The sequence below is a fragment of the Nicotiana tomentosiformis genome, chromosome 1, assembly GCF_000390325.3.
Source record: "Nicotiana tomentosiformis chromosome 1, ASM39032v3, whole genome shotgun sequence".
NCBI classification, from domain to species: Eukaryota; Viridiplantae; Streptophyta; class Magnoliopsida; order Solanales; family Solanaceae; genus Nicotiana; species Nicotiana tomentosiformis.
The window spans coordinates 108284720-108344480 of NC_090812.1; the positions used below are offsets into that span (position 1 = coordinate 108284720).

At 40.1% G+C, this 59761-nt stretch overlaps 2 protein-coding genes across 2 annotated transcripts; one reads left to right on the forward strand and one right to left on the reverse strand.

Moving 5' to 3' along the window:
- Positions 1 to 25360: 25360 nt before the first annotated feature.
- On the forward strand, positions 25361 to 39638 carry LOC138908481 (uncharacterized). The gene is made up of 2 exons (XM_070199154.1): positions 25361 to 25849; positions 39477 to 39638. Exons 1-2 carry the CDS (start codon positions 25361 to 25363, stop codon positions 39636 to 39638), a joined length of 651 nt encoding a protein of 216 aa, XP_070055255.1.
- Positions 39639 to 48904: 9266 nt separating this feature from the next.
- On the reverse strand, positions 48905 to 49720 carry LOC138908487 (uncharacterized). Its single transcript, XM_070199160.1, has one exon. It carries the CDS (start codon positions 49718 to 49720, stop codon positions 48905 to 48907), a length of 816 nt encoding a protein of 271 aa, XP_070055261.1.
- Positions 49721 to 59761: the final 10041 nt, after the last annotated feature.

Consider the following 59761-nt stretch of genomic DNA (forward strand, 5'->3'; position numbering starts at 1 on the left):
AGGCTTGGCAGCCTATACTCTTCGCGAATGCAACAGTGCTGTCGCAGACGGTAATTGGCCATTAACTCATTTTCTCAAAAACCAAACGGGCTAGAGGCAATTTTCAAGAGTTATTTTCTTCCCTAAAGTGTTGGTAAGTGATTCTAAACTATTTTCTTTAAATTACCCATTACATTTTATGAATTATCAATCTAAAATCTAGAGTTTTCATGGTATAATTAGGGGTTAGGGTAGAAACTAGGAATTTCAGAAATTTTGGGATTTAGACCTCAATTTGAGGTTGGATTCCAAAACCAATTATATATCCGGGCTCGGGGGGTGAATGGGTAAATGAATTTTGGTCCGAACCTCGAGTTTTGACCAAGTGAGCCTGGTGTCAATTTTTTGACTTTTGGAGGAAAATTTGGGAAAATTAATTCTACGAGTCATTTGATATTTGATATTACCGAGCCATTTTTGAATAGATACGAGTGGTTTGGATGTGAATTCTAGAGGAAAAGTTGTGATTGAGAATTAAGTGGCCTTCAGAGCAAGGTAAGTGTTGTGTCTAACCCTGACTTGAGGGTATTAGGAACTTTAGACTATTTGATATGTGAAATTCATGTGAGAGGCGTATATGTGAGGTGACAAGTACTTATGCGCTGCCAATTTACCTATTTTTCACGTTTCTTTCGTTTTTCTTATATTGTCTCTTTCCTATGCCTAATTGCTATGTGCTTATACTAGTGTTGTTAAATTGATCATTCTTATCATGTTTACAGATTTTCTGGTGATAATTGAGAATTTATTTCAAAGTTGAGATTGATATTGTGGAACCAAATATTGAAGTAAGGCTTGTACTTGTTATTCTATCTCCATGTTGTTATTTATGCATTGCATTATGGTAAGGGAGGGTGTTAATGCAAGAAGGGTGATGCCGTGCCATATTGTGAGTGTTAATGCACGAAGGGTGATGCCGTGCCATATTGTGAGTATTAATGCACGAAGGGTGATGCCATGCCATATTGTGAGTGTTAATGCACGAAGGGTGATGCAGTGCCATATTATGAGAGTTAATGCACGAAGGGTGATGCTGTGCCGTTTCAATTGATTTATGGTGAGATTGAGAGTAAAAGCACGAAGGGTGATGCCGTGCATGTTTCCTTTACTTTATTCGTGTTCATGTTGATTCATAAAATATTGGTTGTTCCAGTTATCATTCTACTATAGTTCTTTATCTCGTATTTCCCCCAGCATGTTTCTCTCTCCCGATATCTTTTGTCTAATTCTTCATTACTATTATTTGTATATACATTGTTAAACTGTACAAGTTGATTTGTAGGTGCCTTGCCTTAGCCTCGTCACTACTTCGTCAAGGTTAGGCTCGACACTTACCAGTACATGGGGTCGGTTGTACTGATACCGCACTCTGCACTTTTTGTGCAGATTTTGGTACCGGCTCGAGTTGATCGAGACTTTAGCTGTTGGACCCGCTATCCTGAGACTTAAGGTAGATCTGTCGGCGTTCACAGACCTTGAAGTCCGTGTCTATCTTTTCTGTTTTACTGTTTCTTTCATTCAAATAGTTGTATTTCTCTCAGACTATTACTTGTAGTGAATTCTAGAATGCTCGTGAATTGTAACTCCATATCTGGATGGTAGTAATTAATACAGTTTCATTATATTATTCTGCACTCACTATAATTCATCTTAGCTAATTGGTGTTATTTACTGAATGGAATAAGAATTAGTTTAAATGATTCTCTAACGTTGGCTTGCCTAACAAGTGAAATGTTAGGCGCCATCACGGTCCCAACGGTGGGAATTCCAGATCGTGACAAGTTTATTTGATGATTTATTTGAATAAGTACCCATTGCTGAGGATTGATGATTTATTTGATCAGCTTCAGGGTGCCCAGGTGTTTTCGAAGATTGATTTGAGATCTGGCTACCATCAGTTGAGGATTAGGGCATCCGATATCCCGAAGATAACTTTTCGGACTCGGTATGGGCATTATGAGTTTCTAGTTATGTCATTTGGGCTGACAATTGTCCCAGCAACATTCATGGATTTGATGAACCAGGTGTTTAAGCCCTACTTGGATTTCTTTGTGATTGTGTTTATTGATGATATCTTGGTCTACTCCTACTGGACAAGAGGAGCATGAGCAGCACCTTCGGATTGTTCTTCAGACTCTGAGAGACAACCAGTTATATGCTAAGTTCTCAAAATGCAAGTTTTGGTTGAGTTCAGTTGCTTTCCTGGGCCACGTTGTATCAGCAGAGGGTATTCAGGTGTATCTTAGGAATATTGAGGTAGTTTAGAACTGGCCTAGACCCACATCAGCTACAGAGATCCATAGTATCCTGAGTTTGGCGGGCTACTATCGTCGATTTGTGGAGGGGTTTTCATCCATAATAATCCCGTTGACCAGGTTGACCTAGAAGGGTGCCCCGTTCAGGTGGTCAAACGAGTGTGAGGCGAGCTTCCAGAAGCTCAAGATAGCTTTGACTACCGCACCGGTATTAGTGTTACCCACAGGTTCAGGATCTTATACAATATATTATGACACATCTCGTATTGGTCTGGGTGCAGTTTTAATTCAGAGTGACAAGGTTATTGCATATGCTTCGTGACAACTAAAGGTTCACGAGAAGAATTACCTTGTTCATGATCTAGAGATGGCAGCCATTGTTCACGCGCTGAAAATTTGGAGGCACTACCTTTATGGCGTGCCGTGCGAGGTATTCACGGATCATCAGAGCTTGCAATATTTATTCAAGCAGAAGGAACTCAATTTGAGGCATAGGAGGTGGTTGGATCTATTGAAAGACTATGATATCACCATATTGTATCATCCCGGGAAGGCCAATGTGGTGGCCGATGCTTTGAATAGAAAGTCAGGTAGTATGGATAGCCTTGCTTATATTCAAGTTGGTGAGAGACCGCTTGCATTTGATGTTCAGGCCCTGGCTAACCAGTTCATGAGGTTCGATATTTCTGAGCCCATCCATGTTCTAGCTTGTACAGTTACTCGGTCTTCTTTGTTTGAGCGCATCAGAGATCGGCAGGATGACGATCCTCATTTGCTTGTCCTTAGAGACACAGTGCAACACAGTGGTGCCAAGAAGGTCACTATTGGAGATGACGGAGTTTTAAGGATGCAGGGTCGTATTTGTGTGCCTAATATGGATGGACTTCGTGATTTGATTCTTGAGGAGGCCCACAGTTCCTGATATTCTATTCATCCGGGCACCGCCTAGATGTATCAGGACTTGTGGAAGCATTATTGGTGGAGGAGGATAAATAAAGACATAGTTGCTTATGTAGCTCAGTGCCTAAATTGCTAGTAGGTAAAGTGTGAGCATCAGAGACTTGGTGGTTTGCTTCAGAAGATAGATATTCCTGAGTGGAAGTGGGAGTGTATCACTATGGATTATGTTGTTAGACTCCCACTGACTCAGAGTAAGTTCGATGCAGTTTGGGTCATTGTGGAAAGGCTGACCAAGTCAACGCACTTCATTCCTATGACAATTACCTATTCTTCGGAGCGGTTGGCAGAGATTTACATTCGTGAGATAGTCCATCTACACGATGTGTCCGTGTCTATCATTTCTGATTGAGGTACACAATTCACGTCGCACTTCTAGAGGGTAGTACAATGTGAGTTGGGTACGCGGGTTGAGTTGAGCACACCATTTCATCCTCAGACGGACGGGTGGTCCGAGCGCACTATTCAAATCATGGAAGATATTCTCCGCGCATGTGTTATAGACTTTGGAGGATCGCAGGATTAGTTCTTCCCCCTTGCAGAGTTTGCCTACAACAACATCTACCAGTCGAGCATTCAGATGGCTCGCTATGAGGCATTATATGGTAGGCGGTGTCGGTCGCTAGTTGGGTGGTTCGAATCGGGGGAGGTTCGGTTGTTGGGCACAAACTTAGTACAAGATGCCTTTGATAAGGTCAAGATTATTCTAGATCGACTTCGCAAAGCTCAGTCCAAATAGAAGAGTTATGCCGACCGCAAGGTTCGTGATGTTGCATTCATGGTCGGGGAGAGAGTAATACTTTGTGTATCACCCATGAATGGTGTGATGATGTTTGGAAATAAGGGCAAGTTGAGACCCAGGTATATCAGACCTTTTGAGATTCTGGAGAGAGTGGGAGAGATGTCTTACAGGCTTGCGTTGCCACCTAGTTTAGCAGTTGTTCATTCGGTATTCCATGTGTCCATGCTTCGAAAGTATCACGAAGATCCGTCCCATGTGTTAGATTTTAGCTCTGTCTAGTTGGACAAGGATTTGACTTACGAGGAGGAGCCGGTGGCTATTCTAGCCCGGGAAGTTCGCCAGTTGAGATCAAAGAGTTACCTTTAAGTTCGAGTGCAGTGGATAGGTCAGCCTGTTGAGGCAACTACTTGAGAGTCCGAGTCCGATATACGGAGTAGATATCCCCACCTTTTCACCCGCTTAGGTACTTTTCTATGTTCGTTCGAGTATGAACGATTGTTTTAGAGGTGGAGAATGTGATGACTCAAAATGTCATCTTATGTTTTAGAACTCGAATATACGCTTTTAAGGCTTAAAAATCTCATTTTTAACCTTCTCGATTTGCGTGCACAGTCTGGGCGTGTTTCCGAAAAATCTTTATGTTGAAAATTGATGAAAATAAGAATTTTTGCCTTAAAAGTTGATTTTAGTTGAATTCGGTCAATATTTTTGGTAAACAGGCCTGAGTCGTGTTTTGACGGTCCCGGTGGTTCCGTATCAAATTATGGGACCTGGGCATATGCCCAGAATCGAATTTGGAGGTCCCTAGCTCGAGTTATGAATTTTTGATAAAACTTAAAGTCTAAAAATTTAATTATTTTTAAGAATTGGTTGATGTTTGGCCTTGTTGATACCGGGTATGTATTTTGGTTCCGGAGCCCGATATAGGTCCAATATAATATTTATGACTTATCTGTGAAATTTGGTGAGAAACGAAATTGGTTTGACGTGATTCGAATGTCCAGTTGAGAAGATAGGAATTTTAAAGTGTTCTTGAGAATTTTATTTGATTTGGTATTAAATTCGTAGTTTTAGGTGTTATTTTGGCAATTTGATCGCGCGATCAAGTTCTTATGATGTTTTTAGACTTGTGTGCATGTTTGGTTTGGAGCCCCGAGGGCTCGGGTGAGTTTCGGATAGGCCATAGGATGTTTTGGACTTTGGAAAATGTGATTTTCTGTAGATTCTGGTGTTCAGGCATGTCCTTCTTCGCGTTCGCGAAGGTCCTCTCACGAATGCGAAGAGTAAAGTGGTGAGGCTGAAATCTCTTCTTCGCGAACACGAAGGCCTGGTCGCGAACGCGAAGTGATGGAGGATTTACCCTTCGCGAACGCGAAGCACTTGGGGACCTGGGCGAGGCTTGGTCGTTCCTTCATCGTGAACGCGAGCAATGTCTCGCGAACGCGAACGCCAGGGGGGTAACCTATGCAAACGCGAACACGGTCTCGCGAACACGAAGGCTTGCCAGCCTATACTCTTCGCGAACGCGATAGAGCTCTCGCAGACGGGAACTGGCCATTAACTCATTTTCTCAAAAACCAAACGGGCTAGAGGCGATTTTCAAGAGTTATTTTCTTCCCCAAAGTGTTGATAAGTGATTCTAAACCATTTTCTTTCAATTACCCATTATATTTTATGAATTATCAATCTAAAATCTGGAGTTTTTATGGTAGAATTAGGGGTTAGGGTAGAAACTAGGAATTTCAGAAATTTTGGGATTTAGACCTCAATTTGAGGTTGGATTCCAAAACCAATTATATATCCGGGCTCGGGGGGTGAATGGGTAAATGAATTTTGGTCCGAACCTCGGGTTTTGACCAAGTGAGCCCGGTGTCGATTTTTTGACTTTTGGAGAAAAATTTGGGAAAATTAATTCTACGAGTCATTTGATATTTGATATTATTGAGTCATTTTTGAATAGATACGAGTGGTTAGGAGGTGAATTCTAGAGGAAAAGTTATGATTGAGAATTAAGTGGCCTTTAGAGCAAGGTAAGTATTGTGTCTAACCTTGACTTGAGGAAATTAGGAACCTTAGACTATTTACTATGTGAAATTCATATGAGCGGCGTATATGTGAGGTGACGAGTACTTATGCGTCGCCAATTTACCTATTTTCCACGTTTCTTCCGTTTTTCTTATATTGTCTCTTTCCTATGCCTAATTGCTATGTGCTTATACTAGTGTTGTTAAATTGATCGTTCTTATCATGTTTACGGATTTTCTGGTGATAATTGAGAATTCATTTCAAAGTTGAGATTGATATTGTGGAACCAAATATTGAAGTAAGGCGTGTACTTGTTATTCTATCTCCCTGTTGTTATTTATGCTTTTCTATTATGGTAAGGGAGAGTGTTAATGCACGAAGGGTGATGCCGTGCCATATTGTGAGTGTTAATGCACGAAGGGTGATGCCGTGCCATATTGTGAGTGTTAATGCACGAAGGCTGATGCAGTGCCATATTATGAGAGTTAATGCACGAAGGGTGATGCCGTGCCGTTTCAATTGATTTATGGTGAGATTGAGAGTAAAATCACGAAGGGTAATGCCGTGCATTTTTCCTTTACTTTATTCGTGTTCATGTTGATTCATAAAATATTGGTTGTTCTAGTTATCATTCTACTATAGTTCTTTATCTCGTATTTCCCCCAGCATGTTTCCCTCTCCCGATATCTTTTGTCTAATTCTTCATTACTATTATTTGTATATACATTGTTAAACTGTACAAGTTGATTTGTAGGTGCCTTGCCTTATCTTCGTCACTACTTCGTCGAGGTTAGGCTCGACACTTACCAGTACATGAGGTCAGTTGTACTGATACCGCACTCTGCACTTTCTATGCAGATTTTGGTACCGGCTCGAGTTGATCGAGACTTTAGCTGTTGGACCCGCTATCCTGAGACTTAAGGTAGATCTGTCGGCGTTCACAGACCTTGAAGTCCGTGTCTATCTTTTCTGTTTTACTGTTTCTTTCATTCAAATAGTTGTATTTCTCTCAGACTATTACTTGTAGTGAATTCTAGAATGCTCGTGAATTGTAACTCCATATCTGGATGGTAGTAATTAATACAGTTTCATTATATTATTCCGCACTCACTATAATTCATCTTAGCTAATTGGTGTTATTTACTGAATGGAATAAGAATTAGTTTAAATGATTCTCTAACGTTGGCTTGCCTAGCAAGTGAAATGTTAGGCACCATCACGATTCCAACGGTGGAAATTTCAGATCGTGACACTTTCCTATACATAGAGATTTGATGCTCATATAAGAGTTAAACGTGAAGATTAACTCAGGTTTTCATAATGAAAAACATAAACAGTTAAGTTCTGTAAGTGTCATAATCACCCAAAATTTACAAGCACATAAAAAGAATGTAGCAATCGTAAAGTCATGCTTTTCTAATTAATGTTGTACAACAAAGACCATACCAGAGCAAAACAAAACTTCAAATCATACAAAGAGACACAAATAGGGTGAGCATTTAACCTGGTCGGTTTGCTTCCAACAGAATGCTTAAAGCATTCACATAGCATCGCCAAATAACTATTTAGAAGGAACTAATATATACTACACATATAGGGAATTGAATACAAAGAATAAGGGACTGACCTTATTTTACGGAGTGGCTAAATAATATAGTAAAAAATAAAATTGCACCAATGCTAAGTTCAGAATACCAAAGCGAGCGAGAAATCCAAACCCGAACAAGACGACAATAAAGAATATACTTGTTAGTATCCCCATATCGAGTGAAAGAGAGAAATTCAATCTTCGCTTTGACTCGCAACCAGGAGAGAAACCAAATAGGAGAAAGAACAAGAGCAATATCTATGCAGTACAAATATGATGGAGTAAAGGTGTAGTTGTAAGGTGGATATAATACGTAAAGAGAGCAATATCAAGATGCAAGGTATTTATAGTGCATTAGGGGAGAAGTTTCGTTTGAAATTCAAATTAATAATAATAATAATTAATGGAGCTTGATTTGGGTCTTTGCTAAAGGAAAGGGATGAATTTGGTTGAATTTATGGGAAGGTATGTGAGAGTAACAAAATATGGTAGCAAAATTTTGGGAAAGTCTTGTATAAAAATCTGCAATGGTAATTGAAAGGAAGGAATAAAAATTTAAAGTGGGAGAATTGAATTAAAGAGAAAAATAGGAAAAGGAAATGAACAATAAGATTTAAGGAAATAAAATATTTGTTTACCCTTAAAATTGGATAACAATTAAACTTTTAATATGATTCTAAGGACACGTGATTTCACTTAATACCAATTGATAAATATGAAAATTAATGATAGAAATGAGCTATAAAGTAAAGCAAACCAGTGTTAAAACGAAATTCAACCCTCGAGCTAGGGTGACCTCGAACTGATTGGTACCAAAGAAATTAAAAATAAAGCAAGATGATGAACAAGAAGGTATAAGTTAAAGAGAGAGAGAGAGAGAGCGTTATATTTGATTTTTTATGCGAGAACAACCTGTCTTACAAATGGTTAATACTCCTCTTTATATAGTAGATGATTTCTACTTATGGTATAACTCTAATTACAGAAGAAAATCCCATGATTAGCTAATTAGCCGTTTCTGATTTGATCTGTTACAAGATTTACGCCACGATCCTCGACTAGTCACCGAGATTTACGCCGTGATCTTCGACTAGTCACAAATATCTTGCCTTTCTATTATTGTGCTATCTTTGATCTTGCTCGATATCTGTCTCGTTTGGTTTCGATCACTACTAGTCTCGAACTTGACATGTACCTCAGTTTTGAACTCGGTACCTAGTTCTCGTGATTTAGTCTATTCCGTTACAAGGCCGTCCTTCGATGCAATCTCCCAGCCTCGGTCAAATAGTAAAATCGGGTGGGTCCGGTTTTAACCGTATACAGATAGTCCCCTCATTTATTTGGAGTGTAATGATAAGAAATGAATTGAGCCTTCGATTGTTCTACCTCGACGTGTTATGATGTCATCCTCGTGATGTAAGCGACGAAAGTGACCGAAACGTCTCGTCTATACAGTTACCTAGACACTAAATGCGTGTCAGTGGATGGTCGGCCACCGCCAATTTTGAACCGTCGTTGTGAAATCTACAAATAGCTCCTCTATTGACCATTTCGAACTTTTACTTTCAAATTTCCAATATCCAAAGCTTTTTACATCTTCTAAGTTCTTCACCTGAAAATCTATGATTTTTACTGTTAACCTCTTCTTAGAACACCAAATCTTATCATCTTCATCTATTTTTAACTTCAAATCCAAATGGCGAAAACGTCAAAAACAATTCCTCAAAAGGAAAACGCTTTTTCATCGCGGCCGACCGGTGACAAAATATCGGCGTTGCTACTCCCTGAGGAGTGTGTTCCCGGGGGTTGCATCCTCACTTCCGACTTTAAAACTGATAAAGCCTCGTCGATTCCTGGTTGATGCGAGCCAGTGTCGAGGTATATATGCTCAATAACTGAGGGATACCTCAAGCAGGTAAAGAAAGACTGCAAATGGGAGGGCAAAAAAGTGGTGATCCCGACCCCCGCAGAGGACATCACCACCCATGTGGAAGGATTTCTAAGTGCTTACACTTACCCTTTTATGCTGGGCCCCCTCGACCCCGCCGTCGTTGATTTTTGCCGTCAATATCAAATAACCCTAGGCCAAGTCCATCCTTCATTTTGGCTAATTGTTATTCTGCTCCGATTCTTCGTGAGCAAAGTCGAGGGGATGTCTTTCACCCTCGACCATCTCATCAGGTTGTACAACTCCCGCCTCTATCGAGGTGGGTTAATAAAACTCCAATGCTGGGATACCAAAGTGCTATTCTCGAGCATAAACGAGGACAAGGACCAAGGCTGGATGGGCCAGTTCATTCGAGTGAGGACTTCCGACCTAATCCTGGCTGAGAAGATGCCATTTTCCGAGAAATGGAATATGAAGCGTAAGTACAATCCCACTGTTAGCTTCTATTTATTGCTTTGCTCCTTTGCTTCTTCTCATCAATATCCTTTTCCGTGATGTAGTGGTCGCTAGGATGCTCGGTGCAATTCCTAACCTCAAGAGCTGGGTTCGAGACCTGGCCTCGACCTCTACGTATGTCGAGCGCTCATGGCACGATTTATCAAAGGGCCAATAGGAGGCCAAAACTCATGGTAAGCCCCTTTCCACATCTTTGATGATTTTGTTAAAGCATTTATTACTTAATTTCCTTTCAAACATGCCTTGGCAAATGTTACAATCCAAATTCGCGTACCTTAGATCACGTCATAAGTTAGTCGACGTAAATCCAAGAAGAGATTATCTTTGAGATGATAAGAAGTTAATCTTAATGGTCTTAAATGATACAAGGGTGTATAAGAGTGGTTAACAAGTATTAGAAGTTAAACGAATCAAGGATGTTGTAACCCGTATTTTTGGGTAACACTAGAGGTGATTAATTGTCCCAAGAGGTCATGTTTTAATGTATTTGAATCATATAATATCCGTATCATAAGTCTTGAAGTCAAGCGAGTTATGAAACAAAGTCGATAAAAGTTGTCGCAACTTACGTTTATAATTTTACCTAAACTTTAGGTCAAATGTTACTACATTTATATCCCAATATACTTGGAATTATGGGGTTATATACCTATCAAATTGAATATCTATGAGTCTAGTTTCCAACGCATTAAGACATATGGATATATATAAGATACCTCAACCCCGTTTTAAGTCATTATTTTTCAGTATATTCAGACCTTAGAACCCTAAAAAGACTCTCTCAAGGATCTCTCATGATCCAAGACCCAAACAAAGGACAAACAACACAAATCAAGTGTCGGGAATCCCGTGACGCTAGTAAGTTTCTTGTTTTTCTTGTTGTTGCTGATTTTTGGGTTGTTTCAGCTCGTGTGGGAGGTTGTTTTAAGTGTTTTATGTTCTTTAAATACTCCTTCAAGTTTTTAATATCAACCCTAGGTGATTTCAAGTCTTCTAAAGTAATTCTAGTGCCGAAAAACCCGAATTGATTGCTAGTTTCGCTTCCTTGTTCTTGTGGCAGAATTGAAGGGATATTTCGTGGAAAATTAAGGTCAAATTGGAGTTGTTCTTTCTGTTTAAAGGTAAGGAACCTCTTACTCTATATATATTTAAGATTATCCAAGTTGCAGCTAAGTCGTTGAAGCTAGAACTTGTGAAATATATATCGAAAGGCTTGGTAGTAATGTTGTTGGTTGGTGGACTGTTTTGGAGGCTCAATATGATTATTAATGATGTTGTTTGGGCTGTTTGGTGATTGTATTGACTTGTGGGAAGTCATATAAATAGGGGAGGTGCTGTCCGTTTCATCGTAAAATAGGTTGCGGTCGATACATAATAGTTACGACGCTTAAACGATAATGATAGTGTCATTTCTCTTATTGTAGACTAAGGAGTCGTGACATTTGCATAGCTTGAGGTTGGGCAGTATATACAAGGTATGTGAGGCTATCCCCTTCATTCTTTTGCACGACTCCGATTGTACATAATGTAATGAACGAGCTCCCAAAGATACTCTACTCTTAGAAGCTAGCAGTACTTACATTGCTGCCCTTCTTATGAAACGATTGATATTGATGTTACTTCTCTTATTCTTATATTATCAATGTTGTTGGTAGTTCCTGATTCTTATAATATTCTTGATGAAGATTTAATCCTAATAACGTGTACGAAGGATACCGACCTTACGTCGCTACGAAAGGTTCAAAATGTGATTCCAATGAGTCCAGCATGCATCATATATATGTATCTATTTTACTCTATCGAGCCATGCTATAGTTGGCCGGGTACGGCACCTATTGTGCAACCACTGATCAGTTGGGTTTTACCGAGCTCCACGTGGTCGGGTATGATTCTACCGAGCCTTATGATGGCCGGGTACGTTTTACCGAGCCTATTATGGCCGGGTACAATATGATGATGGTGATGCCCACAAAGGCGTATGTTTTAAAATTTTATGTATATATATGTATGTATCATGTGTTTCATGTCAGTAGCCCTCAGAGGTACCCAGATATCACAGGTTGTATATTCCCTATCCCTATTTACATTACTCTTCTTACTTATGCTTTCCTGCCTTACATACTCAGTACTTTATTCGTACTGACGTCTTTTTTATTTGTGGACGCTGCATGTCGTGCTGCAGGTCCTGATAGACGGGTAGACACAGCTCCCCCACCACAGTAGGCTGTCCAGTTTAATGGTTATTGGCGAGATCCCTTCTCCGAACTTGCCGTGGTCTTGGTATGCATTTTTGTTATAGACATTATGGGTATGTCGGGGCCCTGTTCCAGCAATGTTATAGAACTTATGTTCCTTTAGAGGCTCATAGATAAGTGTCGACTCATGGTAGCTCGTACCTTATATATAGTTTCTTGACAGTCTTGTCGTCCCATGTTATGTATATTCATGACATTATCTTTCATTGTTGGATGTTCATGATCCATGTCTACCATTTATATTGATCTTGTTGGCCCTTAAAGATAATAAGGAAGGTTAGATAAAATGTACGTTGGTGCTCGGCAAGTATGGCCCGGGTGCTAGTCATGACCCTCCAGCTGGGTCGTGACAAACTTGGTATCAGAGTAAGTCTGTCCTAGGGGTTGTCTATGAGCCGTGTCTAGTAGAGTTTTGATTATGGATGTGTAGCGCGCCACATTTATAATCAGGAGGCTACGTGACATCTAGGGTTGTTACCTTCTTCCTGAATCTAGATCGTGCGTAGAGTTGAGTCGTAAGTGTTCATATCTAATATTCACCTTGTTTTCTTTTAGCGATGCCTTCGACTAGGAAGCAAGCGATTAGTAAACGGCTTGATACAGCTGTAGGAGAGGGTAACATTCAGGTGCCTCCAGCCATAGCAGGCCAAAGTGAGCCTCAGAGTGAGATGCCGTCTCATACCTCTCTGTCTCCTCCAGAGGATATTAGGAGGCACCCAGTACATCCAGTTCCTCCGTCTGGCACTACAGACCACGATATGCGCAGTGCAGTGCAGTTGTTGAGTAGCTTAGTAGCTGCTCAGGCTCAGAGGCAGAATACCGGTGCTGCTGATAAACCGGTTAGTGCAGGAGTTCGTGATTTTATTAATCTAGACCCTCCAGTGTTTACCGGATCAAGCCCCAAGGAGGACCCGCAAACATTTATTGATCAGGTTCATTGTACATTGCGTGTTATGCATGCTAGTGATACAGAGGCAGTAGAGTTGGCTTCTTATCGGTTATGGGATTTAGCGATTTTATGGTATGATAGTTGGGAGAGATCTAGGGGTCCGAACGCTCCTCCAGCCGTGTGGAAGGAATTTTCTGAGGCCTTTCTTCATCACTACTTACCAGCTGAGATACGATGAGCTAGAGCTGATAAGTTCTTGAACCTTCGACAGGGTAATATGAGTGCATGAGAGTATAGTATATAGTTTGATTCTTTATCAAGGTATACTCCCCATATGGTGGCCGAGATGAGTGATAGGGTGACCACATCTGATAAATGAGTGCACAACAGCCTCCTTGGTAGAGGGCATGGATATTTCCCGTATTCAGGCTTATGCCCAGACCCTTCAGGATCATAAGTTATATGCTAAGCTCTCTAAATGTGAATTCTTGCTGAACTCAGTAGCATTCCTTGGCCATGTGATATCTGATGAGGGTATTAGTGTCGACACTCAGAAGATCGATGCAGTGAAGAATTGGCCGAGACCTACAACACCGTCAGAAGTCCGCAGCTTCTTCGGGCTAGCAAGATATTATAGGCGGTTTGTAGAAAGGTTTTCCTCTATATCAGCACCATTGACTAAGTTAACACAGAAAGCTACCAAGTTCCAGTGGTCTGATGCTTGTGAACATAGTTTTCAGGAGCTAAAGAATCGATTGACATCCGCGCCAGTGCTCACTCTCCCAGAAGGAACAGAAGGTTATGTGGTATATTGTGATGCCTCAGGTATAGGTTTGGGGTGCGTATTGATGCAACGTGGGAAGGTGATTGCTTATGCATCAAGACAATTAAAGAAGCATGAAAAGAATTACCCGACTCATGATTTGGAATTGGCTGCAGTAATATATGCTTTGAAGATATGGCGACACTACTTATACGGCGTCCATGTTGACATCTACACAGATCACAAGAGTTTACAATACATCTTCAAGTAGAAGGAGTTGAATTTGAGGCAGCGTAGGTGGCTTGAAATACTGAAAAACTACGACGTCGAGATATTGTACCATCCCGGTAAAGCCAATGTTGTGGCAGACGCTCTCAGCCGTAAGTCAATGGGAAGCTTAATACATATTGAGGCAGGTAGATAAGGGTTGACCAAAGAGCTTCACCAGCTGGCCAATATGAGAATCATATTGTTGGACTCTGCTGATGGAGGTGTTACTGTACAGAATACAACAGAATTATCTTTGGTAGCCGAGGTAAAAGCACGGCAATATAAAGATCCTACCTTAGTAAGATTGAGAGAGGGAATTCAGCAGTGTAAGATTACAACTTTCAAGATCGGAGGAGACGGGACACTGAGATACCAGGGTCGATTATGTGTGCCTAGTGTGGCAGGGTTGCGATAGAAGATTATGATTGAGATTCATCAGTCCCGATATTCTATCCATCCCGGCTCGACAAAGATGTATCATGACGTTAAGGAGCAGTATTTGTGGGATAACATGAAGGAGTCTATTGCAGAATTTGTAGCTCAGTGTCCTAATTGTCAACAAGTAAAGATCGAGCATCAGAAACCCAGTGGATTGATTTAGAATATAGAGATTCCGACCTGGAAATGGGAGGTGATTAATATGGACTTCATTATTGGATTACCTCGCTTTTATCATAAGTTTGACTCCATCTGGGTGATAGTTCATCGACTTACAAAATCTGCCCATTTTCTGCCAGTTAAGACAACTTACACGACTGAAGATTATGCGAAGTTGTATATCAAGGAGATTGTTAGGCTTCATGGTGTGCCGGTATCTATTATATCAGACCGAGGAGCTCAATTTACGGCTAACTTTTGGAGGTCTTTTCAGAAGGGTTTAGGCACACAAGTAAATATCAGCACTGCATTCCATCCGCAGACTGACGGACAGGCTGAACGTACCATTCAGACGCTTGAAGATATGCTACGAGCATATGTTCTAAATTTCAAGGGGAATTGAGATGACCATCTGGCACTTATAGAATTCGCCTACAATAATAGCTACTATTCCAGTATTAAAATGGCCCCGTATGAGGCACTGTACGTGAGGAGATGTAGATCACCAGTTGGATGGTTCGAAGTCGGTGAGACAGAATTATATGGGCAAGATTTGATTCACCAAGCCATTGAGAAGGTGAAAGTGATACAAGAGCGACTGAGGACGGCATAAAGCAGGCAAAAGTCTTATTCCGATGTCCGACGTCGTGATTTGGAATTTGAGGTTGGTGATTGGGTTTTCCTGAAGATCTCACCGATGAAGGGTGTTATGCGTTTTGGGAAGAAGGGTAAGTTGAGTCCGCGGCATATTGGGCCGTACAAAATTCTTCGACGAATTGGACAGGTTGCTTATGAGTTAGAATTGCCATCCGAATTGGAATTTGTACACCCGGTATTCCATGTATCTATGTTGAGGAAATATATTGGAGACCCTTCTCGGGTCGTCCCTATCAAAGATGTACAAGTTACATAGGATCTATCATATGATGAAGTGCCAGTGGCTATATTAGATCGACAAGTGCGCAAGCTGAGAATAAAGGATGTAGCTTCCGTCAAAGTATTATGGAGGAACAAGAATATAGAAGAAATGACATGGGAAGCAGAAGAGGAGATGAAGTCTAAATACCCTTACCTATTCCAGAGTGAAGATAACGAGGATGCAGGGGGAAAGAAGGACGCATTATAAGGTGGAATGGCTCTATGAGGTAAGCAATAGCTTGTGAATACTATTTGTTTAATACAAAATGGTGATATGCAGATAATGTACATATCCATAATGCTTTGTATAGTCTTGTAAGGCCATAGGTTGGGTTTAACTGCTTGCAAGTTTGGCTAGTGTCCATTTTATAGGGGAAGCTCAGCCGAAAATTTCCGTCGGAATCCACTATGAGTTAGACACCCCATAAACCCTTACATTCGAGGACGAATGTTCCTAAGGGGGAGAGGGTGTTACAACCCAAATTCGCATACCTTAGATCACGCCATAAGTTAGTCGACATAAATCCAAGAAGAGATTATCTTTGATATGATAAGAAGTTAATCCTATTGGTCTTAAACGATACAAGGGTGTATAAGAGTGGTTACCAAGTATTAGAAGTTAAACAAATCAAGGATGTTGTAACCCGTATTTTCAGGTAACACTAGAGGTGATTAATTATCCCAAGAGGTCATGTTTTAATGTATTTGAATCATATAATATCCGTATCATAAGTCTTGAAGTCAAGCGAGTTATGAAACAAAGTCGATAAAAGTTGTCGCAACTTACGTTTATAATTTTACTTAAACTTTAGGTCAAATGTTACTACATTTGTCTCCCAATATACTTGGAATTATGGGGTGATCTACCTATCATATTGAATATCTATGAGTCTAGTTTCCAACGCATTAAACCGTTCATCGATAAGATCTCAGAATAAAGAGATATTCGCGTTTTTGTGAGAGTGCGCCAAGCAGCTCTTTATGGGGCCCACATAGGCGGTTTAAGACATATGGATATATATATAAGATACCTCAACCCCGTTTTAAGTCATTATTTTTCAGTATATTCAGACCTTAGAACCCTAAAAACACTCTCTCAAGGTTCTCTCATGACCCAAGACCCAAACAAAGGGCAAACAACACAAATCAAGTGTCGGGAATCCCGTGGCGCTAGTAAGTTTCTTGTTCTTCTTGTTGTTGCTGATTTTTGTGTTGTTCCAGCTCGTGTGGGAGGTTGTTTTAAGTGTTTTATGTTCTTTAAATACTCCTTCAAGTTTTTAATATCAACCCTAGGTGATTTCAAGTCTTCTAAAGTAATTCTAGTGTCGAAAAACCCGAATTGATTGCTAGTTTCGCTTCCTTGTTCTTGTGGCAGAATTGGAGAGATATTTCATGGAAAATTAAGGTCAAATTGGAGTTGTTATTTCTGTTTAAAGGTAAGGAACCTCTTATTCTATATATATATATATATATATATATATATATATATTTAAGATTATCCAAGTTGCGGCTAAGTCGTTGAAGCTAGAACTTGTGAAATATATATCGAAAGGCTTGGTAGTAATGTTGTTGGTTGGTGGACTGTTTTGGAAGGCTCAATATGATTATTAATGATGTTGTTTGGGCTGTTTGGTGATTGTATTGACTTGTGTGAAGTCATATAAATAGGGGAGGTGCTGTCCGTTTTATCGTAAAATAGGTTGCGGTCGATACATAATAGTTAGGACGCTTAAACGATAATGATAGTGTCATTTCTCTTATTGTAGACTAAGGAGTCGTGACATTTGCATAGCTTGAGGTTGGGCAGTATATACAAGGTATGTGAGGCTATCCCTTTCATTCTTTTGCACGACTCCGATTGTATATAATGTAATGAACGAGCTCCCAAAGATACTCTACTCTTAGAAGCTAGCAGTACTTACATTGCTGCCCTTCTTATGAAACGATTGATATTGATGTTACTTCTCTTATTCTTATATTATCAATGTTGTTGGTAGTTCCTGATTCTTATAATATTCTTGATGAAGATTTAATCCTAATAACGTGTACGAAGGATACCGACCTTACGTCACTCCGAAAGGTTCAAAATGTGATTCCAATGAGTCCAACATGCATCATATATATATATATATATATATATTTTACTCTACTGAGCCACGCTATAGTTGGCCAGGTACGACACCTATTGTGCAACCACTGATCAGTTGGGTTTTACCGAGCTCCACGTGGTCGGGTATGATTCTACCGAGCCTTATGATGGCCTGGAACGTTTTAGCGAGCCTATTACGGCCGGGTATGATATGATGATGGTGATGCCCACAAAGGCGTATATTTTAAAAGTTTATGTATATATATGTATGTATCATGTGTTTCATGTCAGTAGCCCTCAGAGGTACCCAGATGTCACAGGTTGTATATTCCCTATCCCTGTTTACACTACTCTTCTTACTTATGCTTTTCTGCCTTACATACTCAGTACTTTATTCGTACTAACGTCCCTTTTATTTGTGGACGCTGCATGTCGTGCTGCAGGTCCTGATAGACGGGTAGACACAGCTCCCCCACCACAGTAGGCTGTCCAGTTTAATGGTTATTGGCGAGATCCCTTCTCCGGACTTGCCGTGGTCTTGGTATGCATTTTTGTTATAGACATTATGGGTATGTCGGGGCCCTGTTCCAGCAATGTTATAGAACTTATGTTCCTTTAGAGGCTCATAGATAAGTGTCGACTCATGGTAGCTCGTACCTTATATATAGTTTCTTGACAGTCTTGTCGTCCCATGTTATGTATATTCATGACATTATCTTTCATTGTTGGATGTTCATGATCCATGTCTACCATTTATATTGATCTTGCCGGCCCTTAAAGATAATAAGGAAGGTTAGATAAAATGTACATTGGTGCTCGGCAAGTATGGCCCGGGAGCTAGTCATGACCCTCCAGCTGGGTCGTGACAAACTTGGTATCAGAGCAAGTCTGTCCTAGGGGTTTTCTATGAGCCGTGTCTAGTAGAGTTTTGATTATGGATGTGTAGCGCGCCACATTTATAATCAGGAGGCTACGTGACATCTAGGGTTGTTACCTTCTTCCTGAATCTAGATCGTGCGTAGAGTTGAGTCGTAAGTGTTCATATCTAATATTCACCTTGTTTTCTTTTAGCGATGCCTTCGACTAGGAAGCAAGCGATTAGTAAACGGCTTGATACAGCTGTAGGAGAGGGTAACATTCAGGTGCCTCCAGCCATAGCAGGCCAAAGTGAGCCTCAGAGTGAGATGCCGTCTCATACCTCTCTGTCTCCTCCAGAGGATATTAGGAGGCACCCAGTACATCCAGTTCCTCCGTCTGGCACTACAGACCACGATATGCGCAGTGCAGTGCAGTTGTTGAGTAGCTTAGTAGCTGCTCAGGCTCAGAGGCAGAATACCGGTGCTGCTGATAAACCGGTTAGTGCAGGAGTTCGTGATTTTATTAATCTAGACCCTCCAGTGTTTACCGGATCAAGCCCCAAGGAGGACCCGCAAACATTTATTGATCAGGTTCATTGTACATTGCGTGTTATGCATGCTAGTGATACAGAGGCAGTAGAGTTGGCTTCTTATCGGTTATGGGATTTAGCGATTTTATGGTATGATAGTTGGGAGAGATCTAGGGGTCCGAACGCTCCTCCAGCCGTGTGGAAGGAATTTTCTGAGGCCTTTCTTCATCACTACTTACCAGCTGAGATACGATGAGCTAGAGCTGATAAGTTCTTGAACCTTCGACAGGGTAATATGAGTGCATGAGAGTATAGTATATAGTTTGATTCTTTATCAAGGTATACTCCCCATATGGTGGCCGAGATGAGTGATAGGGTGACCACATCTGATAAATGAGTGCACAACAGCCTCCTTGGTAGAGGGCATGGATATTTCCCGTATTCAGGCTTATGCCCAGACCCTTCAGGATCATAAGTTATATGCTAAGCTCTCTAAATGTGAATTCTTGCTGAACTCAGTAGCATTCCTTGGCCATGTGATATCTGATGAGGGTATTAGTGTCGACACTCAGAAGATCGATGCAGTGAAGAATTGGCCGAGACCTACAACACCGTCAGAAGTCCGCAGCTTCTTGGGGCTAGCAAGATATTATAGGCGGTTTGTAGAAGGGTTTTCCTCTATATCAACACCATTGACTAAGTTAACACAGAAAACTACCAAGTTCCAGTGGTCTGATGCTTGTGAACATAGTTTTCAGGAGCTAAAGAATCGATTGACATCCGCGCCAATGCTCACTCTCCCAGAAGGAACAGAAGGTTATGTGGTATATTGTGATGCCTCAGGTATAGGTTTGGGGTGCGTATTGATGCAACGTGGGAAGGTGATTGCTTATGCATCAAGACAATTAAAGAAGCATGAAAAGAATTACCCGACTCATGATTTGGAATTGGCTGCAGTAATATATGCTTTGAAGATATGGCGACACTACTTATACGGCGTTCATGTTGACATCTACACAGATCACAAGAGTTTACAATACATCTTCAAGTAGAAGGAGTTGAATTTGAGGCAGCGTAGGTGGCTTGAATTACTAAAAAACTACGACGTCGAGATATTGTACCATCCCGGTAAAGCCAATGTTGTGGCAGACGCTCTCAGCCGTAAGTCAATGGGAAGCTTAATACATATTGAGGCAGGTAGATAAGGGTTGACCAAAGAGCTTCACCAGCTGGCCAATATGAGAATCAGATTGTTGGACTCTGCTGACGGAGGTGTTACTGTACAGAATACAACAGAATCATCTTTGGTAGACGAGGTAAAAGCACGGCAATATGAAGATCCTACCTTAGTAAGATTGAGAGAGGGAATTCAGTAGTGTAAGATTATAACTTTCAAGATCGGAGGAGATGGGACACTGAGATACCAGGGTCGATTATGTGTGCCTAGTGTGGCAGGGTTGCGAGAGAAGATTATGATTGAGATTCATCAGTCCCGATATTCTATCCATCCTGGCTCGACAAATATGTATCATGACGTTAAGGAGCAGTATTTGTGGGATAACATGAAGGAGTCTATTGCAGAATTTGTAGCTCAGTGTCCTAATTGTCAACAAGTAAAGATCGAGCATCAGAAACCCAGTGGATTGATTTAGAATATAGAGATTCCGACCTGGAAATGGGAGGTGATTAATATGGACTTCATTATTGGATTACCTCGCTTTTATCATAAGTTTGACTCCATCTGGGTGATAGTTCATCGACTTACAAAATCTGCCCATTTTTTGCAGTTAAGACAACTTACACGACTGAAGATTATGCGAAGTTGTATATCAAGGAGATTGTTAGGCTTCATGGTGTGCCGATATCTATTATATCAGACCGAGGAGCTCAATTTACGGCTAACTTTTGGGGGTCTTTTCAGAAGGGTTTAGGCACACAAGTAAATCTCAGCACTGCATTCCATCCGCAGACTGACGGACAGGCTGAACGTACCATTCAGACGCTTGAAGATATGCTACGAGCATATGTTCTAAATTTCAAGGGGAATTGGGATGACCATCTGGCACTTATAGAATTCGCCTACAATAATAGCTACTATTCCAGTATTAAAATGGCCCCGTATGAGGCACTGTACGTGAGGAGATGTAGATCACCAGTTGGATGGTTCGAAGTTGGTGAGACAGAATTATATGGGCAAGATTTGATTCACCAAGCCATTGAGAAGGTGAAAGTGATACAAGAGCGACTGAGGACGGCACAAAGCAGGCAAAAGTCTTATTCCGATGTCCGACGTCGTGATTTGGAATTTGAGGTTGGTGATTGGGTTTTCCTGAAGATCTCACCGATGAAGGGTGTTATGCGTTTTGGGAAGAAGGGTAAGTTGAGTCCGCGGTATATTGGGCCGTACAAAATTTTTCGACGAATTGGACAGGTTGCTTATGAGTTAGAATTGCCATCCGAATTGGAATTTGTACACCCGGTATTCCATGTATCTATGTTGAGGAAATGTATTGGAGACCCTTCTCGGGTCGTCCCTATCAAAGATGTACAAGTTACAGAGGATCTATCATATGATGAAGTGCTAGTGGCTATATTAGATCGACAAGTGCGCAAGCTGAGAATAAAGGATGTAGCTTCCGTCAAAGTATTATGGAGGAACAAGAATATAGAAGAAATGACATGGGAAGCAAAAGAGGAGATGAAGTCTAAATACCCTTACCTATTCCAGAGTGAAGATAACGAGGATGCCGGGGGAAAGAAGGACGCATTATAAGGTGGAACGGCTCTATGAGGTAAGCAATAGCTTGTGAATACTATTTTTTTAATACAAAATGGTGATATGCAGATAATGTACATATCCATAATGCTTTGTATAGTCTTGTAAGGCCATAGGTTGGGTTTAACTGCTTGCAAGTTTGGCTAGTGTCCATTTTATAGGGGAAGCTTAGCCGAAAATTTCCATCTGAATCCACGATGAGTTAGATACCCCATAAACCCTTACATTCGAGGACGAATGTTCCTAAGGGGAAGAGGGTGTTACAACCCAAATTCACATACCTTAGATCACGCCGTAAGTTAGTCGACGTAAATCCAAGAAGAGATTATCTTTGAGATGATAAGAAGTTAATCCTATTGGTCTTAAACGATACAAGGGTGTATAAGAGTGGTTAACAAGTATTAGAAGTTAAACAAATCAAGGATGTTGTAACCCGTATTTTCGGGTAACACTAGAGGTGATTAATTGTCCCAAGAGGTCATGTTTTAATGTATTTGAATAATATAATATCCGTATCATAAGTGTTGAAGTCAAGCGAGTTATGAAACAAAGTCGATAAAAGTTGTCGCAACTTACGTTTATAATTTTACTTAAACTTTAGGTCAAATGTTACTACATTTGTATCCCAATATACTTAGAATTATGGGGTGATCTACCTATCAAATTGAAGATCTATGAGTCTAGTTTCCAACACATTAAACAGTTCATCTATACGATCTCGAAAAAGAGAGATATTTGCATTTTCGTGAGAGTGTGCCAAGCAGCTCTCCATGGGGCCCACATAGGCGGTTTAAGACATATGGATATATATAAGATACCTCAACCCCATTTTAAGTCATTATTTTCCAGTATATTCAGACCTTAGAACCCTAAAAACACTCTCTCAAGGTTCTCTCATGATCCAAGACCCAAACAAAGGGCAAACAACACAAATCAAGTGTCGGGAATCCCGTGGCGCTAGTAAGTTTCTTGTTCTTCTTGTTGTTGCTGATTTTTGTGTTGTTCCAGCTCGTGTGGGAGGTTGTTTTAAGTGTTTTATGTTCTGTAAATACTCCTTCAAGTTTTTAATATCAACCCTAGGTGATTTCAAGTCTTCTAAAGTAATTCTAGTGCCGAAAAACCCGAATTGATTGCTAGTTTCGCTTCCTTGTTCTTGTGGCAGAATTGGAGAGATATTTCATGGAAAATTAAGCTCAAATTGGAGTTGTTATTTCTGTTTAAAGGTAAGGAACCTCTTAGTCTATATATATATATTTAAGATTATCCAAGTTGCCGCTAAGTCGTTGAAGCTAGAACTTGTGAAATATATATCGAAAGGCTTGGTAGTAATGTTGTTGGTTGGTGGACTATTTTGGGAGGCTCAATATGATTATTAATGATGTTGTTTGGGCTGTTTGGTGATTTTATTGACTTGTGTGAAGTCATATAAATAAGGGAGGTGTTGTCCGTTTTATCGTAAAATAGGTTGCGGTCGATACATAATAGTTACGACGCTTAAACGATAATGATAGTGTCATTTCTCTTATTTTAGACTAAGGAGTCGTGACATTTGCATAGCTTCAGGTTGGGCAGTATATACAAGGTATGTGAGGCTATCCCCTTTATTCTTTTGCACGACTCCGATTGTACATAATGTAATGAACGAGCTCCCAAAGATACTCTACTCTTAGAAGCTAGCAGTACTTATATTGCTGCCCTTCTTATGAAACGATTGATATTGATGTTACTTCTCTTATTCTTATATTATCAATGTTGTTGGTAGTTCCTGATTCTTATAAGATTCTTGATGAAGATTTAATCCTAATAACGTGTACGAAGGATACCGACCTTACGTCACTCCGAAAGGTTCAAAATGTGATTCCAATGAGTCCAGCATGCATCATATATATGTATCTATTTTACTCTACCGAGCCACGCTATAGTTGGCCGGGTACGGCACCTATTGTGCAACCACTGATCAGTTGGGTTTTACCGAGCCCCACGTGGTCGGGTATGATTCTACCGAGCCCTATGATGGCCGAGTATATTTTACCGAGCCTATTACGGCCGGGTACGATATGATGATGGTGATTCCCACAAAGGTGTATGTTTTAAAAGTTTATGTATATATATGTATGTATCATGTGTTTCATGTCAGTAGCCCTCAGAGGTACCCAGATGTCACTGGTTGTATATTCCCTATCCTTGTTTACATTACTGTTCTTACTTATGCTTTTCTGCCTTACATACTCAGTACTTTATTCGTACTGACATCCCTTTTATTTGTGGACGCTGCATGTCGTGCTGCAGGTCCTGATAGATGGGTAGACGTAGCTCCCCCACCACAGTAGGCTGTCCAGTTCAGCGGTTATTGGCGAGATCCCTTCTTCGGACTTGCCGTGGTCTTGGTATGCATTTTTGTTATAGACATTATGGGTATGTCGGGCCCCTGTTCTGGCAATGTTACAGAACTTATGTTCCTTTAGAGGCTCATAGACAGGTGTCGACTCATGGTAGCTCGTACCTTATATATAGTTTCTTGACAGTCTTGTCGTCCCATGTTATGTATGTTCATGACATTATCTTTCATTGTTGGATGTTCATGATCCATGTCTACCATTTATATTGATCTTGTCGGCCCTTAAAGATAATAAGGAAGGTTAGATAAAATGTACGTTGGTGCTCGGCAAGTATGGCCCGGGTGCTAGTCATGACCCTCCAGTTGGGTCGTGACAAACTTGGTATCAGAGCAAGTCTGTCCTAGGGGTTGTCTATGAGCCGTGTCTAGTAGAGTTTTGATTATGGATGTGTAGCGCGCCACATTTATAATCAGGAGGCTACGTGACATCTAGGGTTGTTACCTTCTTCCTGAATCTAGATCGTGCGTAGAGTTGAGTCGTAAGTGTTCATATCTAATATTCACCTTGTTTTCTTTTAGCGATGCCTTCGACTAGGAAGCAAGCGATTAGTAAACGGCTTGATACAGCTGTAGGAGAGGGTAACATTCAGGTGCCTCCAGCCATAGCAGGCCAAAGTGAGCCTCAGAGTGAGATGCCGTCTCATACCTCTCTGTCTCCTCCAGAGGATATTAGGAGGCACCCAGTACATCCAGTTCCTCCGTCTGGCACTACAGACCACGATATGCGCAGTGCAGTGCAGTTGTTGAGTAGCTTAGTAGCTGCTCAGGCTCAGAGGCAGAATACCGGTGCTGCTGATAAACCGGTTAGTGCAGGAGTTCGTGATTTTATTAATCTAGACCCTCCAGTGTTTACCGGATCAAGCCCCAAGGAGGACCCGCAAACATTTATTGATCAGGTTCATTGTACATTGCGTGTTATGCATGCTAGTGATACAGAGGCAGTAGAGTTGGCTTCTTATCGGTTATGGGATTTAGCGATTTTATGGTATGATAGACCTTTGAGGGCTCATGGAGGAGAGAAATGCCCTTAGACTTCTCTGTGGGCAAAATGAAGAGGAGACCAAGGACCCTCGAGCTGAGTTAGACAAGGCTCACCAAGATCAGACCGACCTGATCGAGCAGGTAATACAAATATTAAAAGCTCATGGGATCGATTCAGGAACGGTGGCTAATATTTCAATCTTACAACTGCAGCAGAAGGTCGAGATGATCGAGCAGCTCCGCGAGGAGGTCAACATGATGAAGACGGAGACCTTGGGGTGGAAAGAAGGTATGGACCGTTTTGCTGCAGAAAAAGAGACTGCTTTATCCCAATTGTCATCGGCCAAAAGTAAGCTTCGAGGCATGAAGGAGAAGATCTCGTCTCAGGAAAAGAAAATAGAGGAGCTCAAAGCTCGGTTGGCTTCCGAACTTGCAAAGGCCAAATTTGAAGCTGAAAAAGCTAAAGCCGAGGCAGATGCGATCGTGGTCTACCGAGCCGATGCTGAAGCCTCTCAAGTCCAAGCGAGAGAGGCAGACGAGACCGCTCAAACTCGAGCATATTGGATTGTTGAACTCTCCAAATGCCAATCTCGGACGAAAACCCTCGAGGAGATCCACGCTCGAGGTTTTGATCTTACCGACGAGATAATAAAGGCTAGAGAGCATGAAGCCAATGCTGGAGCGCTGGCCTCCGATGATGATGATGCCGAGAGCAAGAGCGGGTCCGAGAGCGGGGGGACCTCGATGGAGAAGAAGCTGTCCCCGGAGAAAATTAGGAACCTTAGGATTTTTTACGGTTGATTATTTGTGTAGGATACTAATCGGATCTTGTAAATATTCTCATATATATGAAGATCTCTTTCTGACTTGCCTTTATTTCATTCTCTTCCTTGTGAAAATTTTGTTTCATTCATTCCTAACGAAAATTTTGTTCATAAGTTCAAGGTTTAGGCAATTTGATTGAAGCCAGACTAGTGTAGTTTTTATAATCGAGTGAGTAATTTCTCAAACTCGGAGTAGGGTGACCCTTAGGTTTTAATTGAGTGAGGATGATTTCCTGAACTCAAAAATAAAATGGCCCTTTAGGCTCTTGAATTAGGCCGACACAACCATAGTAAAAAGAATGACTTTCTTCCCCTTTTTGACTTGAAAAGTTTATTGTTTGATCTTATAAAATTTGTTGTGCCTTAGAAATAAATAAGGGATTTGCTCGAGAGTTCTAACGATTACGTACCCATTAGGTTTTTCAAGGGTCTATATTATCGAGACATTTAGTAATTCAGCCGAGGGTAGCCTTTTTAACCGGTTTATGAAAATATTCGAAGGCCTGTTTCATAACGGAAATCGGACGTCTCCGAATCATGTTAATTTGGACGTAGCCTTTGTCTTGGGACTCGCCTTTTGGGCTTGTTCCCTTGTTATACTTCGTACTTGTTCGAAGTATCCATCCCCGAGTGGGGTGGCCGTAGCCGTGGCATATAAAATCGAGGGTTGCCTTTTTAAGGTCTTACGATCTTGAGGTTTTAATAATTCGATCATGTCAATTTTTCTGACGGTGGTCCCCAAGTGCTGGGTCAATTGTTCGAACTTTAGTTGTGACTGGCCCTTAAGCCAGTTTCCATAATAGATCGCAAGCATGGCATTGTAAAGTAAAAATTTCTCTAAGGCATGAACTATCTGATAAGGAAAAAATACTTTTTTCAATATATTAACATGCATACATGTTTTCCATTAGGGGTCGAGTAATCTACACGGGCATGGTTCGTTCGACCATTTGACCCTTACAAAATTTACATATCGAGACCATGTCGACACAAAGTATTTTCCTATCCGAGGGTGATGTCCCCCAATATTCGAGCTTGATTATAAAGAAGCCTCGGATACTGTTGAATTGCTCTAAGTTAGCACGAACAATGGTTGCCTCATTAAAAACCTCGCCGGAAAAACCCATTTGGGACAAAAACCGGTCTAAGGGAAAAAGAATGCAATGCGTGCTTTCAGACCTAAGTACTTTGTGTTTGAAGAATCCTTCGATGTCTTTGATTAAACACCTGCAAATGGTTAGTATGAAATATAAATGAAAATGGAGAAGGTCATACCTTAGTACTAATATCGTTTAAGGAGTGATATATTCTAATTGTTTGGTAATTATTTGCCGTTCATCGTGCCAAGTTTGTAGGATCCCTTGCCGATGATATCGAGGACCTGATACGGTCCCTCCCAGTTCAGGCCAAGTTTTCCTTCGTTTGGGTCTCGAGTATTGAGGGTGACCTTCCTAAGAACCAAGTCCCCGATTTTAAAGTGTCGAAGATTGGCTCTTTGATTGTAGTACCTTTCGATCCGTTATTTCTGTGCGGCTATCCGAACGAAGGCAGATTCCCATTTTTTATCTAGCAATTCGAGGCTTGTATTCATAGCCTTATGATTTAACTCTTCCGTTGCATATCGAAACCTGACGCTAGGCTCCCCGACTTCAACTGGATTTGGACGTTGTTCGATACGCCCAAAGGACTTCGAAGAATATTTCTCTCCATTTTCCCTTAGCGCCGTTCAATATTTTCTTTAGATTTTGAATGATGGTCTTGTTTGTCGATTTGGCCTCTCCGTTCCCACTAGGATGATATGGCGTTGACAGGATCCTTTTTATTTTGTGATCTTCGAGAAACTTTTTCACTTTGCTTCCGACGAATTGCTTTCCATTGTCGCATACGATCTCGACAGGCATCCTGAATCGGTATATAATGTGGTCTAGATGAAATCTATGACCTCTTTCTCTCAGATTTTCTCAAAAGCCCGTGCTTCAACCCACTTAGAGAAATAGTCAGTCATAAACAAAATAAATTTAACTTTACCTGGGGCCGATTGTAGGGGCCGACGCTATCCATTACCCATTTCATGAATGGCCATGGGGATAAGACTGAGTGGAGTTGCTCTCCGGGTTGGTGAATCATCGGCGCATACTTTTGACATTTGTCGCACTTTCGAATGAACTCTTTTATATCCTTTTCCATATCGGCCCAATAGTATACTGGTCTGATGACTTTGTGAACCAATGATTCGACACCAGAATGATTTCCACAGGTGCCCTCGTGGATTTCTCGAAGGACGTAGTCGGTATCTCCCGGTCCCAAACATATTTCCAATGGTCCATCGAACATTCTTCTATATAGTGTTCCGTCTTCAGCCAATCTGAATCGTGCGACCTTTGTACGTAGAGTCCTTGATTCCCTAGGATCCGATGAAAGCTTTCCGTTCTTTAGGTTTTCGATATATTTGTTCCTCCAATCCCATGTCTGACTTGTGGAGTTGATTTCGGCATGGCCTTTTTCGATTACTGACCTTGAAAGTTGTACGGCAGTCCCTGAGCTAATCTCGCCATCTTCGACTGATGACCCCAAATTTGGGGGGCATCGACCTCACTGTTTTGTTCTTGAGGCACATGCTGTAGGGTCCATTCTTTAAACCGATGTAGAGTCACCTATAGATTTTCCAAGTATCTCTGCATTCAATCTTCTCGAAGGTTCTGTTGACCTAGTTTACCACAAGCATGGAGTCACATATGGCCTTGATGACTTCTTCTCCCAAACCTTTAGCTAGCTCAAGACCTACAATCATGGCCTCATACTCGACCTCATTGTTAGTTAACTTGGAAGTTTTGATAGCTTGTCTAATTGTATTACCCGTGGGTGGCTTCAAAATGATGCCTAACCCGGACCCCTTCACGTTCGAAGCTCCGTCTGTGAAGAGGGTCCACACCCCCGATGATGTACCCGACTTTATTAATAGTTCCTTTTCGACCTTGGGTACGAGGGTTGGCACAAAGTCAGCCACAAAGTCCGCTAAGATTCGAGGCTTGATGGCCGTTCGGGGTCGGTACTCGATATCGTACCCACTGACTTTGACGACCCATTTGGCCAATCGGCCCGAAAGTTCGAGCTTATGCAAAATATTGCAAAGAGGATAAGTAGTCACCACGCAGATCGGGTGACACTGAAAATATGGTTTTAATTTCCTAGAGGCGCTTATTAGGGAAAGCGCTAATTTTTCTAAGTGTGGGTACCGAGTCTTGACCTCAACTAAAGTTTGACTAACATAGTAAAAAGGAAATTGCGTACCTTGCTATTCTCAAACTAGGACCCCACTTACCGCAATTTTCGAGACTACTAAGTACAAGTAGAGTCGGTCACTGCTTCATTGGAACAATTTTGTATGAAGCAGTGGAGGGCTCGAGAGGTATCACTTTAATTCTTCCAATACTTGTTGGCATTCAGGGGTCTATGCAAAATTGTTCTTCTTTTTGAGCAATGAGAAGAACCTGTGACTTCTATCTAAAGACCTTGATATGAATCGGCCTAGGGCGTCTATGCACTATGTTAATCTTTGTACGGCCTTAACATTGTCCAAGGCTGTGATATCTTCGATTGCCTTGATTTTATCGAATGTTGATTTCGATCCCCCGATTTGATACCATAAAGCCGAGAAATTTGCCCGAGCCGAAACCAAATGCACATTTCTCCGGGTTGAATTTCATATTGTATTTCCTCAGTATATCGAAGGTCTCCTGCAAATGTGTAAAATGGTCCTCTGCTCGCAGGGACTTAACTAGCATATCATTAATATAAACCTCCATTGATTTACCTATTTGTTCTTCGAACATTCTATTTACTAAGCGTTGATAAGTGGCACCATCATTTTTAAGTCCAAACGACATTACATTATAACAATATGTGCCGTACTTAGTGATGAACAAAGTCTTTTCCTGATCTTCCGGGTTCATTTGTATTTGATTGTACTCGGAGTAGGCATCAAGAAAACTAAGGATCTCGTGGCCGACCGTGTGATTGTTATTCGGCCATGTGATTGTTATTCGGCAAAGGAAAAGAGTCTTTAGGACATGCTTTATTTAAATCTTTATAGTCTACGCACATTCTAAGTTTATTTCCCTTTTTAGGGACTACGACTACGTTTGCTAACTATTCGGGATATTTTACTTCCCGAATGGATCCTATTTTGAGAAGTTTGGTTACCTCATCCTTAATGAATGCATGTTTTACCTCGAACTGAGGCCTTCTCTTTTGTTTTACCAGGTGGAACTTCGGGTCCAAGATCAGTCGATGTATTGTGATCTCCGGAAAAATTCCTGTTATATCTAGGTGGGACCAAGCAAAACAATTCATATTATTGATAAAAAATTTAATGAGTTTTTCCCTAAGTTCGAGGGTTAACCCCGTATCCAGGTATACCTTTCGATCGGGTAGATACTCGATTAGTATGACTTGCTCCAGCTCTTCGACTGTCGATTTGGTGGCATCGGAATCCTAGGGGATTATGAAGGATCGAGGGATCCAGTATTCATTGCCCTCGTCCGTTTCCTGCTTCTCCGACTGAGTCAAGGCTAGTGGCTGTGCTTGCTAGTTAGCTTCCTGTTCTCCTTTGGACTCCGATCCCTTTGTTGAAGAAAGCGCCGATACCGGTATTACTTCGTCGATTGCGAACATCTCTTTTGTAGCATGCTATTCCCCATACACCATTTTTACTCCATCTTGTGTTGGGAACTTCAACATTTGGTGAAGGGTTGAGGGGACCGCCCTCATGTTATGAATCTAGGGTCTTTCGAGCAGTGCGTTGTATATCATATCACCCTCGATCACATGGAACTTTGTTTCTTGAATAGTTTCGGCTACATTTACTGGTAGGGTGATTTCACCTTTAGGTGTTTCACTCACTATGTTGAAGCCATTGAGAATCCTAGTTGTGGGTACGATCTGATTTTGTAGGCCGAGCTGCTCCATGACCCTAGATCGAATAATATTGGCCGAACTTCCTGGATCAATTAAAACACGTTTAACCTGAATTTTATTCATAACGATAAAGATTACCAAAGCATGATTGTGGGGTTGTGAGATCCCTTCTGCTTCCTCATCATTGAATGATAAAGTGCCTTCTGGCACATAGTCTAGAGTTCATTTTTCCCTGGTGATTGATACTTTAGTGCGTTTGAACACGGGCCCTTGTGGAATATCGACCCCGCCAACAATCATATGAATCACGTGCTATGGTTCTTCCTGCTCGTTTTTCCTGTTTGCATCCTTGTATTTGAAATGGTTCTTAGCTCGGTCGCTTAAGAATTCTCGAAGGTGACCCTCGTTGAATAGACGGGCCACCTCCTCCCTTAGTTATCTGCAGTCTTCGGTTCTATGACCATGTGTACCATGGTATTTGCATATTTGATTGGGGTTTCTTTGTGATGGATCAATTTGTAGGGGTCTGGGCCATCTAGTATCTTTGATTCTTCCGATGGCTGACACAGTATTTGATGCATCGATGCTGAAGTTGTATTCTGATAATCGTGGTGCTTCTATGGGATCAGCATGTTTATCGAAACCACTTTTTCTCATGAGCCCTCGAGAGATTTGTCCTCGATCATTTTGGATGAGATTGTGTCCTGGGCCATTGTTCTACGATCTGCTTCGTATGGTTGATATCGATCTCTGTTCGACCGGGGTTCTCTGTCAATATCCCTTTAAGTTCTGCTGACGAGCCTGTTTGGATAAACGGAACTGGAAGTGGTCCCCAACTGATCATCCTCGACCCTGATCTTTGACTGGTACCGATTAGGTACATCGACCCAGGTTACCGCCGGATATTCAATTAAATTATGTTTTAGCTGTCGTGATGCCACCGCATTGCATTCATTCAAACCCTGAGTTTGAACGGCCCAATCATCTGTGACCGATGATAGTTCCATGCGTTCCATCTGAAATCGAGATACGAATTCCCTCAACATTTCGTTGTCTTTTTATTTCACCTTGAAGAGGTCTGACTTCCTAGTTGCAACCTTTATCGCTCCGGCATGTGCCTTTACGAAGGAGTCTGCAAGCATAGCGAAGGAATCGATGGAATTATGTGGCAAATTATGGTATCATATCATTTCTCCTTTCGACAAGGTTTCTCCAAATTTCTTCAGTAAAACAGACTCAATATCATCGTCTTCCAAGTCATTCCCTTTTATTGCTCATGTATAAGAAGTGACATGATCATTAGGGTCGGTGGTCCCATTATACTTAGGAATTTCTGGCATTCGAAAGTTTTTTGGAATGGGTTTCGGAGCTGCACTTGGAGGGAAAGGCTTCTGTATGAATTTCTTTGAATCCATACCATTTAAAATCGGCGGTGCCCCCGGTATTTGGTCAATCCAGGAATTATATGTCTCTACTTTCTTGTCATTTGCCTTAATTTTCTTTTCTCCTGATTCAATCCGTTTAGTGAGCTCCTCAAACATTTTCATAATGGCGGGGTCAGTCCCCGATTCGTTGGCATTCAATCTTTCCGACACATGCTCGATCCTTTAAATGACTTCTGGTTTGATCCTACTCGGTGTTCGGTGTTGATTTTGTAGTTGTGCTATATCGGCCTATTGAGCGTGTAACATTTCAAATATCAATTGGATGCTAACTCCACCATCTTCTCCGCCCTGCGTACCTCGACCACCTGATCGAACTTACCTGTGTATACTACCTTCGGGCTCAATACCCAAATTTGCATTTAGGGCGATGTGTGAAGTGACATCGACGAGATTTGCAATTGGTGCTCTCTCGAGGTCGGCCTGAGACACCTCGCTTCCTAGGGTGGCTATGTTGTCATTTTTCCCGTGAAATCCAAGGTTGTTGTCATCATGTGTAGGCGTTGCTTGTGAGTTTGACATGTTTATCTTGAAAATAAAGTTTCTTACAAGAACAAGTGTAAAGTAGTGTGTGTTATCGAATTTAGTATTAAGCAACCACTATTATCCTTAGCCCCACGGTGGGCGCCAAACTGTTTACCCTTAAAATTTAATAACAATTAAACTTATAATATGGTTCTAAGGACACATGATTTCACTTAATACCAATTGATAAATATAAAATTAATGACAAAAATGAGCTATAAATTTAAAAAAACCAGTATTGAAACGGAATTCAACCCTCGAGCTAAGGTGCCCTCGAACTGATTGGTACCAAAGCAATTAAAAATAAAGAAAGATGATGAACAAGAAGGTATAAGTTAAAGAGAGAGCGTTATATTGCCTTTTTTATGCGAGAACAACCTGTCTTACAAATGGTTAATACTCCCCTTTATATAGTAGATGAGTTCTACTTATGGTATAACTCTAATTACAGAAGAAAATCCCATGATTAGCTAATTAACCGTTTCTGATTTGATCCGTTCCGCGATTTACGCCATGATCCTCGAGCAATCATCGAGATTTACGTTGTGATCTTCGACCAGTCACGGATATCTCGCCTTTCTGTTATTGTGCTATCTTTGATCTTGCTCGATGTATGTCTCGTTTGGCTTCGATCGCTACTAGCCTCGAACTCGACATGCACCTTGGTTCTAAACTCGGTACCTAGTCCTCGTGATTTAGTCTGTTCCGTTACAATGTCATCCTTCGATGTAATCTCCCAGCCTCGGTCAAATAGTAAAATCGGGTGGGCCCGATTTTAACCTTATACAATATTATATAAAGAATTAAAGTAATGAAATAAGAAAAAAAGAGGGAGAGACGTTGGCAATGAAGTGCAATGTCTAAATATTTATTATGGAAAATATGAGATTACGAGAGGAATTTGAGGAATGATCTGCTGGAAAATATATTAGGAGAATAAATGTAGGGATTTGAATAAGAAGAATAGAAAATAATTAAAAACACAACGATAAATAAAAAAAATAAACAACTAAGAAAAAAAAATCAGAAAGTAGACGTTAGGCAAATCTTTTGGTCATTTTGGGATAAGACTCTTCCTATTTTAAATCTTGAGCCACTAAAATTCTACTATCAAATTATGAAATAATACATAAGAAAGTAAGAAACGCAAAATTGAGTTTCTATGGTGTTACATATCACACAATATTAAAATCGAGTACATAAGATTGTATTTAAAACGATCCACCAAACTTAGTGAATGCCGTGTCTCTAAAAAATGCTTGGTTATATGCTTACAAAAATAAGAGTAAAAATTTATGCAATTTTAAGAAGAACGATATTTTAAAAATGAAATATTGTTTAACTGATTTTAAAGCGAGAGTAAATGTGCAAGTGAATAATTTTTGTTTTGCAATAACAAATTATAATGGTCCAATAATAATGATAACAAAAATGAAGATAATAGTAATTATAGTTTTAAAAAATATATAAATTAATGCATTTAAATATCAATGATTTAGAAGCTCAAGGAGATAATTTAGAAGAAAGCAGGAACAAAATTGAATGTCAACAACAACAACTGATGTAGTTCTTAAGTGGTCTCAATGAGACCTATGATCAGACAAGACGTCATATTATAATGAAATCTACATAGCCAACACTGAATCAAGCCTATGCCCTAATAATTGAGGATGGGAGTCAAAACTCCAGTCCATATCCAACTTTGATAAACAAAGGTGATCCTGCTGCTATGCAAACAGGTAGAGGACAACTTACAATGAAAAATAATAGAGGAAAATAATATAAAGAAAGGAATCCCTTTGTGAAATGTGACTACTACAACAAGTCTGGCCACTCAAAGCAAAACTGCTACAATCTAGTTATCTATCCAGTTGACTTCAAAAATAAGAAATCATATGCTGCAAATATTGTTACTAGTGGTTCTGAAAATGATAAACCAACACATCAGGATGAAGGAAACATCCGTTGTGACCTCTGGACATTAGGTTAACATGGCAGGTTTTGCAACCTCTTTAATGGCAAACTTTTCTTGTAAAGAATAGATAATTGACTATGGAGACACACACCACATTGCTAGTGATTTAGGCATATTGAAAACTAAGACTAAGGTAAGTGGTTGTGATAATGATCAAGTACACTTGCCTACATGAGAAAAATCTAGTATAACACACTTTGGAGAGGCTGCCATCCTTGATGAGATGAAAATGGATGACGTTCTGTTTGTGCCTGAAATTCAGGTTCAATCTTATGTCAATTTCAAAGCTAAATAGGCAGTTATCATGCTTAGTATACTTCTTTCCTGATTTTTATTTATTTTAGGATCTCTACAATGGCAAAATGAGAGAAATTGGTAGAGAAAGAGGCGGTCTATATATATTAAAGAATGAGTTTAGAGGAGACTTGGGAGAAATTTGTCAAAGGAATAAGGAAGTTTGCTTCAGCTACAACTACACAGGGTGATGTAGAAGATAGAACCTTGTGGCACAGAAGACTAGGACATATCTCAGTTAATACTATAAAGAATATGAATTTCTTTCATAATAAAACTGTAGATATAGTTCTAAACAATGACTGCCCTGTATGCCCTTTGGCTAAGCAGAATAGACTAGTTTTTCCTATAAGTTTAACTAGAAGTGAAAATTCTTTATCTCTCTTCCATATGGATGTTTGGGGACCCTGCAAGTTCCCAATTAATGATAGAAAATATTTTTTCTAACTATTGTTGATGATAATTTAATGTACACTTGGGTACATTTGCTTCAGTGGAACAGTGATATTGATGTTGTGGTGAGAAAGTTTCTTTTAATGTTCCAAACACAATTTTAATCTAGAGTTTAAGTAATTAGAACAGATAATGGAACATAGTTCTTTAACAAACATAGTGCAGAATTATTTGATACTTATGGAATAATCCACCAAAGCAGTTGTGTGTATACTCTACAACAAAATGGGATAATGGAGAGAAAATACAGACATATCTTGGATACAGCTAGGACATTAAAATTTCAAGCAAGTATTCCTACAAAGTTCTGGGGTGAATGCATCAAGATAGTTATGCATGTGATAAATAGGCTGCCTACTTCATTACTGAGTGACAAAACTCCATATGAAGTCCTACATAAAAAAAATACCCTCATTGTCTCATCTTAAGGTGTTTGTATATCTTTGCTATGCCACTAGCCTAGTTAATGAAGACAAATTCTCAACTCGAGCAAGGGCAACTATATTTGTAATGACTCGATCGGTCGTTTTGAACATTTGCACTTTGCTCGATTGTTTGAGGGCATGAGTAGCTCCGTATGGTGTACTTTGACTTGTGTGAATAGTCGGTTTTAGTTTCCAGGTAATTTTAGAATCGAATTGGAAGAAAGAATTTCATTGTTGAAGCTTTAAATTGGGAGAGTTGACCAAGTTTGACTTTTTAGCATTTGACCTCAGATTGGAATTCTGATGGTTCCATTAGCTTCGTTAGGTTATTTTGGACATAGGAGCGCACCCGGAATGTGATTTGGAGGTCCGGAGTGGAATTAAGCTTGAATTGGCCAAAGTTGGAAATTAAGGATTTCGGTCGGCAGTGAAAAATTTGATATCGGGGTCGAAATGGAATTTAGGAAGTTGGAGTAGGTTCGTAGTGTCATTTGTGACGTGTGTACAAAATTTGAGGTCATTCGGACGTGGTTTGGTTGATTTCGGCATCAGTTGCCGAATTTAGAAATTTAGAAGTTCTTAGGCTTGAATCAAAGGGTAATTTGATGTTTGGATGTTATTTTGAGTGATTTGAAGGTTCAAATAAGTTTGTATGTTGATATATGACTTGTTGGCATTTTTTGTTAAGGTCCCAAGGGCCTCAGAGTGATTCCGGGTGGTTAACGGATTTGTCGAAGTTGGAAAATACAGCTGAAGCTGCTGCTACTGCTATTTCCGCACCTGCGGAAGGAGGAGTCGCATGTGCGAGGTCCTGGTGCGCAAGGGGAGTCCGCAGGAGCGGGCAGTGCTGGGATACGCAGGATGCGCAGGTGCGAAGAATTGGCCGCATTTGCGAGCCCGCAGGTGCGAGACCTGGGGCGCAGATGCAGAAAGGAGGGCGTTGGGCAGGCTTCGCAGAAGCTGAAGGAAATGTGCAGGAGTGCCTTCGCAGGCGCGGGGGTTTGGACCGCAGATGCGGAACCTGGGTTCCTGAGTGAGTTCCGCACATGCGATGGATTTTTCGCAGGTGCGGTGGTGCAGAAGCGTGATATTTTTCACAAGTGCGAAAAGTCTGGGCAGAAACTATAAATAGAACCCTTCGCGAATTTGGTTCATTTCCACCATTTTTAAGTCGGTTTTTGGAGCTTTTGGAGTGAATTTTGAAGGGTGATTCAAGGGCTATCAGTGAGGTAAGTTGCTTGAGCCCTAATACTCGTATATATGGTGATTTCTCGTTGTTTAATCATGTAATTAGTGAAAATGAGGGGTTAGGGCTTGGGATTTTTGAAGAAATAATTTAAGGATTTGAAGGACCAAACGATGTAGGATTTTGATGAATTTGGTATGGTTAGACTCGTGAGTGAATGGGCTTTATTGTTTTGTAAATTTTGTCGGATTTCGAGATGTGGGCCCGGGGGCCGGGTTTGAGCCAATTTCGGGTTTTGGTCTAATTTTATAGCTTTTCTTGTGGAATTCATTCCATTAGCGTATATTGATGGAATTGTACTGATTTTGAATAGATTCGGAGTATTTGGAGGCCGAGTCGAGAGGCAAGAGCATCGCAGAGTAGGGATTTGATCGGTTTAAGGTAAGTAACGATTGTAAATCTAGTCCTGAGGGTATAAAACCCCGGATTTTTGTATCATTCTACTATTTTGAGGTGACGCACATACTAAGTGACAAGCGTGTGGGCGTGCACTATTGGGGATTGTGACTTGGTCCGTCCCGTAGCAACTGTAAAGTTGCATATTTTATGGAAATTATATGATACTTATATGTTTTAGAAAGAGTTTCTATAAATTGGGCTGAATGCCATGTTTGGGCCTTGTGCCAGTGCTGTTTGGACCCTTAGGGGCCTTTTCTTACTATCCTCTCACAGTTTTCGATTGAAAATCTATACGCAGTCATGGTTATACTTGTTTACTACATAACTCAATTTTATGACTCTATTTTGATGCATATAAATATTGTTTTTGGTCGAATGCCCTGTTTTTACTGAAATGCCCGAGTGGCTTGAGAGGTTTATGACTGAGTGAGGCCGAGGGCCTGATTTGTGAGGATATTTATGGTATCGGTCTGCAGACCGCAACATGTTTGATATAGGCCAAGGGCCTGAGTGATTTATGCCATGATTTGGCTTGATACAAGGCTTGGGCTGAAGGAGCCCCTCCGGAGTCTGTACACTCCCCAGTGAGCGCATGTACCTACTGAGTGCAAGTGTCGATTGCTGAGTGACTGTGAGGCATGAGTGATTGTGAGGTATGCCCGAGTGGCAAGAGTGATGGTGAGGTATGCCCGAGTGGCAAGAGTGATATTGAGGTATGCCCGAGTGGCACGAGTGACTGCGAGGTTTGCGCGAGAGGTTGTATATGAGTGATGCTTTGCCCGAGAGGTTGTTTATGATATCATCAATTTTTCTCACCTTTGCATCGAGCCTTTGTTTGAAAAACTGTTGAAAAAAATATATTTAAATGATTTGTTTTACTGGAACCGGGTTTAAACGAGATGATTTGATTCAAACACTAATTTTTAAAGCATGTTGTACTTTACTGAATTTTGTGATATGCACTTGATATGCTTTATTGCTTGTCACTACTGCTCAGTCTTTATTTATTATTGTTACTTACTGAGTTGGCGTACTCACGTTACTCCCTACACCTTGTGTGCAGATCGAGGTGTAGCTGGGCACGGTAATGGTTGTTGATTATTTTGTTTGCAAATTTTTTCGGGGATAGCAAGGTAGCTGTTTGGCAATCGTAGCCCCTGCCCTTCTCCCTCTTATCTTTCTTTAGTTGTATTTAGCTACTTTCCAGGCTGAGTTAGCCTTGATATTGTTAGACAAATTGTAGTAGATGCTCATGACTAGTGACACCCCGATGTCGGGCTGTTTTTCTGCACTTATGTTTTGATTTGGGTTTACCCCGTATTTATGAAAAACTCCGGATATTTTAAATATTTTAATTCACTTCTCTTAAAATTTTGAAAGAGTCTTGGAAAGTTCGGCTTGCCTAGTACAACGATAGGCTCTATTACGACAGGATTAGTTTGGGTCGTGACAATATTTCTAGGGTATGCAAAAACACAAAAGGGTTATAAGCTAATGGATTTGTCCACTAATTGCTTCTTTGCCTGCAAAGATATTATATTCAAAGAACACATTTTTCATTTACAAAGCACTCTTCTCCAACTAATATTGGAGGGGAACATACATTAGATAATGAATTTGCATTAAGCCATGTGCCCTTGTAGAGCTCCCTTGATACTATGAACTTGCAATTTGATATAGTTGATAATAGTAGCACTGAGGAACCTTTTGAGGCAAGTGGTAATGAAGCAAGTGAAGAGGTTTCAGAAATAGGTGAAGATGCTGTGAATTTCCAGCAGCTATTGAAGCCAGCAATGCAGATATAAATGAAGTTGGCAGTGTTGAAGCAGTTCCAAGCACTACAGACACACACTCACTTGCACCTAAGCAAAAGTCAACTATAACGATCCGATCAGTAGTTTTGATTTCTTAATCCTCGTTTCCCTAATTACGACTCCTCGTATATGCTTTTACTATTATATGACTTACGGTATTGGATGGTTTGGTCTTGGAAGGGTTCGGGTTGAAATCAGAACACTTAGTTCCTTAATAGTGGCCTACGATAGCTAAGTTTGACTTGAGTCAACACTTTGAGTAAACGACCTAAGAACCAGGATTTGATGGTTCTAATAGGTTTGTATGATGATTTTGAACTTGGGTGTATGTTCGAATCGAGGTTTTGGTGATCCGGGAGCGTTTCGACACCTAATGTTGAAAGTTGGCTCATTGAAGGTTTTCAAGTTCTTTACATTTATTTTGAAGTAGACTTTGGTGTTAACGATATCCGTTCGGGTTTTGATCTTAGGAATAAGTCCGTATGGGGATTTATGACTTGTGCGCAAAATTTGGCGTCATTCCAAGTTGTCTAAGTATGATTCGATGCGTAAGTTGATTAATTTGGTTTTGGGGTGCAATTCTTAGTTTTGATATTATTTTATGTGTTCCGAGTGTTCGATCAGGTCCTTATTATATTTATAGACTTGTTGGTACAGTTGAACGGGGTCCTAGATGGCTCGAGTAAGTTTCGGACCACCCGAAGTTTAGTCTGAAATTGCTGATATGCTGGTTCTAATTTCCTTCTTCGCAAACCCGGAGGTGGTATCGCGTTTGCGGAGAAGGAATTAGGGGATAGGCATTTTTTTCTTTGCGTTCACGATCAAAAGGTCACGTTCGTGAAGGTTTAGGACATGTGGCCTTTGCGTTCGCATTGGAAGGTTCGTGTTCACGTAGAAGGAGAGAGGGCCTGGGCTGGCCTTCGAGAACGTGGGGACCTAGTCACATTCGCGAAGGGCTTTTTCAGAACCTGGGAAATTTGGCCATCATGATCGCAAGGCCCTTTTCACGATCATGAAGAAGGGAGACCTAGGCAGAGACTTGTTTTAAAAACGGGACTTAGGTCATTTCTCTCATTCTCATTTCCCTTGACCTATTTTGGAGCTCTTGGAGGGGTTTGTTTTAATTAGCATCATAAGGTAAGTAATTCCTACCCAATATAAGTTTAATACATATATTATGGGTAGATTCTAACATGTAAATTATGGGAATTTTAGGATTTTGTTGAAAAATCTAGGTTTTGATAAAATTTGGGATTATACCACGAAAATGAATATGGAATTGAGTAGAAATTTTATATTTGTGTTCGTAAGGTTATGGGTAACATTTATTTACGAAAATATTTGAAATCCGGGTGCGTGGGTCTGGGGTGAATTTTAGAAACCTTCCAAATTAATTTGGGTAATTACTCTAATAGTTAAATCATGAACTTTTGAGTATATATTGATTAGTTTGTGCAACCTTTGTCTAGTTTCGGATTGCTCGGTACCGATTTGAGGCTATAAATGTGATTTGTGAACCGGGAAAAGGACTTATAAACGAGGTAAGTCTCTTTCTTAACCTTGTAAGAGGGAACTATCCTCGTAGGTGTTTTAAATAGTTATTTGCTAATAATTATGGGTGCTTCGTACGCCGATCTGACGAAAGTCCGTATGTAGCTAAAATCATGCTTATGTCCGAGTAGACGTAGGACTTTACCATGCATTACTTGTATTATTTTCACCCAAGTTTAATTACTTAAATGTATAATTAGAATTGGATAAAGGTGTCACGACCCAAATCCGCCATAGGTCGAGACTGCACCTAACGCCGCCATTAGGCAAGCCCATAAGTGTAATTACAATTTATTTACCCCTTTTTAACAATTTTTAATACGAAAGTTTTCCTTTTTTAGAGAACACATTAAACTATAATTCATGCAACAGTGACAAATCCGTTTAAACAAAATACTAGCATAATAAGTACACACTCTGCGGTGATAGAAATGACAAGTACAATAGTACATAAGTGCTATCCCAAAATCCGGCGTCACAAGTACATGAGCAATCTAGAGAATATACAAAACTACTAAAACTATTATCCGAAAGTAGTAGACAAGAATAGTAAATAAGGTAGAAGGAGACTCCGGTGTTGTGGATCGTAGCAAGGCAAGTAGCTCACTACTAAGTCTACGTAGATAATCGGCTACGCCCCCGCGTGACCAGTGGTGGAACCTGTCTTAGTACCCGCACATCAGTACAGAAGTGTAGCGTGAGTACGAAAAATAACGCTTACCCAGTAAATATCTAGTCTAACCTCGAAGAAGTAGTGACGAGGGGTCGACTTAATACTTTTAATAGAGGTCAATAATAATAATAAAAGTGCATAAAGTAGACATGGTGAGCATACAACAGGTATCAATGAAACAAATAAAAGCAACTACAATAGATACAACATGAGTCTGTATCATATAACCAACATCTTATAACTGGCCGTGAAGGCGCCAACTCAATTATACCCAAACTGGAACCCGCTTCGATTGTTAAGCACAAAGTTACCGAGGCGAACGACCCGATCCCATAAGAATAGTGGTACTCAGTACTATCGAGGCGAATGCCCCGATCCCATAAGAATAATGTTACCATCATACTGTCGAGGCAAACGGTCCGATCCCATAAGAGTGGTGTAAGCATACTGCCGGGGCCCGATCCCATAAGAGGGATGTAATCATACTGCCGAGACGAACGACCCGATCCCATTAGAGTAGAGAAATTTACCTCGATCGCGGAAGTACTTGTGAGACGAGAAGACTTGGATTTTCATAGTTTATAAAGTATTCCCCAATTTTCCGAAGTAATAGGCTAAGTCGATAATTGCAAATTTAAATCCCCAGACAATTAATACGTATGATAAGCACAACAGTACAATTAAAAGCATGATGAGAGTCTAAATCTACCTGGACATATCTTGGAATATAGCTACGCATGGACTCTCGTCACCTCGTGCATATGTAACTCCCCACACAAGTAACACACAACAATAATATGCCTAAGCGGATAAGTTCTCTCTTGCAAGGTTAGGCAAGAGACTTACCTCGTTCCCAAGCTCACTTGCGGTCCACTAATCCGCTCTAAAATCCCCAAATCGATGCCAAACAATCCGAAACTAGTCAAATATTATATAATTTAATCAATATATACTCAAAAGTTCATAATTTAGATATTAGAGTAATTACCCAACCCAAATTAGAAGATTCCTAAAATTTACCCCCGGGCCCACGTGCCCGGATTCCGGAAATTCTCGAAGATAAATGTTACCCATGACCTCACGAACCCAAATATATAATTTTTACTCAATTCCATAATCATTTTTGTGGTTAAATCCCATTTTATCAAAAACTTAGATTTTTCAACTAAACCCATAATTTTTACAATTTACATATTAGGAATCTACCCAAAATCCGCGTATTAAACTCACATTAAGTAGTAATTACTTACCTCACGATGATAGGTGAAATATCCCTCTCCAAGAGCTCCAGAATCGATCACCCTAAGTGAAAATGAGAGAAAAAGAACCTAAGTCTGATATAAATGCACCCTTACCGCCCTAGCGATTTTCGCACCTACGGAAGAATCGCCGCTTCTGCGGGGCCGCTCCTGTGGTCGCTTGTCAGCATATGCGGAACACGTACGACCTACAACTGGTCGCACCTGTGGCCATGTCCCTCATCTGCAAGCCCGCTTTTGCGGCTCACCTCGTGCACCTATGACCATGGCAAGGCTACCTCTCTCCGCATTTACGGACCCTTCATCTTCGGACCTTGCTGATTCCCCTACTTTTTGCTTCTACGAACAATACGCCGCACCTGCGGCCATCCCCACCGCAGGTGTGAGCGCACCAGATGCCAGCCCCTTCAGCTCTTCTCCAAAGAGAAATCAAGCTCCGTCGAACCTTCGAATCCTACATGGGGGCTCCGGGGCCTCGACCAAACATACCAACAAGTTCATAAACATAGAACGGACTTGCTCGAACCCTCGTAATGTGTAAAACAATATCAAAACTAAGAATCGCACCCCAAAACCAAATCAAATCAACTTATGAACTTTAAGTTTTTCCAACTTACTCCGAACTCGCCGAATCATATTTAAACTACTCGGAATGACACCAAATTTTGCGTGCAAGTCACAAATAAACATACATAACTATTCTCAGGTTTGAAATCCCAAACGTACCTCGATAACACCAAAATACTCTCCAAACCAAACTTAAAGAACTTGAAAAACCTTCAATGCGCCAACTCTCAGTATTGAGTGTCGAAATGCTCCCGTGTCATCAGAAACCCGATCCGAACACACGCCCAAGTACAAAATCATCATACGAACCTGTTGGGACTGTCAAATCCTGGTTCCGAGGTCATTTACTCAAAACGTTGACTCAAGTAAAACTTAACCATTATAGGCTACTTATTAAGAAACTAAGTGTTCCGATTTTAATCCGAACCCGTTTAAACCTACACCAACCATCCCCACAAGTCATAAAACGGTAAAGGCACATACATGGAGTCTTAATTAGGGGAACATGGACCTAGAAAGCAAAACCATCGGTCGAGTCTGTCATGATCCAAAATCCCGCCACAGGCGTCGTAATGGCACTTAGTCTCTAAGACTAGGTAAACCGATTTTATAACAATTCAAGCCATTTTTTCTATATATATAAACCAACATTGGAAATAATTACAAATATAACAACCTCTCAAGACTGGTAATACTGAGTTCGAACTCTAACTGAATACATAAAATTATCTCAAGGATCAAATACTCAATACTGTTTGATTAATAATTAACAGTACAATAAAATGAAAAGACTTCAAGGGACTACGACGATCAAGCAGCTCTACCTTGAATCCTTGCGATCACACTTTAACTCTGTCCGAGTCTGATAGCTCCAATACCTGGCTCTGCACAAAAATATGTAGAAGTGTAGTATGAGTACACCACGGTCGGTACCAAGTAAGTATCAAGACTAACCTTAGTGGGGTAGTGACGAGGTACAGTCAAGACACTCACTAGTCTAATAACCTGTGCAATATAGTATACAAAAATAATAGAAAACAATAACAATGATGGCAACACTAATCAACCAATGATATACACAGCAGGGCAACAAGAACACCATTAATATTGCTCAACAAATAATGAATACAAGTACAACCAATTAATCAAGTCCTTCAAATATAAATCTTTCGCCTATATGTTTTACAAATAATAATCTTCAGGATATAATACTTTCCAATAAATATATTTCGAATATACTCCCTTCAAATAAATATCTTTCAAATAAATCTCTTTCAAATATAATTCCTTCAAATAAATATCTTTCAAATATAATTCCTTCAAATAAATCTCTTTCAAATATAATTCCTTCAAATAAATATATTTCAAATATAATTCTTTCAAATAATTATCTTTCGAATAAAAGTCACCCTGTGACACCTCATTTAAAAATTATAAAATACGGGTCTCAGCCCACTTTTATATTTCCAGGCCAATTTCTCTATCATAACCGTACGGACAACTCACGTGCCAATATCATCATTTTGTTTACTCACGACACGTCGTGCCACATTTCATTTCATAATCCACCTGGCAATAGCCACATGCTCCCAATTTCAACATAGATCAGCCTATTATCAATTTACCAACAACAAGACAAATTGCACAAGATATAAAAATAAACACAAGAAAAATCACAACATCACATGAAAATTACCAATGTAATAACCCCACATCATCACATAAAACTTACGAACACAATAATTCCACATCATCATGTATCATCCCTGACAATAGCCACCCTTATCACTCCTATAATAGCCTCCCTTATCCCTCCACTGTGACAATATCAATAGACACCCTTATCGCTCATATAGCCACACTTATATCCTAAAAATAATAACTCAAATAGCACAACAATTTACACAGAATATTATCACGGCAACATAACAAAATCAATTCATATCACAATTTGTCCAATGGCCACAACTAATTCCAAATATATAAAAAAATCAATTAATTTCACAACAAATAGCCCAAGACTCCACAGAATGTGTATAACACCTCAAAATAACAACAGAGATGGAAAATACTCAGTATAGGGCAACACCTTCATTAATTCAAATTTTTGATAATTATATAATGCCTCGGTTTAAACTTATTTCATTAATTATTTGTAGATGAAAAATCCATAATATAATTATTTCCAGGAAATATCAAATCACCAAACTCACGGAATTTACATAAATATTCTAGTAGAAATCACATCAAATTGTTATATAAAAATAAATTCAACAAACAAGGATTGAGACATGGCAAATAGATGATTTAATAAATGCCAATAATTATCTAATTTACTACACAATAATTCCTATGATTTAACTTAATAAAATTTGCACATATAAGCCCGAGTACGTACTCGTCACCTCGCTTACACGACTTTTCACATTTCACAAATAACATATAAGACTCGATGCCTAAGAGGTAATTCCCCCACTCAAGGTTAGACAGGATACTTACCCTTTTGAAGTTATGCCGATATTTCAAAATTGCCTTCTTGCTTGAATTGACCTCCGGATAGCTCATATCTATCCAAATTAATTGTATAACTTCATTAAAATTTACCGAAAATAATTCTGGATAACAAAACATCGACTTAAATTTTTTATTCTAAAAAGTCAACCAAAGTCAACATGGGGCGCGCCTCTCGGAACCCGACATAATTTTCATGAAATTCGGACACACATTCCGATACGAGTTCAACCATACCAATTTTATCAAATTCCGATAACAACTCGACTTCCAAATCTTAAATTTTCATTCTTAAAAACTTTTCCAAAAATCTTGTTTTCTTCCATTTAAATCCGAATTAAATGATGAATATAACCATGGATTTATAAAATATAATCACTTTCAGATATAGGACACTTACCCAAGTCAAAATCATGAAGAACTCCTACAAAATTGCCCAAAAACCGAGCTCCAAAATTTCAATCGAAATGGCAAAGTGACTGATTTTTGGTCGTTATGTTTCTGCCTAGTTTCGCACCTGCGGGTGGATTTGCGTGCCTGCGAGCTCGCTTCTGCGAGCACTGTTCATGCTTCTGCGCTGCCTCCACTTCTGCGAGTACTGTTCACGCTTCTGCGAGCACTGTTCATGCTTCTGCGAGAAAACCAGCAAGCTGCCAACTTTGCTTCTGCGTTCTTACTTGCGCTTTTGCGATCGCGCTGGTGCACAGAAATATCCGCTTCTGTGAGTTCAAGGCAGCCTCTGTCCATCTCCCTTTCCAGTCGTTTATGCGACGATTTACTTGCTTCTGCGATGAAACTTCCGCAGAAGTGAAAGCATCAGCTGCTGCCCAGAAATTCCAACAACTTTTTTTCAAGTCCGAATTGATCCGTTAAGCTCCCAAAATCCACCCGAGGCCCTCGGGACCGTAACCAATTATAACAACACTTCCCAAAATACAATACAAACTTACTCGAGGCTTTAAACTATGTCAAACAATGCCGAAATTATGAATCGCGTATCGAATCGAATTATGAGTTTTCAAATCTTTCAACTTCTATATTTTGCGCCGAAACGTATCAAATCAATTCGGAATGACTTCAAATTTTGCACACAAGTCATAAATGATGTAATGGAGCTGTTTCAATTTCCAGAATCGAAATCCGACCTCGTTATAAAAAATTCAACCTTCGATCAAACTTTTTAAAAATCTTCTATTTTCTAACTTTTGCCAAAATGCGTCGAATTATACTACGGACTTCCAAATTTAAATCTGAACATACTCCTAGGTCCGAAATCACTATACGAAACTATTTACATCAACAAAATTTCATTCCGAAGTCGTTTGCTCAAAAGTCAACTCTCCGGTCAACTCTTTCTATTTAAGCTTCAAAAATGAGAATTGATCTTTTAAATTAAATTCTGAATCTTCCAAAAATCAAATTCGACCACACACGCGGGTTATAATATATATTACAAAGCTGCTCGAGACCTTAAGTCATTGAACGGAGTGTTAATTCTTAAAACAACAAGTCGGGTCGTTACAGAGTCGTTACATTCTCCACCTCTTAAACAAATGTTCGTCCTCGAACGAGTCTAGAATCATACCTAGAGTGATGAAAAAGTGTGGGTATGTGCTCCTCATGTCCTCCTAGGCCTCCCAAATCGCTTCCTCGACTGGTTGACCCCTCCACTGGATCTTCACTACAGCAATAATCTTGGACCTCAACTTCGAACCTGCCTGTCTACAATGGAAACTGGCTCCTCTTCATAATCCAAACTCTCATCTACCTGAATAGTGTTGTAATCTAGCACGTGCAACCTGTCGGCACGATACCTTCGGAGCATAGACACATGGAAGATCGTATGAACTCCCGATAGACTAGGAGGCAAAGCAAGCTCATAAGCAATCTCCCCAAGTCGCCTCAACACCTCAGATGGGCCAATGAACCTTGGGCTCGACTTGCCCTTCTTCCCGAACCTCATGATTCCCTTCATCAGCGAAAATTTCAAGAGAACCTTCTCGCGCACCATAAATGATAAATCACACGCTTTCTGATCCATGTAACTCTTTTGTCTGGACTGTGCTGTGTGAAGTCACTCCTGAATCAACTTTACCTTCTCCAAGGCATCTTTCAATAAATCAGTACCATATAATATTTCCTCGCGAGGCTCAAACCATCTGATGGGTGAACGACATCGCCGACCATATAAAGCCTCAAATTGGGCCATCTCGATGCTGGACTAATAACTTATATTGTAAGCAAACTCAGACAAGGGCAAGAATCGATCCCACTAACCTCCAAAGTTAATGACACATGCTATGAGCATAGCCTCCAGAATCTGAACTGTCCGCTCCGACTGTCCGTCGGTCTGCGGATGAAAAGTTGTGATGAGCTCTACTCGGGTACCCAACTCACTCTATACTGCGCTCTAGAAATGCGAAGTAAACTGAGGGACTCTATCTGATATGATAGAGACAGGAACACCATGCAACCGAATAATCTCCTGAATGTAAATCTGGGCCAACCTCTTTGAGGAGTAAGTAGTCACAATCGGAATAAAATGTGCCGACTTGGTCAACCTGTCGACAATGACCCACACGACATCTAACTTCCTCAACGTCCGCGACAACCCAACAATGAAGTCCATAGTGATGCGCTCCCACGTCCATTCTGGTATAATCATCTGTTGGAGTAGGCCACCTGGCCTCTAGTGCTCATACTTGACATATTGGAAGTTTAGACATCTCACCACATACTCGACTATGTCCTTCTTCATTCGCCGCCACCAATAATGCTGCCTCAGGTCGCGATAAATCTTTGTAGCCCCTGGATGAATAAAATACCGAGAACTGTGCACCTCTATCTAGAATTTTCTCTCTCAAGCCATCAATATTAGGAACACATAGGCGACCCTGGAGTCGCAGAACACCATCCTCACCAATAGCAACCTCCTTGGCACCACCATATAGTACCGTCTCTTTGAGAACCAACAAGTGTGGATCATCGAACTGACGAGCCTTGATCCACTCATGTAACGAAGACTGAGCCACGACACATGCAAGAATATGACTGGGCTCTGAAATATCCAACCTCACAAGTCTTATAGCTAATGACTGAATGTCCAAAGCCAAAGGTCTCTCCTCTACTAGAATGAATGCCAAACTACCCATACTCTTGACCTTTCTGCTCAAGGTATCCGCAACCAAATTCGCCTTGCCTGGATGATAAAGGATGGTAATATCATAGTCCTTTAGTAACTCAAGCCACCTGCGCTGCCTCAAATTTAGATCCCTCTGCTTGAACAAATGCTGCAAGTTGTGACGATCGGCGTTAACCTCACAGGACACCCCATAAAGATAATGCTTCAAGATCTTAAGAGCATGATTTATCGCGGCCAACTCCAAATCATGCATGGGGTAATTCCTATCGCTGGGCTTCAGCTGACGTGAAGCATAAGCAATAACTCGCCCCTCATGCATCAATACACAACCCAGTCCAACGTGTGAAGTGTCGCAATACACAGTATACATCCCTGAACCGGAAGACAACACTAAAATTGGTGTTGTGGTCAAAACCGACTTGATCTTCTGAAAGCTCGCCTAGAAATCGTCGGACCATCTGAGCAGAGCACTCTTCTAGGTCAATCTAGTCAAGGGCGCTGCAATAGACGAGAAACGCACCACGAACCAACGATAATACCCTGTTAACCCCAAGAAACTCCTGATCTCGGTCGATGTGGTAGGACAAGGCCAACCCTGAACTGCCTCAATCTTCCTAGAATCTACCTTAATGCCCCCACCTGATACCACATGCCCCAAGAAGGCCACAGAATCCAATCATAACTCACACTTGGAGAACTTAGCATAAAGCTTATATTCCCACAAGGTTTGAAGCACTAATCTTATATGTTGCTCATGCTCCTCTATACTACGCGAGTAGATCAATATGTCATCAATGAAGACAATGACAAATGAATCAAGATACGTCCTGAACACTCGGTTCATCAATTCCATGAACGCCACCAGTGCATTAGTCAAACCGAAGGACATCACCAAAAACTCATAGTGACCATATCTAGTCTGGAAAGTTGTCTTCGAAATATCCGAAGCACAAATCTTTAGCTGATGATAACCAGATCTCAAGTCGATCTTAGAGAACACCCTGGTACCATGCAACTAGTCAAACAAATCATCAATACGCGGCAGTGTGTATTTTTTCTTAATAATGAATTTGTTCAACTGACGGTAATCAATGCACATCCGCATACTCCCACCCTTCTTCTTCACAAACAACACTAGTGCGCCCCAAGGCGACACACTAGGTCTAATGAACCCCTTCTCAAGCAACTCTTGAAGCTGCTCCTTTAGCTCTCTAAGCTCCTTGGGAGCCATATGATAAGGCGAAGTAAAAATAGGTTGGGTGCTCGGCACCAAATCAATGCCGAAATCGATATCCCGATCTGGCAGCATACCTTATAGATCAGCAGGAAATACATCGGAAAACTCTCGAACCACCGGCACTGAATCTAACGTGGGAATCTCTGCAGTAGTATCTCGAACAAAAGCCAAGTAAGCCAAACAACCCTTCTCGACCATATGTCGAGCCTTCAAGAAAGAAATAACTCGGCTGGAAGTACCGACAGACGAACCTCTCCACTCTAATCTGGGCGACCCAGGCATTGCCAAGTTGACAGTCTTGGCATATAAATCAAGAATGGCATGGTACGGGGACAACCAGTCCATGCCCAATATAACCTCAAAATCAACCATATCGAGCAATAGAAGATCCTCTCAGGTTTCATATCCACAGAAAGTCACCACGCAGGACTGGTAGACCCAATCCACAATAACATAATCACCCACCGGAATGGACATATATACATGAACACTCAATGACTCGCATGACGCATCCAAATAAGGAGCAAATAAAGAAGAAACATAGGAGTATGTAGACCCTGGATCAAATAATATCGAGGCATCCCTCCGGCAAACAGAAATAGTACATGTGATTACTGTATCAGAAGTGATTGCCTCTGGCCTGGCAGGGATAACATAGAATCTAGCCGGTGTACCACCTGACTGGACTCCAACTCTAGAACCACCCCTGACCACCTGCCCTATGCCTCTAGCCGGGCAGGCGGGCGGTGTGGTAGCTGGTGCGGTAAGCATAGGCTGATAGTCCTGTTGTTCAGCCTTGCTCCGAAGTCTGGGACAAAACCTCTTCACTTGGCCAAGATCCCCGCACTCGAAACAACCCCTCAAAATGGTGGACTGCTGACCTGAAGTCTAATCTTGATGGCATGAATACCCACTAGAGAAGCCTTGAATAGCTGGTGGGTGGTAAGTACTCTCTGGAATTGCACTGAAATAAGGTTGTGCTGGAGCACTCCGAGCAGGCGGTGGTGCTAACTGCATGGGCCTGCTAGGCTGACCCCTCATGAGCTGACCTCTACCCCCAAGTGAGGCACCACTGAGGTCAGTTTAGTGGTGCCATTTAGTGGTGCTCCGTCTAGGGGCAGAGGTCAGTTTGAGGATTGGCCTTCGCGATTGCGAGGCCCTTTTTCGCGATCGCGGAGAAGGGAGATCTGGGCGGAGACATGTTTTAAAAACGGGACTTAGGCCATTTTCTCTCATTTTCATTTCCCTTGGCCAATTTTGGAGCTCTTGGGGGGGGGGGGGGGGTCATCTAGCATCATAAGGTAAGTAATTCCTACCTAATGTGAGTTTAACATATAGATTATGGGTAGATTTTAACATGTAGCGGGAATTTTAGGATTTTGTTGAAAAACCTATGTGTTGGTAAAAATAGGATTAGACTATGAAGATGATTATGGAATTAAGTAAAAATTATATATTTATGTTCGTTTATGGGTAATATATATTTACAAAAAATATTTGAAATCCGGGCACGTGGGTCCGGAGGTAAACTTTAGGAATCTTCCAAATTGGGTTGGGTAATTACTCTAATAGTTAATCATGAACTTTTGAGTATATATTGATTAGTTTATTCAACCTTTGGCTAGTTTCGGGTTGCTTGGTTCCGATTTGAGGCTATAAGTGTGATTTGTGGACCGGAAAAAGGACTTGAAAACTAGGTAAGTCTCTTTTCTAACCTTGTAAGAGGGAATTATCCCCATCGGTATTTTAAATAGTTATTTGCTAATAATTGTGAGTGTTATGTACGCATGAAGTGGCGAGAGTCCGTACGTAGCTAAATTATGCTTATGTCCGGGTAGACTTAGGACTTTACCATGCATTACTTATATTATTTACACCCAACTTTTTAGTTTAATTACAATAATTTATAATTGAAATTAGATGAAGGATTTTATGAGACCGAGGCACCCGAGCTTTCCTTAACACTCTTATGAAATAATTGGCTAAAAATGTAAGTTTGGGGGAGAGACGAGGAGTTTGAAAAAGGTATCAAAGAACAAAAGAGAAAAGAAATAAAGAGAATAAAAAGCAAGAAAAATAAAGAACAAAAAGAAAAATGCAAAAAGAAAGTGAATAAGTTGAAGAGTTGAAGGGATTCAAAGAAAAGTAATGGTGCAAAGTATGGAGAAATCAAAGAAGGAGAAAATGAATATCATGACCAAGAAAGAGTGATGTTAAGTCTCTCTAGTTCCCCTAAAGAAAAGAAAATTCCTCAAAGATTTGGCAAAGCATGAGCCTAGAAAAGAAAATGGAGTGCTTAAGGAAAGATGAACACGTTCTATCATAGCATTTCCAACCTTAGTCCAAAAGCCTTCATTGCATTCCAAAAATGCCCTACATGATTTCAAGCCAAGTGAACTTACATTAGTGGTGATTTACATGAGGGGCAAGCCTATGGTACTTAAAGCCGTACTTGCAACATTCTTTTGAGAGAGATGAGCGAACCTTTCACAAATCTTTGGATTGAGTGCTAAATTTTTAAGTGAGATAGGCAAAGGGAGAGTAGAGGAGGAGGAGTTTGGGATCCACAATGACCTATATGAAAGAGAGAGCTTCCTCGATGAACAAAGTTAACTCTTGATGCTTAAGTGTCACACTAGAACTATTTGTGCTTAAATGTTTAACTTGTTGCCTTGTTGATAGTTCATAAGTAGTGTGGATAATTGTTGATCCCAATTGATGTGTGATTGATTCACTTTTGATTAGCTGGAATGGCACCTAGCTTCTGGAGGTGGGAACTACTTTATTTGCTTGAGGATAAGTAAGTTTGGGAGAGTTGATAAGTGGGGATTTTGACTACTTATTAGTGCCCTTTAGCTTTCGTTTTAGTCCAAAAGTGCTTAATTGTGTTCGCGAAAATTGATGAACTGTGCTTAATTGCAGGAATATTGGAAGATGAGATCCCGAGATGAAATCCAACTCAAGAAGGAGTAATCTGAACTCAAGGACAAAAACAGGCACAAAAGCTCAGAAGTGCGGACCGCAGAATATCATCTATGGCTACAGGTTGTGAAGAATCTTCCATCAGAGAATGTTGCAAAGTGCGGTCCGCACATGAAGTGTGCGGCCGCAGAAGCTGGGTCAGGGAAAAAGTTTAGAGAACCTGCATCTCAAGCTCACCAAAAGTGCAGACCGCACAATTATTGTGCGGCTGCCAAAAAAGAGCTACGCGACCGCACTTACATTTGTGCAGATCGAAGAAGAACAAGGTGCGGCCGCACTTACAATTGTGCAGACCGCAAAAAGAGTGAAGTGCAATCGCAGATCAGAATTATGCAGCCGCAGATTTCCAATCCTGTCAAGCTGAAGAAAAGTGCGGACCGCACATGGAATTGTGCAGTCGTAGAATTTTCGAAAGGGCATTTTTGTCAGAAAATTCCAGCCATGTATAAATAGAAGAGTTTCACTTTTTAGGTTAACTTTTGACATCAACTGCTACAGTAGATAATTCCTTTTACTCTTTTTGGTAGTTTTTGCTATTTTGAGCTTTTTGAACATAGAGTTTATCATTTTAATTAGCAATATGGGTTTAATTATCATTTCTTCTTATTTTTCTTCCAATTTAAGCACGAGTAGCTAGATTTTTACTAGGGTTGTGACCCAACCCTAGTGTGTAAACTTAATGGGTGTTTGATTGATTACTTGTTTATGGTTGGGTGTTTAATATTTAGCCTCGTTCTTGCTTTTATTTGAAGAATTAATGGTTGCAAGCATTAGTTCATGCCTATTTGACTTGGTCTCTACTTGAGAAAGAGAGACATAATCTAAGAAAACTTGGCTAACAAGAAATTGGGTCAATCGAGAGATTTATAAGCCCAATTAAAGGGTTGAACCTAGAGATAGTAAACCCGGCTTCAGCTTTTATTCAACCATTTTATTCAATACCCATTTGGACTTGAGAAAGCCAAATTGGGCAAAATTGTTCTTTGACCGAGAGGTATTGAGTGGGTAACCAAGTGTTGATAGTTATAATACACCCCGGCCAATAAAATAAGCTTTAAAGTTTACAGCCCATTAGGCAAATACCTAGGTGAAGGTCATAGCCCTAGGCCTTTTATATCATTTGAAAAACAACAAAAACAATTTCGTAGTTTCAGTCTTTAAATTGCAATCGTAGTGTAATTTAGGTTTTTAAATAACCAAACTTTGCGGAAGTGCAAATTTAGATATACAAACTCATACGCTAAGATATATACTACTAACTCCCATTCATATAGCTCCCTGCGGAATTCGACCCCGACTCTTATTGGGTATTACTATTGCATCGATAGTTTTTATAACCTCGAATAGAGGAGTGAAATTGGACGAGATTAGTGACTTGTCGGGAGGTTTGGTTTTTGATTTCGGAGTGAAATGGGACACATACTCCCTAAATTGGAAGTTTAAGTCGTAGGAGTTTTTTTTGTAGTTTGAGTTGTATAAAGACGACTCCGGAATGGAGTTTTGACGGTTCCAATAGCTCCGTAGGGTGATTGTGTTCTTAGGAGCGTGTCCGGATGTTGATTTAGAGGTCTGTAGGTCATTTTGGCGTTAATTGGCGAAAGTTGGAAAGTTGGAAGATTTTAAAAAGTTTGACAGGGAGTGGACTTTGTGATATCGGGGTTGGATTTTGATTTTGAAAATCAAAAAAGATCCGTAATGTCGATTACGACTTGTGTGCAAAATCTGAGGTCAATCGGACTTGATTTGATAAGGTTCAACATCGAATGTAGAAGTTGAAAGTCTATAAGTTCATTAGGCTTGAATTGGGATGCGATTCGTATTTTTGATGTTGTTTGAGGTGATTTGAGGCCTCCATTAAGTTAATATCATGTTTTCGGACTTTTTGGTATATTTGGTTGAGAACCCGGGGGCCTCGGGGGTGATTCAGATCGATATCGGATCAATTTAAGCTTGTGCAAATATTGAAGCTCCCAGTTCTTGTGTCATCGCACCTACAGAGGGATTGGCCCCAGGTGCGGACTCACATGTGCGAGCAGTGGAACGCAGAAGCGGAGGTGGAAATCGAGGCATGGCTCGTAGGTGCGATAATTGTTCCGCAGAAGCGGTGTCGCTTCTGCGATAGAGAAGAATGCAGGTGCGGCCAGAAGCGCAGGTGCGACTTAGTCGCCGCAGGCGTGCATGCGCAGGTGCGACCTGCCCTCAGATGCGAAGTGTGCTGGGCTTAGTCATAACCGCACCTGCGATAGAAATTCCGCATGTGCGGCAGTAAGGTCGCAGGTGCGACATAACTGGGCAGAAAAGAGGATTTTTCGAGGGTTTGCTTCGTTTTCATTTTTGGGACTTTCAGAGCTCGGATTGAGGTGAGAGTTTGAGGGATTTTCAGAGGAAGCATTTGGGTAAGGATTTTTGACTCGTTTTTGATTAATTCCCACAAATTTACTGTTAATTACACCTTTTAATTATGGTTTTGGAGTTTAAAATTAGGGAAATAGTGTAGAAGTTCTTAAACCAAGTTTTTAGGTCTAGAAAGGCTAAATGAGGTCGGATTTGGATAATTCTTATATGGTTGGACTTGATATCGAATGGGTGTTCGGATTTTATGATTTTGGTAGGGTTCCAAGACTTTTTGGAATGGTTTTTCAATTCTTAGCTAAGATCATTATTTAAATTAGTTTCTTATAGTTATATTTATAGTATGAAATTATTTTGGCTAGATTCGAGCCGTTTGGAGTTGGAAAATCGAGGGAAAGGCCTTCTAATTGATTGATTGAGCGTAATTTGAGGTAATTGACTTGTCTAACCTTGTGGGAGGGGGGGATTCCCCTTAGGATTTGGTATTTTGGTAATAATTTATGTTATGTGAAGGTCGTGTACGTAAGGTAACGAGTGCGTACACAGGCTAAATGTTGAAATTCTAATTTTTACTACGTAGTTTCCTTTTTCATACTTTAATTGAGTTACTTTAGCATGTCATAGTCATCATGTTTAGCCTAATTTCACATGTCTACTTGTCTTATCTCCTATTTGCAACTTGCATCGCATGTTTAGTTGAATTACTTACTTTTCTTGATTTCCGTATTCATTACTTAACCGTGGAAATTCTTTACTTGAAATTTCTATCCTTGAAATATCATTTATTTAGTTGTTGTATTTTGGATTTCGTGTTATTGTTGAAGTGTTGTTGTTATTGTTTGCACGAGATTTCTGCCGTGCCGTTTGTGATTATTGATATGCATGCGATGGTATAAGGTTTGGGTATTGCAACGCATGCGGTGAGATAAGGTGAACTTGATACGCGTTGTTAGTAGGGGAACTACTAGAAGCCATACGGTGTGATAAGGCGGGGTAAAACGCGGGATGCTATTTCGAAAAAATAATTTTCAAAAACCAAACATAAAGGCTCTTGCGGTGATATAAGGAAAGACTGTGATTTATTTTTACGATTTGGGATTACGAGGCGGTACCTCGGGAGTGCCCCTATTGATATTCTTTATTTGCTGTATTGTTTGGTTCTTATTTTTCTTAACATGTAAAATTCTTGTTTTCCTTTCGTGTTGTATTAGTTTTTCTTGATTCCGTGTTGTTATTTCCCGTTAATTCTTTATTGTTCACTTCCCTATCGTTTTCATTATTTCATATTATCTCTGTCTTGTTTCTTATTATATCCGGTTTGGCCTTGACCTGACCTCGTCACTACTCTGCCGAGGTTAGGCTTGGCATTTACTGGGTACCGTTGTGGTGTACTCATACTACTCTTCTGCACATATTTTGTGCAGATCCAGGTACATCCTATCAGCCTTGGTATTAGTGCTTTGTGTTGCTGCTTGGAGACTTCAAGGTACACCTCCCCGCGTCCGCAGGTCTCGGAGTCCCCTTCTACTTTATTTTCCTTATTTCTTTATGTTTTGATAAATGATGATGTATAGGATTGTTCAGCATTATATCTAGGGCTTGTGACTTATATCTCACCGAGTTTTGGGAAAAATTGTACGTATTGAGCACATAGTCTATTGGTGAAATTGTTGAAGTTTGAAATTTTAAGTTTTTATTTGATGTTTTGGCATATTGTTGGGCTTTCCTAGTCTTAGAGATTAGGTGTCGTCACGACATCCTACGGAGGGGATTTGGGGACGTGATAGAGGGGGAGTGTGATGAATAATCCGTTAGTTGGTTAATACAATTAGGTGGTTAGTAGAATGATAGTTGACTGTGGTTAAGTTGTTAGAACCATGTTTAGTTGGTAGTTATAGTTACTGAGTAGTGGAGATTAATTTAGTTAGCTTAGATCACACTATATATACTTGTAATTACACTTTGCATAAGCAGATTCTAATTTTCATTCCAACACTTATCTCTCTCTCTTAGCCCGTCTCTCTAAATTGTGATCCCTTTTACAAATCGCTTGATTGAATCTGCAGAATAAGCTCAGATTCATCAAGCTCACAACACGCAAATAAAGTGAGTGAACTAAAAGGTTTTGTATCTGAAGCCTCATAAAAATGCCACATATCCAACTTTTTTTTTTAATTCATCTCCTTCATTTTACTTCCTCCATTAATGATCGCAGAACCTCTTTGTAGTTTTTTGGTTACTTTTCTGAACTTTTATTCTATTGTTTCAACTAGAAAATAAGCATTTTCGGATTATCAAGAGATTGGTGTGAAATTGTTGGTCGAAAAGTGCGATTTCAACTAGACCCAGAAATTTTTGATTAAAAAAAGTGCGATTATTGGCCCAAAAAATCAAGAGAACAATACTAAAATTGTATATGTTTTTACTAAAATTTATGTTTGAAAATTGAACTAGTCGTTGATTGAAAGATTCATTTGAAGTTGGATCTCATTTGGAGATGAATTGAGAAGTTGGATCGAAACTTGTTGAAGAATGCCAAAGAAAAGTGTTTTGAATTTATGTGTTGGATCTTAGACTTGAAGAAGTTTGCGCTTGATGTTAAAAATTTTGGTAGTTGAAATTAAGATGAAGGCGGTGGTAACCATGGCGGTTAGTTTTGGGAAGAAGAGGGGTTCCTTTTCTTTTTGTTTTTTCTTTTGGCTGGGTTACTTTCCTTTTTATTTTTTAAAACTTTGCTGAAGGCCTTTGTATTTTTTAAATTAATGACACATGTCATGATGGCATTGGTGCGTGATATACACCTATTTAAAAGAAGTTGTAAAGTATCAAAGAGGTGTGTAATAGCTACACTTTTGGAAGATTGAGTGTTTAAAAATATTTCCGTGGTCAACATATGTATTACAAGGATTTGGGTACAAGTTCATGTGCCATTTTATGTATTCTGCCGAAAAAAGTAGTTTTTTCATATTTAGTTTAGGACAGTCCATCCAACTTATTACAAAATGGCTAAATTTTAGTTTATTTTGAAACTGTGCTTATTTTCAAATAATATAATTATAAAAGTAGCTTTTTTTAAATATTTTCTTTCACGCTAGAAGATAGGCTAATCCTTATTTGCACAAAGGATTGGGAGACATACACAAATAGAATCATTTGAAGTCGCTTTTTAACTTTTGGCCTTATTTAAATCAAATTCATGAAAATAGCCTCCACACCATAAGTTAGAGTTTATTTTCTAGTGGATCATGTACAAGATATCATGATGGATTATAAAGGAGTTCTGATGGATGAGCTTGCCGCAACTCTTAGCAAATCACCAAGTGTTTAACAAATTTGTCGTAGGTTTAGAACAAATTATTCACAAATTTCTGGCAAATAGAAAAATTTATAAATATAGTTTTGCTTCAAAATTGATCCAAATCAACTCTAAATGACTCCCAATTTAATATCCAACCTTCTAATACAAATCCCAACAATTCTCGATGGTTAAATTCATCCTAAACCTTCAAAAGTCGATAGGCTTACTTTGTCTTATTCAACAATAAGGTCTACAAAATCAAACAATAATGTTTTTGAAATTTATTCAACCAAGCCAATCCAATCCATATTATTAGGAATAAACAATATAAACTTAGTGGAACATTTCTCACTCAACTCTGATCACAAATAAAAAGCAATTGATTTTTAATATTTTACAATACATTTCTAATTAAAAATTAACTGTATGCTCATAATTTATTGCAAGAAGAAAAAGAGGAAGGATGAAAAAGAAGAAGAAAAAGAAAATCAAAGAAGGAGAAAAAACAAGAATGAAAAGTTATGGCGGATGTATAGCGCCAA

Coding starts and splice junctions, on each gene's coding strand:
- LOC138908481 (XM_070199154.1), top strand. CDS start 25,361: ATGGAGGAGAGAAATGCCCTTAGACTTCTCTGTGGGCAAAATGAAGAG. Junction 25,850..39,476: donor CCGATGCTGAAGCCTCTCAA/GTCCAAGCGAGA, acceptor GTGCCCTTGTAG/AGCTCCCTTGATACTATGAA.
- LOC138908487 (XM_070199160.1), bottom strand. CDS start 49,720: ATGTATACTGTGTATTGCGACACTTCACACGTTGGACTGGGTTGTGTA.